The following is a 72089-nucleotide window of genomic DNA, read 5'->3' as shown; positions in this document are numbered from 1 at the left end:
CATTACAGTAGATCCATTCAAAAACGATATACTCTATACAATGTACTATTTACCTATAATTTATCCGAACCAAGCCAAAACTATTATAAATGTGACAATCCAGTACAAATACAATAATTTTTTCTTTTCCTTTCGAAGAGCTCTCTCTCTCTCTCTCTCTCTATCTCTCTCTCTCTCTCTCTCTCTCTCTCTCTCTCTCTCTCTCTCTCTCTCTCGCACTTTATCTTCGCTTTTATAAACTTCATTCTCAAGTAGTAATGTGTCAGCTATGCAAAAGATAGCTTTTGAGTCCTGGAGTCGAATGGAAGCATGGTGAGAATTTGCCACCTATTTCTCGGCATGACACCTCTGTTTAGCAATCACCCATCAGCTTTCATGTGATCTATATTTTTCCGCATCCACTTTGCATAGGCATAGTTAAATAAACCATAATATTTGTAATAGGAATGAAAGTGGTTTAAGAAAAAAACATATTATAACACATGCAGATTCATGAAGTAAAGTTACTAAATAAACTATCCAGCAAACTAGTAGTGCCATGCATATGTTAAAAACCCACTCTTACCATCCCCTGTACATCTAACTAAATTAGATGTGCACCTAAGAATTTATATTTTACAGGTTTCCTTACATGCATAAGTGGATTAATATCATTACTACACAACTCATTAATATTAAAATACCTGTAGATTTGAAATTAGTTCCACCTAAAGCACTACTTAGAAGTTTAAAAACCACTAGAGTTTGCTATAAAAAAAAAATATTGGGCTTAATATAATTAAACCAGTAGTATCTTCAAACTGCATATGCACAAAGTATACAATGAGTTACAAGAATGGGGGAACACATTACAAATGCAACTTAATGTGAGATTTTATTTAGCAAAACTAAAAATGATTAATTTGAAACTGGTATAGGATTAATTTGCTAGTCTTCATTAGTGTCAATGGAAACTTCACATATCAATAATCTTTCACATAGCTTATGAAAGATTATCACATAAGAATTAGACAGCTTTCATCAAAGGCAACTTTCCTGTAGCTAATGTACACAAAAATGGATGTGCCTCTGTGATAGGTACAAAGATTACAGTAGTAGTTACAAGAAGAGATGGAACTACATGCTATCTTGGACAAAGCTATTGAGAAGAATGCTTTGAAATTCTTGAGTTTGTCTGTCTCCCTCATCAGGTTTGTTGGCTATTATGTTTCTTTTGGATTTAGTAACATATGCTTTGGGATGGAAGTGATCCCATTAACAAATTTGAAGAAACTGTCCTAAAATTTAAAATTTTTGAAGCAGATTTCACGTCTGAGTATTTTTTGGTTCAGGCTAAAAATGTATTATCATCTACCCTGTGGTGACGAGATTGTCCATGGAGAATGTGAACGAAGAAATTATTATGGTCATCAACCAAGAACACACGAACCAATATTCAAATTGGTGAGATATGCATCACCCAGATGTAAATTCCATTATTTTACAGAACCAAATCCAGAACCAAATTCCATCACCCTGAACCAAGCCCTAATTAATTTACAGCTAATATACCTAAACCCTAGAGATAAAAACAGAGTAAACACATAGAAGTCCAGAAATGTATTTCTAAACCCTAGCATCACAGAGAAACAAAGAGTAAGAAGGGGTTGGTTTGAAGAAGATTACCTCTCTTGCATATTTCTGGACGCAGTGGTTTCGTAGTGTTTGGACTCACAACGTCGGCGAGACTGAGATTGAAGGCTCGTGGGATTGAGATGGGGGAAATCACAGTGTAAGTGGATGAAGGGAAGGGGAAATCACAGTGAGGGGAAATCGAGAAGAAGAAGGGGTCACGACGGGATTGAGGGTTTCAACGTGAAGAAGAAAAAGAAAATTCACAGGGTTCAGGGGGAGAGGAGCTCGAGCTCTGTTGTCCCGAAATCAAATGGGTTAATTCTGATGGAGGGAACGTGCAGCTGGGGGCAACTGGGGAGAAATTCGTCATTTAGCTAGTGCCACGTATGGTGTGTTTTCGGGTGTTTCCAAACAGTGGCTGATGCCAATATTATTTCTTTCTCAAAAGTATCATTTTTATTGTTAAACTTTCCTTTTTGTTTTGTTCCTAGTGCAATTACCCAACTACTTTTGCCTTTTGCTGTTTCAAATGTGTTCCAGCTTGTGCACAAAGTTCTTGAAGCTTGCGTGTGCCATTTTTTTAGGTCACTTTTATGGTTTGAGAATTGATAATAACAGGTAAAAGCCTATTTCTGGGTTTATTAGGAGAAAACAATAATGAAAGAAAACAGTTATAGAAGTTGAAGTTAATTGGTTGATTAACTATGTATGTATGTACGTTGGGTGCAGGCTAACTTGCTTCTATAGCTTTTTTTCCTTAGCAACAATAAGATCCAAATGCCTGAAACCAAAGTTTACAACTGAAAATAAACTGCTCAGTATTAATATGAATAAGGTCAATATTAAGGAAATTTTGGAGAAATTAACCTAGGAATGATAAAGAAAGTAAATAAATGATTAGTTTGGATCAAGAATAAAAAATTGGAAGTGTTCATTAATTCATGTCAAGAACAAGAAGCACTTATGTGGCTTTGGTACTACCATATTCTCCAATATCATGTATGCGGCTATGCCTCACCCCTATCAGTTATGGTAAGATATTAATTTCTACCTTTTTCTTTTGTTTCCTTGTTATTTCTTTAATGAAGGTATGGTCATGTAGTCCCAGATTCCACTAACACCGTCCCAGATTCCACTAATGCCACAAAGTGGCAGTTTTCACCTTTATTTTTTGGTTAATTAATGTAGCTTTAAGTCATAAGACTAGGTTTGATATCTTTACTTAACATATCAGCATGTCAATTAATAATTTTTAATAATTTAAATGATAGATTGATTTTGTGTCAACATGTACATACATGCAGATAATCACAACATGTACAGATTGTTGAATACGTCTTGCAGATAAGCTTGGACCAACAGTGGCTATTCTGAGACAAAAAATTCATCAAAAACTAAATTCAATTGTGGATGAATGCATTGATTGCTTGAAGCAGGCATATTATGTATTGGTGGCTCTACGTAATCCACTTTTGATATGTAATTTCATATATTGTAATTTACGTTTTATAATGTATAAATACCAAATAATGAAATATGTAGTGATTGCATTATATTTTTTTAGATGCATTTAGTTAAAAGGGTAATTAGTTTTATATATGAAAGAATATGCTTTGCAGCATTTCCTTTTTTTTTTTTTTGAAAAATTTACAATAGAAAATAGGCTCTTAGATTTTGTTTTTGTTTTTTTTTTTAAAAAAATGCTTCGTGAAAGAAACTAAATAATATAAGGTTTTGTTATTATATATATATAAGCCCAACCCAGGTAGAATTCGGAACCTGGATTCCAGGTTTAAAAAAATCCGAATTCACCCGAGTTCTGACCCATGTCGTAACCCACATATACCTGGCCAAAAACCAAACCTTTGAAACCCGGGTATACTTGGATACCCGATCTGAAACTCGAATGAACAGCCTAGCTGCATGCGTTGGCCTCAATAGATTACAATGCCTGTAAGGAGATTTTCCCCTATTTAAAAGCCTAGAGTCAAATCCATATAAGAAAAGTCTAGCCCGGCAGGACAGCCCTCGGTCTACTAAGGCTGCTCGGCCCAAAAGTTAAGGCTAACCCATGACCACAATCATGCGGGAGACCCAAAGCCAAAGATGGAAGGGGCTCGTCGTCCCAGTACTTTCCTACTACGCCTAGCACCTGAGAACCTGCGAAGGTAGGTAGGTGGAAAATACGAGGACCCCTTGATCTTCTAACAACAAGCATGGAGAGGCCTCACGATGTGCACTCACGGGATAAAAGAGGTCAGGAATCCATGCAACATTAATGACACCAATCCCAAGACTCTACGCTGCATTAATTGCGCCACTTCAAGAGCAACTTTGCATTAAAAGATTTTGACTAAGTGAACAGTTAAGAGGACATATATTCCCTGACGCAGTGTATAAGCTATTCTCCCTCAAAAACTTAGTATAAAAGCCGATCCCCATGTACGAAGAACTCTATTTGATTCTGCTAGACACTTGCACAAACTACTAAGGAGATACTAACTTTAGTATCAGAGACTGGCGAGCCTTCACCAAAGCCCCTAACTCTCTGTCTTTTATCTAAGTGTGTAGGTGAAAGATTGAAGACCCGAGTTACTAAAACCTGACCCAAAGGTGTACGAAATACAATATTAATAGTGGTGCTGTTTGTAGAATCTTTATAGACTTCACGTGTTCTTTGTAGGCCAACAGTAACCCGTTCTCAGATGACTTGGGGACAAAAGGAAGTAACATTGACAAACATGAAAGCGAGGCTCGTAGCTGGTAGGGAAGCTAACTTCCAAGATGGAGACCCTTCAAAAAGAGAATGAGATGCTCAAAGGAACCTGTAACGAATCAAAAAATGATGTAGAGCCAAGCAACATTGAGCACGTATAGTCTAGGAACGCTGGAGAGGGAGGCAACGTAGAGGAAGAAAGAAAAAACATGCAGAACGAGCTGCATAACTTCAAAGGAAAGTATAAAGAGATGGCAAAAAAGATAGGCACGTCTTCGTTGGTAGACTAACTGCTCACCAGCACGGGCTTGCCTTACAGCGAAGAGGTGATAGTAGTGCCCTTACCACTAAAGTTTTGAGGTCCCCTTATGGAGATTTACAATGGGACTAGGACTGTTCATCCGAGTAGACCCAAACCGGAACTCGAATTTTAAATCCGGGCCGGAACCCAGATTGGGTTATCCCGGATCAGAAACGGGCTAGAACCCGGACGAATCCTGGTTTTTCAAAACCCGGATTCTGGGTTTCGGATTAAAACCGTGTCCTTTTTTTTTTTTTTTTTAAATCTGATAAATGTATATGATATATCTAATATTTTGTTTTTTTATAAAAGACAACATTTCTTCTTTCTCTTTCTTCTACCGATGCCGCCTCTCGTCCACCATTTGTGCTTCTAGCCGCCGGCACCATGACACTAGGCGACAACATTTGTGCCCTCGATCAGATGCCGAGGGACAGATTGACCCCATGGCCATTCGCCCCACCTGGCTCGCCCACCCACATTGAAACACAACTGAAAAAGAACAACAAAATCCAAAACCCACCCCAGTTTTTCACCAAATTCGCCGATCTACCTAGAAAAAATCGCAACCTTCTACTCCAATGAGACCACGACGAGATCGTGGGTTTGAGCAAAGAATCTTCAGGGACAGATTGACCCCATGGCCATTCGCCCCACCCAGCCTGCCCACCCACATTGAAACACAACTGAAAAAGAACAACAAAATCCAAAACCCACCCCAGTTTTTCACCAAATTCGCCGATCTATCTAGAAAAAATGGCAACCTTCTACTCCGATGAGACCAAGACGAGATCGTGGGTTTGAGCAAAGAACCACGACCATTCATGGCCCACAGTTAGAATCTTCAAAAAGAGAAAGTGGAGGAGAAGAAAAAACGGATGAGGCGAGAGAGGTCATAGTCGGCAATATGGGCGTTTGTCTTCTCATCGAGTTGTATGTTGATGTGAAATTCTCGTCCAGCTGGGTGTGCAGATGGAGTAAACCGAGTGCAAAGTGTAAGTGCAGCTAGGGTTTCGTTTGTTGAGTGTGTGTGTGTGTGTGTGTGAGAGAGAGAGAGAGAGAGAGAGAGAGAGAGAGAGGGAGGAGACCGAGACTAAAGATGAGAGTGAGGCGAGACAGATGAGAGGCGAGAGCTAGGTTTTATTTTTCAATCCCTTATATACACAAACCCGATTAACAAGATTTTGAATAAGAAATCCGAATTTTTTACCTAAGTCTAGATTGGATAAATCCAGTTTTCATAATCCGGGTTTCGGCCCAGAATAAATTCGGGGCGAAACGGAACCGGAATCCGGTAAAACTGGATTTCGGGCCGGGCCGGAACACTTGAAAACCTTCAAGGCTCACATGATCTTGCATGGCTTCCCAAGGGAGGTGCTTTGTAGCATTCCTAGGAGGAGTATGGCCCCGATTCCGGTTCATGGCAAAGTTGGTAAAAGGAGGACTCCTTTCACATTAAGAGGCTCATGTTTTGGCTGAAAACTTCATCAAGTCCCTATGAGGAGCTAGGGGGCTAGGGGTTACGATTTGACCGGCCAACGCTCACCATCCAAAAGGATGATTGTCAACCCGTCCAAGAAGATGGCTACAACAACAATAGTCGCTACTATTGCAGCTACCACTAGAGTAGATCCCTCTTATCTTGAACTGCCTAGAAGCCACCACCAGGATTGGCACCGGGGGGAAGTCGTGATGAAGAATGAAAAGAGGTATCTAACACTAGTGGAGGTTGAGTCTGCCCACTTCAGATACTTCCAGATCCAGCAATTTCCAATAGCTGAGAATCAAAAGGCAGGTAAGTTAGCCTAAGAAGAGTTTAGGCAAGAAAATTCTCCCTTGACAGAACGAATGGTGGCCAGAACTGTCAAGATACTCACTGTAGGAATTGAGGTGGTAGAAGTTAAGTTGGGAGCTTTGGAGTAGGCGTTAGATATTTTCAAATACATAGATGCTAACGAAGTAGTCGACAACAGGTGGGAAGCCAACAAGATCAAGAACAGAGCAGTGCGTTACACTATAGTCGAGGGAGTCCTACATTGAACAGGATAATACTTTACACCTCTCCTAAGGTGAATCTCATTTGAAAAAACCCAATATGTGCTGGCGAAAGTAAATGAGGGAATTTGCAGTGACCACCTTGGAGGAAAGATGTTGGCAGGCAAAGTGATGAAGGGTGCAGTGCTATTGGCCGCATGCCCTCCAGGATGCTAAGGAGTACGTGCTGAAGTACACGAAATGCCAAGAATACTTTAGAGTATCCCATCACTCACCGAAAGAATTGACATCAATCATCTCGTCGTGGCCCTTTGCCTAATGGGGAATTGATCTAGTAGGCCCCCTTTCCCCTGGCAAATGAGGGGTAAGGTTTGTGTAAGTGGTAGTAGACTATTTCACCAAATGGGTAGAGGCCGAGACGCTAGCAACAATCACGGTGAGTAACATCACACGCTTTATGTGGAAGATGGGTCATATGTAGATTCAATATTCTCCATATTATCATATCAAATAACAAAAGGTAGTTTGACTCTGACCCCTACCGAGATTGGTGTTGAGAACTGGGGATCAAATTTCGTTACTAGTCTCCAGGACATCCTTAGTTCAACGGATAAGTAGAGGCATCCAACAAGACGCTAATGGGAATACTCAAGAAGAAGCTTATGGGTCCTTTGTGGTCACTATGAATAACCACTCGGGCTCCTTCTAGCTTCAAGACTCTCAATATAATGAGTTGCTGCACCTCTGGAATGCCGAGCACTTGCGGAAGTTTTATTGTTGAATACTTTGACTTGTAATTTACATTTCTATGTCAATGGTGTAAACTCCACTAATGAAAGTGCAACTTTTTAGGAATAAAACATGTCTCACCTAGCCATAATCTTGACTCCTCATCTACACCAATGAAATCTCCACCAGCATAATCTCTATGAATGAAATCTCCATCAAACAACTACTTACCTCCCCGTGAAATACCAAAGGGGTGAATAACGCCTAAATGCTACTTTATCCATCCTGCGGAAGAGTGTTGGCCAGCCCTCGGCTGTCGACATTTACTTTCCTTGTGAGCGTTAACAGGGGGGATTGAATTCAGTCCCAAACTGCTCGGTAACTTACCTCCTCGTGAGGGGCAATAGGCAGGTCCAACCTCCCAGTTGGCTAGACCTCCCTTACGAAGGAGAGCGGGTCCAACCCTTAGGCTACCCGAAATCTTACTCCAACCTCTACCATGGTGAAGAGTTGGATCAGCGCCAATTTAACCCAACACTTACCTTCTTTGTGATGTCAATAGGTGGGAGCAGGTTCAGTCCCAAACTACCCAACACTTACCTCCTTATTAGGGTTAATGGGTGGCCAGACGGCTTAACCTCCTTGTGTGGGAGAGCGAATCTAGCCTCTCCGCCACCCGACAACTTACCAGCCCCCATCATGATGAAGTGACAACTGGCTACTCAATTGTCCAACATTTACATCCCTGTGAGGTACCAAAGGGATGAGTTACGCTTAAGGCCATTTTCTCCTTCCTACGACAAATAGTGGGTCCAGTCCCTCTGCTGTCCAACAACTTACCCCGACCTCTGCCACGACGAAGAGTGGAATCAACACTAGTTTGACCCAACACTTACATTTCATATGATGTCAACAGGCAGGAGCGAAGCTCTAGTCCCAAAATGCCAAACACTTACCTCCTGGCGAGGGTTAATAGGTGGGTAGGCAGCCCAACCTTCCTCATGTGGAAGAGCTGGTCCAACTTTTTGGTTGCCCAACAACTTATCTAACCCTTATCATGATGAAGTGCTGACCAGCTCTTTAGCCGTCTAATAAATTATCTCCCTAGAGGGGCCAAAGCGGTAGGCTTAGCCAAAGGCATCCCTACTACTCCCCCTCGATGGAGTGCGGGTTTAGTCCTTTAGCTACCCAACACAACTACTAGAATGTCATCTCCAACAATGGAAAGCCGTCTCTAACAATGGAACACCATCTCCAACAACGGAATGCCAAATGACTAACGCTTCATATCTCCAGCAAAGCATTCCAGGTTTCCAAATTTGGCACCCTTGGACCAAAGGTGAGTTGTATTAACTTATTTATTTTTTCCAGCAATGTGTTAAACTTCTCGGCTGCGTGACAACTCGTTCCCCCCCAGTGAGACCAAAGAGGAAGGATTAGCCTAAGGCATCCCAACCTCTCTCCCCACAGAATATGGGCCCAGTCTCTCCACAATATGGCTTAACTCCTTAAGAGCTCCACTAGATCGAGATTATACAACTATGTTGGAGGGTCAATTTTGCTCATGGAGTGTTGATATTGCAAATGAAATAGCCCCTCACACGATACACTCCCAGGAGCAAGAACAAAAAAAAAAAAAAACAAGAAAGAGGCTAAAGAATGAAGAAGAAAATGAACTCAAAACGAGGAGAGGAATACACATGAATAATTTCATTAATATTATCATGGAGTACAAGCAAAGGAAAGCAAAAATACATCAATATGAGGAGGAAAATATTCAGCCTGCGGGGTTGAAATTGGTGGGGTTGTCTAAGAGTGTGCTCGGGATCATCTCTTTCCCTATCAAAGCACCTCGTTTCAAGGCTATAGGATCATAAGGGAGATCTCATATTTTCATTGCCCTCAAATTACTCTGGGGGTTTAGGAGCACATGATCCCTCATTCTCTCCAAACCTTCTAAGTAGCCGTAATTCAAGGCATAGTCACGAACCAGATGGAAGTGAGACAACTCCAAGGGCAGTTTTGGCATTGTCGAGGCGAGAAAGCGCAGGTCCATGATGGTCGCCTCATGGGCAGCTATCGAACAGTCGGCCTCAATCTTCTCAAAATCCAAGTCCTTTACTCTATTAGACTTTGTATTGAAAGAATCCCTCTTTTCCTGGAGAGGCTTGGAGGCCTCCTCAAACTTTCCCTCGATCCACTTGTATGATCGAGCATCAGAGTCTTACTGCTTAGTCCGTCGCAAGTTCTCAACTTGAAGCTTTTCTCTTGGCAGTCGAAGGACTTTTGAAGGTTGTTTCTTACCTCAGTGGAAAGCGTTGTTTCAAGGCAATGTGAACTAGCCTTCTCCCAGGACATCTCCAAGTCAAACTTGAGTTGGGCCTTGTGTTAACGAAGGTGGAGTATCCTCTTCTACCTCCATCTTCAACTGAACTATACCCTGACGAGGGTTTCCTCCAACTTCTCCTTTCTCTCCCTCTTTTCTTCAGCGCAGCGCAGGGTCAATTGCACCAAATATCGGAGCATCTGGTTCTTGCCTTCCAGCCCCTCCTGGACGATGAATGCTGCCAACAGCTCTATGCTCCATGATCAAAGTTCAAGTTGGTATGAAAGAAAGATATGCAAAGAAGGCTTAAAAGGGAAATGTAACTAGATTGATGACTAACCCTCAAGAATAACTCCTTAAGCATCCTAGCCATTTTCTGGATAGGATTAGGGTGGGTTTTGCCCGTGGCTGGCCATAGAGCAGCATCACTTCTCTCCTTGTAGGGGTTCTCAAGCATAATGCCATCACCCCCTGGGGCCTTAGTAGCCACCACGAACTCTATCTGGGTTGGACCTCCCAGGCCTTCACCTTCACCCTTGACTTCCACAGCACGATCAAAAATCTCTCCAACCCTGAGGCCCGCAGAAACTACTGTTGCCACCCCACCTGCCGATGCATTCATAACAAGACTAGCCCCAGCTTCTCTTGTAGTTCTTGTACCCAACTCGGTGCCATCCCCAATGGACGCCAAAGTCGTGATGGTGTCAATGAAGACCAAAGAAGCACTAGTATTCACCAAAGTAGTGAGGGCCTCACCGCCCTTACCAACTTTGACTCTAGCGCTAACTTCTATCAAAACCAAGGCAGGGATGGTGTAAGTGGAGGGCAGCAGAGCCTTGACATTGGCCTCAGCAGTGAAAGCTTCATTGACCTCCACTAACATCGCTGCAACCTCAGTCTCGGGTGCATCCACTAGGACCACCTTGGCCTACAACACGACCCTCATTATCTCCCTCCCAGACGCAATGTCATCACCTCCCTCACCTTCCAAACTAGGTTCGGTCAAGGCAACCTCAACTTCAGTAGAATAAGGGATGGAGAATCCGAGATAGAAACCTCATCAAGGAAATCCTCACCCCTGGCAAGACACTCCTTGGATAAAAGGGAGGGGACCATCTCGAGGTCAATATTGAGGGATAGGGGCACTATCTGCGACTCCTGGAGGGGGTGATCCAAAAAGACCCCATAGAACTAGAAGTTCAGGCAAGAGTTCCACAATCCCCTCGTTGCTTGGCAGGGTTAGGGAAGAAACTTCTGAAGTAATAGGGAGAGTCCCCTCTGGCTGTGCGACATTGGCCATAAGAGGGTTGGCCCGAACTTGTTGAAGAAGGTCAGCACCGACCTCTCCACGTGGAGAAGGAGAAGAAGAAGAAGAAGGTGCAACTCGAAGAGGCGATACGGAAAATACAACCACCGCCTTTTTCAACAATGATGCTTTGGTCGTTGTATGAGCACCTCCACAAAAGTTTGCCCTGAAGGGAGGATGTGAATTTCGTTGGAGTCGGCTTTGGTGAGAGATTCATTCCTTGGTTTGTTCCCATTCCCCTCCGCTGACAAACTAAGGGAATGCCTAGGGACTTGAGGGACAGTTGTCTGCATCGGAATGGCTAGGTCAGCAAAATGCAAGTTACTCAGGGGATGTAGGTACTGTTGAAGGCTACCACTGTCCATCAAGGCCTCAGAGAAAATATGATTCAAATGGGCCTTCACGCAAGCCTGGATGATCTCAATGTGACTGATTTCCTCTAGAGTCGCAGTGGGCCTAACTGTTAGGGACCTCAGTCAAATCCCTAAACACTATGATCTCCTTATGCCAAATCTCCTTGAGATGGCCGAAGTTACTACCCCTCTTGCTTGGCCTTGAACAAATTCTTGTAATGATGGGTTCCTAGGTTAATGGAGGTTTGGTGTTTAGTGATGAAAGTATAGTAAATGATGGTATATAAGGGTAATCTAAATGATGAACTCGTGGACTATAGTAATGAGGCACAAATTTGATGTGTATTCTTGGCATTGGCGCCACTTGAGATGTTTTGGGGTTTGGATGATGAGTGAGGTTAGGGTTTGGATGATGGAAGAAGGTCTGCAAAATTGTAGGAGGCAATTTAGCTTGTGTATTTCGGCTATGGTAAGAGGGAATGGATTGATTGAATGATTGAGTAATTTTAGGATAATTCCTAGAATTAAGGGATTAAATATGGTAAGTATGACCAATAACCAAAAATTAAGGGATATGGATATAGAAGGGAATTAGGGTTCCTAAAGTTTCGGAATCCTTATATGGTAAGTGGGAATTTCAGCTAAGTCAATTGGAGAATGGAAGAAGGCTTGCTTTATGGTAATGTCGAATATGGAAAGTAATGGATGGCAATATGGTAGGCGTGTGGGGTGTTTGGGAAATGGGACTATGCAAGAAAATATATGAACACCAATGATAAACAACTCAACACCTATTCACGAATTGCAAGATGTTGAATGGAAAATATTCATATTTTGGATAAATTGAATCATACATATTCACGAATTGTAATGTGATAATCCTCTTATTGGGATTCACAAATTGCACCCAACTAACCCAAGTGCAAAAACATCAAACAATGATCTCAAGAATAATAAGTCGTCCTCAAAGGAAATTGTCAAAAGATTTAAATGAAATGCTTAATGGTCATATATATAGACCTTATTAAGTGAAAACTCCCAAAAGATCCCATGAAAAATACTTAGATAAAAATAAATGAAAGCAATAAAATAAGTCTTGCATGGGCCCATGATGGCCCGTGGTGTGCAATGGCCCCTGAATGGGCTAGACTGGTTCGTGGCCCACAGTTGGTTTGACTCATGGCCCACAGCTGGGCAAGGCTAGTTCATGGCCCAAGCAGGTGGCCTGGGCGTTGCTATTGGTGGGCACGGCCTGGTGTCGTGCACTGGCTCTGCATGGCCCAGGTAGGTGGCCAGGGAGTTGGTGTTGCAAGGCACTGGCTGGAGTTGTGTACTAGATGCCATGCCTGCTAAGGCATGCCACTAACCTTACTGCTGCTGCTGTGCATGCTAGGCATGTCATGACATGGCCTTGGTATACTGATGGCCAAGCCATGGGCTGTCACGGGCATGTCATGGCAGGAGCCATGGCATGCCTGTTGCGTGCTACTGAGTGTCAAGGGCATGCCATGCCCTGGGCAAGCCTGTTGGGTGTTGCTGAGTATTAAGAGCGTGTCATGGCAGAGGCCATGGCATGCCTCCTGTGTGCTGTCTTGGGCGTGTCAATGGGGCGGTCCTTGCATGTCAGCTATAGTATTAATGGGCTATCCTAGCATGTCAACGAAAGAGTTGATAGGCTGTCATGGCATGTCAAGGCACTGTCTTAGCATGTCAATGACAATCTTAGGGGGCTATCTTGGCATGTCAAGGGTAGTGTCGAGGCATGGCTCGGGGCCACTCTCCTTGGGGTTTTGACACTAATGCTTTTGTTGTCCCTCACCAGCCCCCAGATGGCTCGAACTAGGTAGTTGCACTGATTAAGCTGCCTGACTAGGAACTCCCACCCTTTTTTGGATACAGAAAAGAAGCACTAACTCCATCCTTTCACCCTATTGTACTACATCTCTAAACGAGCTAGCGCCTGGAAGGAGCAGAAGTTACAGGTGTTCTCACTTTTCTCCAGAATGGTTTGGGTCAGGAAGAACTGACAAGCAGTAAGATCATTAAGGTGTTTGGAACCAACCTCTCCCAGTGCCCACTGCCATATAACACAATATGATACCAGGATCTTCCATGTATTTAGGTGGAATTGGGCAGGTGCCAAACTTAGGAAGTCTAGCAAATTGCGAACTGGATGGCAGAATGGCATCCTAAGGCCACTAGAGAATATGTTGGTGTACAAAGCCACCTTCGACACGTACCTTTTGAAAACCACAGCGTCCTTGTAGGGGGACGGCACCTCCAACTCAACAATGCTAGGTACCTTGAACTTCATCCTTAGCGACTCCGATTCTTTGGGAGTAACCACTGACTACCACAAAAAGCCATTAAACCTCTGTGCCTCAGTGCAGACCTCATGTAGGTCCAAGTCCTTGGAGGTTCATGAGTGACCAAAAGGCTTGACTAACTTAAGGCTTTTAGGGGTAGAACATGAAGAATTCTTTGGAGCCATAAAGATGCAAAGACATAAGAAAGGAAAGCAGAACATGCGGAGAAAGGTTTGAAGAGAAAAGAAGGAAGCCTAGAACGCTCTAAGAAGGAAGAGTGGATAAAGTGAGCTCCAACAACGATGGAGAGGGGTTAAATAGACCCTAGGAGATTGTTGGTATCCCTACAAAGCCAGTGAGCCCAGTACGAATTTCGCAGCGCGTAGTATTATTGTACATGTGACATAGGGGGCCGCCTAACACTATCAATGTTGAAGGGACAGAAGATAATCAATCAAGTGCCAAATTCAACTATCAGAAAACGTGCTAGTGAAGTCGGGAGAGGAAACATCGCATAACTGCATTAAATGATGAAAAGATTAGGAAAAAGTAATCAAGAACCTAACACATGGAAGAGTAGGGGGATAAATAGCTACCAATCTATCCCAGAATGGGCAACGGTCGGTATCCTAGAATCATGGGAATGCACGTCCCCCAAGAAGCCAGCGAGCCTAGCACGAATCCTGCAGCGCGTATTGTACATGTGACGTGGGGAGAGTCACCTGACACCATCAATGCTGAAGGGACAAAACATACTCAATCAAGTGCCAAATTCAACTGTTAGAAAATGTGCCAGTGAAGTCGGGAGAGGAACCGTTACACAACTGCATTAAATGATGAAAAGACCAAGCAAAAGTAACTAGTAACTGGACATGTGGAAGAGTTGGGAGGATAAATGGCTCCCATTTTAAGAGAAAGGGAGCTTAACAGTTGCAACTATGGGAAAATGGTAACAAGAAGAGAATGGTAAGAAGAAATTCTTATCGAACTAGTTTGATAGGAATTGGTAGGGTAACTGTAGAGGGATACCCCTCACCCCTAACTAAAAGCCGATAAAACAAGCCCATATAAGGAAAGTCCAACCCGACTGGACAGCCCCTCTACCTGATAAGGCCACCCAGCCCAAAAGCTGAGGCTAACCCATAACCACAATCATGTGGGAAACCCAAAGCAAAGATGGAAGGGGCTTGTCGCCCCAGTAGCCCCTTACGATGCCTAGCACTTGAGAACCTATGAAGAAAGGTGGCCGACAAATATAGGGACCTCTTGGTCTTTTGACAAGAAGCATGGAGAGGCCTGATGATGTGCAACCTTGGGATAAAGAAATCAGGAAGCCACACCACATTAGTAACGCTGATCCTAGGTCTCCATGCCGCATTAACACCCTAGGAGCCATGTCGCATTAAAGAATTATGACTAAGTGAACAATTAAGGGATTATATACTCTTTGATGCAAGGTATGGGTTGTCCTCCCTATAAAGCTTAGTATAAAAGTCGATCTCTAGGTATGAAAAACTTTCTATGATTCTGCTAGACACTTGCACAAACTATGAAGGAGATACTAACTTAAGTGTCGGAAACTCCCCGATCTCCACCAATGCCCCCAACTCTCTATGATTTCTCTAAGTGTGCATGTGAGAGATTGAAGACTCGAATTACTGGAACCTGGCCTAAAGGAGTATGAAACACAACGTTAATAACTCTTTTCCATTTGAGGATTCCATGCATGGAACTCTTGACTCACAAGTATTAATGACATGACATTATCTCATGAACATAATATAGATATGGAAACAAACTTCATTTAATTGGTAGGTCAAGTAAAAATAACATTGCCTCTACCATGGATAGGAAAATGAAATGCATCTTTACAAAAAGATTTGTGGTTTTCTCAAGTGTGAAAGGCTATTATATGTATATTTATATAGCATTTTTTTAAGAGTCGAGGTCACATGTCCAAGAGTGACCTCTACTCAATTTTATTAAAAAAAACCTTCACTTATAGCGGAGGAATACCATGAAACAAAAAACAAACCCAAGCAAAGTTAGAAAAAAAACTCCCCAAACATAACAATTCTGAATTGCCCATAAGACCAGAAAAAACAACCACCCAACAAGCACCCCATCCACACCAGCAGACTCTCAACATCTAAGATAAGGGATGCCAAATCTATCCATGCGAATCAAACCCCAAATCGGACCTTGAGTGAGATCAACGTCACAAAATCCAAGACAATACCTCGAATTCCTTGCTTAGCAAAAAAAAATTAGGCACCATATTAGCTTCTCTAAAAATATGCTGAAAACAAACATTTAAATCATGAGCAATAGCTATAATTTCCTCCCAGAAATCCCAAAGAAACCAATTTTTGCACGCTCCCGAAGCCAACCAACCTACTAAGATCAATGAGTCTGTCTTTACTAGTACATCCCGCAATCCAAAGCCTCTGCACAATCAAAGCCCATCAAGAAGAGCTCTACATTCGGCGATGTTGTTCGTGGCATGACCATAAGCGTGCATGAACCCAGCCACTACTATCCCCTGGTGGTTCCGAATAATACCACCCCCACCAGCGTCTCCTGGGTTACTGCAAGATCCTCCATCTACATTCAGTTTTACTCGCCCTCGCTCTGGAGGTTGCCACGCAATTAGTCTCACTCGCCTATCAACAAGAGGGACCACTAGACAAGCTAACAATTCTATAATGGCCCGATCATGAGCCCCATCCCCCGAAAACCTTTGATCTTAGTAGATAGGCCTGTAATTAAAGTTTTAACAAATCGAATAATGCTATCTGGATTAAAATTAATACCTTCCATTCGTGCAGTGCATCGAGCTCTCCATAATGCCCAAGAAATCACAATAGGGAGAACCCCCGAAGCCACCCAACTTGTGCTGATAATGAAGCTCTTTGCCACCAAAAAATCATCATTCCCTCCTAATTTCGAATCTATGGCATTCTCATACTACATGCCGCTGCAAAATATTTCCAAACTTTTTTAGCTCCTTCACCCTCACATAAAATGTGCTGAAAAGATTCCTGTTGCAGTCGGACACAACACTCACACTTCGAAACAAGAGGAATGCCTAATTGCTAAATAATGTTGTCGACTGGGATTGCCCTCTTCTTAGCTTGCCAAACAAAGAATGATGATTTCTTTGGAAGCCAATTCTTCCAAAGCCATTTATTCCAAGGGAAAACATCCCCATGTTTTCAAATTAAATTCCAAGCTGACTTGGTACTGAATTCACCATCAATTGATGGCTGCCAAACACATCTATCAGCTCCCTGCCATAATCGAACAATAGAATCCCAAATTCTCCTACACATGTCATTCGGGACTAACTCCCTTAATATATGCATATTCGGTCCAGCTTTCGTGAAGACCTTCGCTACCTGCAGATCAATATTGCCAACCACAGGACGAGATGTGATTAACGGCCCCTCCCCTAGCCAATTATCCAACCAAAACTTAGATAGCTTATCCCGAGTAATCCACCTTGAATGCTCTAGGACCTTCGGCACTCTCTGCATGAGCCCTTTCCAGAACCTAGATCCTTTTCAAAGCTGCATAACAAAACGAAGATGAGAGTTTCCCACAGATTTGGTATAAAAGAAATTCGACCACATCCACTTTTCATTAATTAATTTCAGCACAAATTTCATAAGGATTCTTGAACTTCATGAAGGTCTCGAATACCCAACCCTCCCTCTTCAACCAGCAAACAAATCTTCTGCCGAGATACCCACTTCCTTTTTTTAATATCAATTGAAGATCCCTGAAGGAAATCATAAAAAATTTTCTTGATCGTTGATAGCACTCCTTTTGGCAAATTCAAGACCGAGAGTATATGAATAGGCATACTATTCAAAACATGTTTGATGAGCACAATTTTACCACCAAAAGAAAGAAGCTTACTCTTCCACCTAGCCAAAGTTTTCTGTATTTTTGCCAAGAATGAGTCAAACATTCAAATTTTCTTATGGCCCACAATTACAAGAACACCCAAGTACGTGCAAGGCAAGCTACCTTCCTCAAAACCCTATATAACCTTCAATCCATTTTTGCGGGCAGTCGAAATAGATGAAGAGAAGAACATTGAAGACTTAATTGGGTAAATCTTTTGTTCGGAAATCAATTCATACCGATTCAAGACTCCCATAAGGTTCCGAATAGATGCCTTCCCTCCATTAGCAAAAATCGAAATATCATCCACATGAAACAAATGGGAAATCAAAATTCCTCCACCAGGATGAAAAGGCTTAATACAACCCATGTGAAACTTTTTGTGAAGCATACGAGAGAGAATCTCCTTAGACAAAATAAATAAATAAGGAGAAAGGGGGTCACCTTGTCGAAACCCACGCGACGGCTTAAAAAACCCTTTGGTACTCCCATTAAGCATCATCAAATAAAAAGGGGATGAAACAACATTAAAAACAATACTCCTCCACTTCTCTGAAAAACCCAATCTATGCAAGATCTCTAGGAGAAAGCTCCACTTAACACCATCATAAACTTTGGCCATATCAATTTTCAACATAACATTTCCCCCTCTCCCCTTCCTATTGATGCCTTGAACTAGTTCATGGGCCAAAGAAATATTCTCAAAAACACTTCTACCTGGGATAAACCCTACCTGTTCTGGAGAAATAATTTTGTTCAAGATTTGTACCAAACAACAAACCATAATCTTCGACATTATTTTATAAACAACTGAGCAAAAATTGATTGGGCGAAACTGGCCAAAGCCCACAAGTTCATCCACCTTTGGAATTAAAACCAAGTTGGTAGCCCCAAAGAAAGTAGAGATGGGTTGCCCTTCAAAAAAATCCTTAGCCATTGCCAAAAGATCATCTTTAATAATATCCCAAGCCAACATGAAAAAACTAGCCGAGAAACCATCCAGGCCTGGGCTACTATCTGCAAGGATAGACCATAGAGACTACTTGACCTCCTCCATAGAAGGGCAGCACATAAGTCATCATTCTCCTATGAAATTTCCAACATATCCCTATAAAACCACGAAATTGTCTATCAATTTCCTTGAACAAATAAGTTAGATCTCAATTATCAATATTACGAAATGAATCAAATACTTTAAAATAAATAATCAAACTTGCAAGACACAACAATTGGTTATGAAGGGAAACCCTTTAAAGAACTCTTTAAAGGTAAAACCCTACGAGGTAGCCAAACCACGGAAAGTCAATCTTATTATTTGAAAACAATTACAAGCAATAATCAATTATAAAACCTTTGCAATTCGACTCTCTTACTTGCCTAGACAAACGACTCGTTTGTCTTCTACCGCAATAACAGCCAGAACCTCTGGCGATTTTTAAATGTTGACTTCTCTTCTGGAACTCCAGAGACTGAAATCCAATCGATGTTCATTCCCACTCAAAGCATGATCACACTCAAGAAGATATGAAAAACCCCATGAAAATTCTCAAGTGAATTTTCTCTTATAAATGCTTAGAATATCTTCTCTGAAATTCGTGGCTCAAAATCTTTGAAAAGATACAAAACCGAATCCCTTTAGATAGAAAGTCTGGAAAGAGTTATAGTCACAGTAGGACTCTGCTGACGGTTAGCAACAGTTGTGAAAATATGTTCCGACGGACTGCTAACATTTCGTGATAATATCTTCTGTTATTGACTAAACTCTGTTTAGTTTTCTTCTGGATAAATACAGATTTTCCAGAACTCGATTTTAACCTCAAAGACTTATCTAAACAATACCTAAGACTTCTAGATAGACTTAACATTGTTTAAATACAAATCAATACTTATTTTACATTCATCCAAATTTAATCAAATAATGATAAGATAAACCTTATCATTCATCCAAATTTAATCAAATAATGATAAGATAAATCTTATCATTTAGTCATCTAATTCTAGCCAATTTTTGCCTTTAAAATCTCCCCCTTTGGCGGATTGGTGATAAAACCAACTTGATGAATGTCTTGCATATACAATCTTCCCTTTGGCGGATCGGTCACAAAACTAACTTGATGAATGTAATGTGTACCTAAGAAAAAATAACCAACAGACCAAGATCTCGTGAAAAAAATCTTAATACAGTAATGAGAAGAAATGACATAGAACATTCCTTGAAACTAGTCTCAATAATAGTCAAAGGTTAGATGTGATGTAAATCTACAAAAAGAGAGTGTTCTAGTCATCATCAATAACCATGTTCAATACTTAGTTCTCCCCCTCAATATTTTGTTGCTCTCTTTTTTTATTTTTAGCAAATTCATTAGACTCCCCCTAAATTTATTCCAATTTGCTCTTCCAATACTCCCCATTTTTGTCACTAATCTGATAAGACATCAAATAGAATAAATATCACTTATATGTGCCAAGATGAAGACACTAAAAAAGACATGATGAACAACTCCCATGTATATCAAGTTTTCATGGATTAAATGCACATGATGTATGAGTATGAATATATATTAAACAATGAGCAAATGATTAAGACAATTTGATTGAGACAAAAAGACAAACACTTGGTGGGCATTCCATGAAAACCGAATGACAAAGGCTAAGGACCCACTCAAAAACCGTCCTCAATACATGCAAACAGAATGCTCAACTGAGCAACCATAGTGATTTCAATGCAACCCGACCAAATAAATCACATATAATGAATAGCCCCTCATAAATCGACCTAAATACATATCAACCCTAGAAACTTGAGAAGTCCGAAAATCACATAAGTCTTACCTTGATTAGGATGCAAAGATTAGTAGAACTGGATGATCTTCAGAATTTCAAAAGTCTAACTAGTGATATGAGTGAATGAAGGATTCGGTTGGGTCTTAAAAGAGGAGGAAATGTGTGAGTGAGATGGATGCCGTGCAAAATAGGAGAGAAAGGGGGTGGGGGTCAGGGCATGTAAGAGACACAAGACAAGAGAAAAAAAAATTAAGGCACATAAGTGCCGTGTGCCTATGAATGTGCCCGAGAAATAAAAAAAGAGTCACATTGGGACTACTCCAAGACCAACGTAAGAGGCAAAAATACAGAGTTAGGCTCATATCTCAAACAAACCAAAAAAAAAAAAAAACTTTATATTTTTATTTTTGTATTTATTTTATAGAAACCAAAATAAATAGAGATTAGAAAAAATAAAAATAACAAAAAAAATTGATTTTATATATATATATAAATATATGAATAAGCAATAGGGCAAGTAATATGCCTAAATCCATCTTAGTTCAAATATAGTGTAACTTACAAAACAAATTCAATAAAGTACACATTTTTATTTGCAACAATCACTATGGATGTTCACTTCTCATAAGATCATCAATGTCAAAGTTCATGTGAGTATGTGAGTGAGTATATTTATACCATAGCATTTTTATGAACTCCTTTATTCAATATATTTTTGATACCTTTACTTATGAAGGATTGCTTCTTATAGATGCTCACAAGAGTTTGTTGCTTCACCTTAAAAGTCAAACTATATGCTAGGGCCTAAATACATGAGCATCTCCTCCAAACACTAGTTTGTACACCCCCTTTTTGTGTTCATATTTGTTGCTCATCTTTTTCCATAATGATTAGAGCAACGATTTTTTTTTTTCTGTAAGAACTTAAGGTGGTAGATCCGTGTAGGGTGTTTGTCTTTTTTCACAATAAATTAACACCGACTTTTTCTATATGGATCAACTCTTTGTGTTTGGCAAGAGGAGAGATCTTTATTGATGTACTAAGTTCAACTAGTATTAGTCAATTCAAGGCATGAACTTCCTCTTTGATGAACATCCCATTAAATAGTCTGAACTTTAATTATAAGATGCATACATATAAGTTCCTCACTGTGTATTGAAAATGAGATTTGCCAAAATAATCCATAGGGTTAGTATGCATAAAGTGAATCACGCAAAATAAAGAGATGCATAGGTTCAAAAATTTATTAAGTGAGAATACAAATGCTCAAACTTTGACATATCAAGCATGCACTTTCCTTAAAGAAAGGTTTTGAACCAAACCAGAATTTTTTTTATATTATATTTTTCTTATTTAAAACAGAAACATAAAACAAAACAGAAAAATAAAATACATGTCCTAGGCCAATGCAATAATATAAAGGATGCAAGAACATGCAAGTAGTCCTATCAATTAATGTGACATGGCATCTTCTTTGACCACCCACTTTACTTCAAAGTTTGGCCTATTCTTTTTATCAACATCATTTTGTATGATATTTTCTTTATTTTGAAAGCAAAAATCTACTAGTTCACCAAGTTTGAGATTTAAAAAATTGATTTGTTGACTCATATGACAAACTTGATTCTCTAGACTCTTTCTTTTCCTTTTTAGATTTCTTTCACCTCTATTTTTCTTCACTTTATTCAAGTTAAAGCAATTTGGCCTTATATGGCCAACAACACCACAATAATGACAAGTAGAAATAAACTTACCTTTGGACTTACCTTGATTGAGCTTCTTTGTCATTAATCTATCATGTGAGGCTCTTGGAACATGAGTTTTAGACACGACTATCTTTGGAACTTCCTCATCTTGACTTCCTTTAACAAAAATAATATCTTTTGATGAGGTGGCAACGGATGATGAGTCTTTAAGTTCCATATCTTGGGAAATCATATACTCCAAACCTGTGCGATCACAACTAGATTTTTGAAAACTCAACATCTCTTCTAATTTCTATGTTACTGTTTTTTCTTGAACCTTTTCCAATTCATTTTCTAGTGAGATTTTTTGATCCCTTAATTTTGCTATTTCAATATCAGAAATTTTTAATGCCTCAGACAGGTTATTTTTCTCACTCTCCATATTAGTGAATTTCTTGTACAGCTTCTTGTTGAATTTCTTTAATTTGATCACTTCTTCATACACATCATTGTAAGCTTCTTGTAAACTCAACTCATGATCATCCACAACTAGAGCAACCTCCGAATCACTATTGTCATCATCACTTTCAAATTTTGTTAGCTCAATATCAGAAAAATCATTAACAACAGTAGAAAAAGCCACAAAAGTATTGTCATAATCAGATGAAGAACTTGAAGTTTCAGATTCTGAACTATCACTAACTATGACATTCAATGTTTTTCCTTATTTTTCTTAAAATTTGGACATTCAATTCCCATATGACCATAACCAAAACATTCATGACACTTTACTTTATTAGATTTTTCTTTATTCTATTTTTCAAAATAATTTTTCTTTGCAGAAAATTCTTTACCTCTTTTTTCCTGTCCACTATATTTTTTATTAAACATGAATTTTCTGAACTTTCTTCCTATGAGATCTATATCCTCATTGTTAAGATTTTTTTTCATCAGAAAAATCATCTTGATCCTCTTTTATTATTTTGAGAGCAATGGACATACCTTTTCTAGTTTGAGGAAGAGAGGATTCATACGTTTGTAAGGAACCGATTAGCTCTTCAACTTTTATTGTATCCAAATCCTTACTTTCTTCAATGGCAGTAACCTTAGACCGAAATCTTCCCAGTAGAGATCTCAAAATCTTCCTCACTATCCTTGAATCCTCCACCTTTTCGCCAAGATTAAACCTGGAATTCACAATATCATTCAGTTTAGCATAAAAATCATTAAAATTTTCATCTTCTAACATTTTAATCTCTTCAAATTTTCAAGTTAGCATCTATAATTTTGAATTTTTTAATATTCTTGTGCTTTCATGTGTAACCTCCAAAATATCTCAAGTTTCTTTAGCAATCTTACACATGGAGATTTTTTTAAATTCTTCGGAGGATACCATCATGAAAATAGCGTTAAGTCTTTTGCTATTCAAATTGCAATTGCTGATTTCATCTTTCGTCCAAGCATTTATAGAGGTCTCGGGTTTAGTCCATCCTCGTTCAACTAAATGCCATACATGTTCATCCAAAGACTTGAGAAAAGCTCTTATACGAACTTTCCAATAAGCATAGTTTTTCCCATCGAAGTATGGTGGAACGTATAATGACGTCGACATGATATACAAGGACATGGATCACACTCGAATGAGTGAACCACTCTCTGATACCAATTGAAATTTCCAACGTACCCCTGTAAAACCACGAAATTGTCTACCAATTTCCTTGAACAAATAAGTTATATCTCAATTATCAAGATTACAAAATGAATCAAATATTTTAAAATAAATAATCAAACTTGCAAAACACAACGATTGGTTACAAAGGGAAACCCTTTAAAGAACTCTTTAAAGGTAAAATCCTACGGGGCAGCCAAACCCAGAAAAGTCAATCTTATTATTTGGAGAACAATTACAAGCAATTATCAATTATAAAACCTTTGCAATTTGACTCTCTTACTTGCCTAGACAAACGACCCGTTTTTCTTCTACAACAATAGCAGCTAGAACCTCTGGCGATCTTTAAATGTTGACTTCCCTTCTGGAACTCCAGAGGCTGAAATCCAATCGATGTTCCTTCACACTCAAAGCATGATCACACTCAAGAAGATATGAAAAACCCCATGAAAATTCTCAAATGAATTTTCTCTCATAAATGCTCAGAATATCTTCTCTGAAATTTGTGGCTCAAAGTACTTGAAAAGATACAAAACTGAATTCCTTTAAATAGAAAGTCTGGAAAGAGTTCTAGTCACAGTAGGACTCTGCTGACGGTTAGCAACAGTTGCAAAAATGTATTCTGACGAACTGCTAACATTTCGCAATAACATCTTCTGTTATTGACTAAAAGTCTGTTCAGCTTTCTTCTGGATAAATACAAATCTTCCATAACTCAATTTTAACCTCAGACTTATCTAAACAATACCTAAGACTTCTAGATAGACTCAACATTGTTTAAATACAAATCAATACTTATTTTACATTCAACCAAATTTAATCAAATAATGATAAGATAAACCTTATCATTTAGTCATCTAATCCTAGCCAACTTTTGCCTTTACATCTTCCATAGAAACCACAGGTTGGATCAGCTCCATCTCATCCAAATCTCTTTCAACCGGTGTCACCAAAAGGAGCTGACGAAAAAATGAAATTGCCCCCTCATGTACTGCATCACTCGAATCCAACGTTTTGCCATTATCAAACCACATCCTCTTAATTATTTGACTCTTTCTCTTGACCCATAAGGAAGCATGAAAAAAACTTGTATTGGAATCCCCTTCAGCAAGCCATTTAACTCTGGATTTTTGATAGGCTAGTATTTCCTCTCGATGAACCCAATGAATATGCTCTTGTTTGCAGGTCAGCAAATCAAGTTTCGTTTGAGGCGAAAAGTTACAAGCAAGACATATCTCCAACTTGACAATACTATCCTCCAGCATTTTGAGTTCTACATCAACACGACCAAAAACCTCCTGGTTCCACGAGTTCAATGCACATTTAAGTAACTTCAACTTCCTGCTAATTCGGAACATAGCAAACCCTTCAATATTGGAATTCCAAACAAACTACACTAGAGGAATAAACTCCTCATGGGAGCCCCACATACGAAGAAACCTGAAAGGCAAGGGAACTGACACCACATCTCTAACCAACTTCACCAGCATCGGAGCATGATCAGAGGAGGTTCGCGACAAATATGAAACCTAAACATCTCCAAAACAGTTCGAAAATTGCAAATTCACTAGGATTCTATCCAATCGAGCCCAAATTTGTCTTCTCCCTAGCCTCCCATTACACCATGCCAAGCGATTGCCTTCGCACAGAAGATCCACCAGAGCACACTCATGAATGAAATCATTAAACTCCCTCTTCGCTTGAGAGGCCTAAAACATACCACCCACCTTTTCTGTATCATTTCGAATTATATTGAAATCCCCCCCCCCCCAATGAACCAAGGGAGTCCACAAGAGTTTTGTCCCTTCAAAAAATCCCAAAGCTCCAATATTTTGACTCGAAAATAGCTAGCATAAACAAAGCTGCAAGCACCTGACAATTCCCATGAACAAACCACTCACTCATAGCTTGATCCGACATTGAAAGCAACTCAAACTCTACTTCCTCCCCCCAAAAAAGTCAAATTTTTCCACCCATTGCAGCATTATTTAAGTAAAACGGCAACTTCATCCATCTTGCCCATTTGCTACATTTATTCAAATTCAAAAACGGTTCTAGAATGGCCATCACAGAAGAGCAACTTTTATTCAATATACGACGAAGCCTACTCTTTGACGAAAGAATGTCCCTAATATTCTAAGTAAGGATATACATAAAAAATTAAAGGAATTTTTTGGAGCGAGTGCGACGCTCTGATATAACAATAGATTTTTCTTCTCTTACCACTTTCACTTTTTTCAATGGAACATGCATATCGGGATCAAAATCAAAGGACTTTGCCACTAACTCATTCAATTCCTCATCAAACTCGCCCTCAGACCCAGTCTTGCATGCAAAGCCCACATTGTTCAAATCCTCCCCTCTAGAAAATCAATGTCTCCCAACCCACCTAATTCAAATTCCAAAGCTTCATCCACTAATCGCAAAGAACTTCGAGGTTCTGAATTTTCAATCAATTCCTGGCCATCCTCATCTAAGTCCACCTTTGTGAGCTCAAACCAATTCTCTTGTTTTTTCGAAGGTGAACCTGACTCACTCAAAAATGAGTAGCACTAAAGCTATCCCAAGTGCAGGAGGATGTCGTGTAATAATTAGGAATAAATTCCTAGATCGTCTCCTCAAAGAAAGTTACTTAGAAATCAAACTCGTTAAAAAAGGTGAAAAACTTCACAAAGAGAAAATAAAATGATGGTATGTGCAATGGATGGGAGAGGACACTAGTCTTGGACTAGATTCATATTTTTGGATTTTGATTGTCGGATCGGAATGTAAAGGACTAATAGATTAAACTCAGAAATTGATAAAACTAAATTCAGAATTAAACTAAATTAGGAAGTAATTGACAAAACATGCACTGAAATTGAAAAGCCCCAAAATCAATGTTCTAGGGTTCATCATGATATTCAAATCACAAATTCTCAAATTAAACCACCGTAATTGTAATCACTACTAAAATGAAAGTTTAACGAAACGATAAAATAAATAACATGAATTGAATGAATAACAAATAAATTTCTCAAACGTCTAAATCAAAATTCTCTAAAATAATTCAGAAACTCAAAACTGAAATGAAATAGCAAGTAGGGAATTGAAAAGATCAAGCCAGTTGAATGGAGATGAAGATTCGAAGCGATGGAGGAGGCTGAGCTGCAGTGGCAATTGGACCCCTCAAGGAGTTCTTCAATCTGCTACAGTGTGAGTGAATGATCCAGTGGAAATTGTGTAGCTGCGTGAATGATCGATTGAATGAATCATTCTCTTCGAATCTGAACGAAAATCAAAGGAAAAATGAATTCTCAGTGTTTCTCTACTCAAAAACCGAGTTTTCCAACCCAAGTGTCGTCCTAAGATGTAAAAAAAAAACATATATATACTCTAACGGCCAAATAAACCCTGATCTGTAAAAATGCGATATTCGCTCGAGCGGAGTGTCGAGCGAACATCGAGCGTTCGACTCTGCCTAAGTTCGCTCGAGCGGCCTGTCGAGCGAACATCGAGCGTTCGACTCTGCCTGAATTCGCTCGAGCGGAGGCATTTGGCCGCTCGAGCCCACTGTCGAGCGGAAGTCGAGCGTTTGAATCTGCCTGACTTCGCTCGAGCGGCGGCTTCTGGCCGCTCGAGTGAAATGTACCATAATCCATATTAATTGGCAGTTGATAAAATTAGAGCAGAAATTCATACTTTTAATCAATTAAAATCACAACTTTGATTTATTCATTTTTCCATATAAAACCAATGATAAAGTAATGAAAGAATTAATATATATTGGTTCCAAAAGTATTAAAAATGCAATAATTCAACTCAATCACACCCTCCAACTAGCATTTTGCTAATCCTTGAGCAAAATAGTGAAAATTAATTGAGATGAATATTGCATAAAGATCGAAATTCAAACAAAAACAATCAAACACAATTTTAAATTCTCACAAAAGTGACACGTTACTACTCAACCCCCAAGGGTTATACCCACCAAGACTATCTTAACAATTTTTCACATAGAATTAAGGCAAATGTCTCATAACTCAAATGTGTGTGTGGAGCTGGTTGTGTATTCCTCATTACTAGCCATGATTTGCCATAGGATTTTTCAACCTTAAGATTAATCATTGCTGATTCTAACTACCTCAAAGCCCAACAGTCTAGCAGTTTTCACGCCAGCTCTGTTTTTAAAGGTTGGACACTCAACCCCCAAAGTCTTGGGTAACTGTTTCTAGCCTTTTTTACTTAGAAAAGTTCACTAAGTTGCCTTTATTCCTTTTCTCTTTTTTTTTTCTTTTTTTTTTTTTCTTTTCATTCTAATCTTTTCAAATCCTTTTCCCTTTTTTTTTCTTTGTTTTTTGTTTTTTTTTGTTTTTGGCATGGCTCGGTAGTCCTGCAGTTTACTTCTCCAGTGTTAAATCAATGAATGGTAAATAAGGAACACTACAAGCGTAAGCATGTGCAAAATGTCCTTCAAGATTTGCCTTTCGTTCTACAAAAATTTTATCAAGTTTCATCTCAATAAGCATAACATCCCGGTATTTCAAGCCACATATCAACAAAATATGATGCATCAAAAATCATGCTCTATGTTTAAGCTTGAAAATAAATCTTCACAAATGATCCCGCTCAACTACTCCACCAGGATGCTCAAATTTCACAAATCTTATTTATTTATTTATCTTTTTTTTTTAAACTGTACACACATGCTACCCCCCAACTAGTGAGAGACATAGTCCTCAATGAGTCGAACGAACGAAAAGAAAGTGCACAGAACTAAACAAGCAAAACAAATAATCAACATGAAATATAAAATCAAAGCAAAAGAACAAATAAAAACAAAGCAAGTAAAGAAAACTATAAAGAAAGAGAAACAAATCAAAACACTTCCCTGGGGTCTTGCACAAGCAAGATCTCTTCATGTGGATCAAAGACCTTCAGAAATGACTTTAGACGTTGTCCGTTGACAGTGAAGCTATTACTATTCTTCGGATTGATAATATCTACCGCACCATGAGGATGAACGGTCTTTACAATGTACGGCCCACTCCATCGGGATTTCAACTTTCTAGGAAAAATGTGCAAGCGAGAGTTGTAAAGAAGAACTTCTTGGCCAAGTGTGAAATGCTTTGGATGATTTTCTGATCATGCAGAATTTTCATGCGTTCCTTTGCAATCTGAGCGTTGTCATAAGCATTCCGACGAGCTTCATCCAATTCATTGATCTGCAATTTTCTCAACCCTGAAACTTCATCAAGTGACATGTTAACATATTTTATGGCCCAAAGAGCTCGATGCTGAATATCAACAGGTAAATGACAAGCTTTACTATAAACTAATCGATAAGGAGACATCCCTAGATTTGTTTTAAAAGCTGTCCTATAAGCCCACAAAACATCAAGAAGTTTAACCGACCAATCTTTCCTATTAGGCTTGATGGTTTTCTCTAAAATAATTTTTATCTCTCTGTTTGCCAATTCAGCTTGCCCATTTGTTTGAGGGTGATAAGGGGTAGAAATTCTGTGTGTAATACCATATTTCTTCACAAGTGTAGAAAATGGTTTGTTGCAAAAATGAGAACCCTCATCACTTATATTAACTTTTGGCATGCCAAAACGAGCAAATAGAGATTGCAAAAATTTCAGGACAACATGATGGTCATTTGTTTTGCAAGCAATGGCCTCCACCCATTTTGAAACATAATCCACAGCTAAAAGAATATATGTGTTTCCAAAAGAAATCGGAAAAGGTCCCATGAAATCTATTCCCCAACAATCAAAAATTTCTGAAGTCATAATAGGGGAAAGAGGCATCATGTCTCTTTTGCTAATGGATCCCAATTTTTGACAAGGCTCACAAGCCTTGCAAAAATTATAAGTATCTTTAAACATGAAAGGCTAGTAAAAACCGCTTTGCAAAATTTTTTAAACTATTTTCTTTGCTGAAAAATGACCACCACATGCACCCATATGACAAAATCTCAAAACTGAAGAAAACTCATCATCAGGAATGCATCTTCGAATCAATTGGTCCGAAAAATACTTAAAAAGATATGGATCATCAAAATAAAAGTATCATACCTCAAAAAGAAACCGAAGCTTATCTTGGGTGGACCATTCAGAAGGCATTCGCTCAGTCACCATATAATTGACTATGTCAGCATACCAGGGAGCTCTATCAACTACAAACAGCTGCTCATCCGGGAAACTATCATCAAGAGGAAGGCTGACATTTGAAGATGGAGATGATGATAATCTAGAGAGGTGGTCAGCTACCACGTTTTCAACTCCTTTCTTGTCCTTAATGTTGATGTTGAACTCTTGAAGTAATAGAATCCAGCGAATCAAGCGTGGCTTTGCATCTTTCTTAGCCAACAAATACTTAAGAGCAGAGTGGTCAGTGAAAATAGTAACAGGAGAACCAAGAATATAAGTTCGAAATTTATCAAGTGCAAAAACTACTGCAAGCAATTCTTTTTCAGTAGTGGTATAATTTTTCTGGGCATCATTCAAGGTCCTACTAGCATAATAAATCACAAATGGCCTATTATCCACCCGCTGCCCCAAAACAGCTCCTAAGGCATAGTCACTAGCATCTGTCATAATCTCAAAGGGAAGGTCCCACTGCGGAGGTTGCACAATAGGTGCAGTGGTAAGCGATTTCTTAAGGGTATCAAAAGATTTTTGGCACTCATCAGTCCAAACAAATTCAATATCATTTTGTAAAAGAGTGCACAAAGGTTTTGCAATAGAACTAAACCCTTGAATAAACCGCCTATAAAAGCCAGCATGACCAAGAAAAGAACGAATATCCCTAACTGTCCTAGGAATGGGAAGTTTAGATATTAATTCAATCTTTGCCTTGTCAACCTTTATACCCTCAGAAGAAACAATATGCCCCAATACAATGCCTTGAGTGACCATAAATTGACATTTTTCCCAATTAAGTAAAAGATTTTTTTCCTCACATCTCTGGAGAATACGTGCCAAATTATGCAAACAACTCTCAAAAGATTTTCCAAAAACAGAGAAATTATCCATGAATATTTCACAAATGTCATCAATCATATCAGAAAAAATACTCATCATGCATCTCTGAAAAGTAGTTGGAGCATTACACAAACCAAAAGGCATTCTAGTAAAAGCAAAAGTGCCAAAAGGATAGGTGAAAATGGTTTTCTCCTGATTCTCAGGCGCTACAGCAATTTGATAATAACCAGAATAGCCATCCAAGAAACAATAATATGCATTACCAGCTACTCTTTCCAAAATTTGATCCAAGAATGGTAAAGGAAAATGATCCTTCCTACTGGCTGAGTTAAGTTTTCTATAGTCAATACACATTCTCCAGCTAGTAACCATTCTAGTTGGAATCAACTCATTTTTATCATTTTTTATGACAGTCAAACCAGATTTCTTTGGTACCACTTGAGTTGGACTTACCCACTTACTGTTTGAGATGGGATAAATGATACCCACTGCGAGTAGCTTAAGCACCTCCTCTTTCACAACTTCCTTCATGGTAGGATTGAGCCTACGTTGAGCATCACGAACTGGTCTAGCATCGTCTTCAAGATGGATTCTGTGGGTACATACAGCGGCATCAATGCCTTTGATGTCAGCTATTGTCCAACCAATTGCGCCTCGATGCTTCCTTAATACTTCAATCAACTGGGCTTCATCCTTCTGATTTAGTTTTGAGGAAATCACCACCGGAAAAGTGCCTTCTTCAGAACCAAGGAACACATACTTTAAATCTTAAGGAAGTGGTTTCAGTTCCAACTAGGGAACTTCTTCCTCTGAAGATTTAAGCATGTCTGGTGATGGTAGAGCTTCAAACTGGGGTTTCCATCTTGCTCCCGCAAATTGTACTTCAAGCGGTAAAGATGAATCTGCAAAACAATCAAAAAAATCAAAGTCATCTTCATTGATATGATCAATTTTCTCATCAAGTAAAAATTCAGGTGTCTGAAAAATATAATCATCATCAGAGAATGGAGAAGTTGAGCAAATAAAATCTGTTGGTGTCAAACTCTCCACAGCATTCAGATCGCTTGTGTCATCAAAATGTGCTGGCATCTTGCAAGCGTTGAAAATGTTCAATTCAAGTGCCATGTTCCCAAAGGTAAGCTTCAAAACTCCACTTCTGCAATTGATCAATGCATTTGATGTAGTTAGAAATGGTCTTCCTAGGATGACAGGAGCTTGATAAATAGTGGAGATCGGCTGCTGCATGTCAAGAACCACAAAATCCACTGGGTAGTAGAATTTGTCTACCTGGACCAACACGTCCTCTACAATACCCCTCGGTACCTTAACGGATCTGTCAGCCAGCTGTAGCATGATGGAGGTCTTTTTCAGCTCACCCAATCCCAACTACTCATATACTGAGAACAGTAGCAAGTTCACACTACTCCCCAAATCAAGTAAAGCTCTCCCAATGCGTGATTCACCAATCATAATGGAAATGTTGGGAGAGCCAGGATCTCCAAACTTCTGAGGAGTCTCGCTCAATATCAATGCACTAACTTGCTCCGTTAGGAAAGTTTTCTTCTTCACATTCAGCTTCCTCTTCACTGTGCACAAGTCCTTCAAAAATTTTGCATATGAAGGTACTTGTTGTATGGCATCCAAGAGTGGAATATTGATCTTCACTTGCTTGAAAATCTCTTGAATCTCTGTGTGATACTTGTTCTTTTGGCCAGCTGCCAATCTCTGAAGATAGGGAACCACAGGTTGGTATCCCTTACTAGTCTCAACATCTGCACTCACAGGCTTCTTCAGCTCTGGTCTCACTACTTCTGGTTCTTTCTCAACTTCATCAGTCTCTGTTACATCTTCAGGTGTAGGACCAACTACCTGTGTGTCTATAGGCATCTTTGGTTGGGGAACTTCCTTCCCACTTCTCAAAGTAAGAACTGCCTTCACTGTCTCAATAACATCCCCTGAGACATTATGCACTTGTTGTTGTTGCTACCTGTACACTTGAGGATTAGGCTGAGGTTGTGCTGGAAATTTCCTTTTCTCTAGGGTGCTCAAGGTTGTGCTCATCTTATTAATAGTGCCTCGCAACTCATTTATGGCCTGAGTATTCTGATTATTTGTGGTGGCCTGAATCTGCATGAATTGCTGAAGTGTATTGGCCATCTGAGCCATACTGTCATCTAGAGTCTTCTTTGCAGATGATGAAGGCTGAGAACTCTGTGCAGCTACATGAGGCTGAAATCTAGGAGGAGCTACATAAGGATAGCTCTGAGGATTCTGATATGGCGGATACTGGTGCTGAGGAGCACCCTGATTAAATGGCTGTTGCTGAGGTGGTGAGGACCGACCAGGCTGATCATTTCTCCATGAGAAATTTGGGTGATTCCTCCACCCCAGATTATATGTGTTGGAGAAAGGCTGATTCTGTGCTCTATTAACCCAGTTAGCTGATTGCATCTGCTCAGACCCACCTTCTTGAAATACTGGCATAATTGGGCAGTCTTGGGTCTTATGGGTTGAATCAGCACATGTAGAACATGCCTCTACTACTTTCACAGCCTTCACTTTTTCCATTTTCATTACCTCTAGTCTTCTAGTCAATGCAGCTATTCGGGCCTGAACATCAGTGTCTTCTTTAAGCTCATATCTGCCCCCTCCAGAAATAGCCCTCAGTGGCTGTGCTGCTAATGGAATTCGATCAGTACGAGTGTTCCACTGTTGTGCGCTCTCAGCAAGGTAGTCAAAAAATGATAGTGCTTCATCAGGTTCCTTGCTGAAGAACTCCCCATTGCACATTGTCTGAACAAACTGCTTGCATTCTGGAGTAAGACCAGTGTAAAAATAGCTCACCAACCTCCAAGATTCAAAACCATGATGTGGACAGATATTCATCAAATCCTTAAATTTTTCCCAACTGGCCTGAAAGGTCTCATCAGGTCTCTGACTGAACTGACTAATTTGCTCTTGCAAAAACTGAGTTCTCTGAAAAGGGAAAATTTTTTGTAAGAATTCACGCTGCATATCAGACCAACTAGAAATAGAATTAGGCCTCAAAGAATTAAACCAAATCTTCGCTTTATCCTTTAAAGAGAAAGGAAATACTTTATCCTTTAAAGAGAAAGGAAATAAATGAAGTCTAATGAATTTATCAGTAACAGCCCTAGTGATAAAAGTAGTACAAGCCAACTCAAAATCTATCAAGTGCTGGTAAGGACTCTCAGAATCCATCCCGTGGAACTGAGGTACCACTGACATCATGCCATACTTAATAGAGAAATTAGATGCATTTTCAGGTAAAATAATGCATGAAGGTGTAGTGGTGCGAGTGGGTTGCAAATAATCCTTAAGAGTGCGTGGTGCAGGTGCAGCCATGTTTTCTGGTTCAATTTCAATTTCCTCACCTGACTCACTAATAGAAAAGACAGAAGAGTTATCTATCTCTAAACTGTGTATACTACTCTCAACACTCGATGTGACTCTATGCAACCTATTTGAACTATCCCTCACCCATGACATGAAACATTAAAGAGCATAATAAAAATAACGAGTTTAAATTTAAGTTAAAATACTTTCCCCGGCAACGGCGCCAAAAACTTGACTCACTCAAAAATGAGTAGCACTAAAGCTATCCCAAGTGCAGGAGGATGTCGTGTAATAATTAGGAATAAATTCCTAGATCGTCTCCTCAGAGAAAGTTACTTAGAAATCAAACTCGTTGAAAAAGGTGAAAAACTTCACAAAGAGAAAATAAAATGATGGTATGTGCAATGGATGGGAGAGGACACTAGTCTTGGACTAGATTCATTTTTTTGGATTTTGATTGTCGGATCGGAATGTAAAGGACTAATAGATTAAACTCAGAAATTGATAAAACTAAATTCAGAATTAAACTAAATTAGGAAGTAATTGACAAAACATGCACTGAAATTGAAAAGCCCCAAAATCAATGTTCTAGGGTTCATTATTATATTCAAATCACAAATTCTCAAATTAAACCACCGTAATTGTAATCACTACTAAAATGAAAGTTTAACGAAACGATAAAATAAATAACATGAATTGAATGAATAACAAATAAATTTCTCAAACGTCTAAATCAAAATTCTCTAAAATAATTCAGAAACTCAAAACTGAAATGAAATAGCAAGTAGGGAATTGAAAAGATCAAGCCAGTTGAATGGAGATGAAGATTCGAAGCGGTGGAGGAGGCTGAGCTGCAGTGGCAATTGGACCCCTCAAGGAGTTCTTCATTCTGCTACAGTGTGAGTGAATGATCCAGTGGAAATTGTGTAGCTGCGTGAATGATCGATTGAATGAATCATTCTCTTCGAATCTGAACGAAAATCAAAGGAAAAATGAATTCTCAGTGTTTCTCTACTCAAAAACCGAGTTTTCCAGCCCAAGTGTCGTCCTAAGATGTAAAAAAAAACATATATATACTCTAACGGCGAAATAAACCCTGATCTGTAAAAATGCGATATTCTCTCGAGCGGAGTGTCGAGCGAACATCGAGCGTTCGACTCTGCCTAAGTTCGCTCGAGCGGCCTGTCAAGCGAACATCGAGCGTTCGACTCTGCCTGAATTCGCTCGAGCGGCCAAATGCCTCCGCTCGAGCGATCTCTTTTCTCACATCTCGCTCGAGCCCACTGTCGAGCGGAAGTCGAGCGTTTGAATCTGCCTGACTTCGCTCGAGCGGCCAGAAGCCGCCGCTCCAGCGAAATGTACCATAATCCATATTAATTGGCAGTTGATAAAATTAGAGCAGAAATTCATGCTTTTAATCAATTAAAATTACAACTTTGATTTATTCATTTTTTCATATAAAACCAATGATAAAGTAATGAAAGAATTAATATATATTAGTTCCAAAAGCATTAAAAATGCAATAATTCAACTCAATCAGAACCCTGCACAATAGTGTGGTTATCCACACCTGTTGCTACCACATCCAAAGATCCCTCACCAGCCTGAACCACATCTGACCCTATGCACAATACAGTTGAGGGCTGTACTCTACACTCTGCCATACACGCATCAAATACCACCCCCTCCTGCGAAACAAACCAAATACCATGAGGGTCCCCTTTGCATTCCGCCTGTCGATCCCGAATAGACTCCAAAATAATATCTCAGCGAGACTTCAAAGACTTCCCCACTGCTTTAGTCATAATTGGGATGGTGGTATCACTCTCATGATGCCCTACCTCCTTCAATGCATTTTTCACATTATTTTTCTTCCCTTCTCCCTGAGCCAAAACCGTCTTCTCTTTTTTCCTTGGGTCTGTACGCTCTCATCTAGAACACCTAGCCTCTAGGTGACCCTGCTTCCTACAAAAAACACAGAAGGAATGGGTGGAATCAAAGATGACCTCTTGAAAATGGCTCATCACAAGGCCTGGTGGACCCAACCAAAAAGAATTCCACAAAGGTTGGGAAACGTTGACTTCCACACAGATGCGTGTAGACTCAGGACGAGTCACACAAGCCGTAGCATTATCTCACTTCAAAAATTGACCAAATCCATTTCCAATACTATGTAACATCGATTCCTGAAAATAATTGGGAGGTAAACCTAGCAAAGCCAACCGAATAGGAGCCTATGGAGAATCCTCATCTTCCACATAATCCAGAGTCCAATGAAAAACTGGAAAGGGACTGCCATGAATTTCAAAATTGGCTTGAGCCATCACACTAATAAAATCCTCCTCCTTGGCCATCCGAACCAACACATTACGTGGGTTACACAATTGTCTAATCACCGGAATCGATTGAAGCCCCCACCGATTTTTTATATAAGCACAAATATGATCCAGCGAAGGCTGACGACGAAGTAACTTCAAAACCACTGACAACTGAAATAGCTTAGAAGATTGTTGGATCTCTGCCTTCGAAAATAGAAAAATCATATGGCCATCTTGAAACCGAGGTTCATGCAGAGGAAGAACAACCTTTGGCAAAAGCTGTTACTTCGCAGCCACCACATCCACGAAGCCGCGCACAACCTATCTCACTAAAGGGAAGCGTTCATCCCGCCAGCCTGGTTCTGTCACCCTCCCCTCTTCTGTAATCCCTCTAGCACCCTGCCCTACCGTCAGAGGCAATGGGCTGGCGGCTAGCACCATTCAGAAACCCTACTCGCTCCTCAACACTTGAGAGAAAAAATTCTCCTTGCCACGTCAGCCTTCTCCCTCTCTCTCTCTCTCTAAGAGGGTTTAGCAAGGTTTTAAAACTAAGGCAGGTTCCAATTACATTTATATAGCATCACTCTCTTAGATAATTAATTGTCAAAATATAAAATTCATGACCACAAAAGTCGTGGCTTTTCGTCTAGAACAATTGAACCCATGATCACACTAATCAAATTAAGTTGAGTTGACTCAGTTCATTTGAATAGTACATAATGTCGCCCTCCATTTTCTTATGTACTCGTGTAAACAAAGCTCGTGTCTGAATTTTGAATTTTAATTTTACATACTGATGGTCAATTTGAAAGAGAATAGTAGAATAATTATAAAAAATTATAAATTTATCATTTTCTTATAATAAAATAAATAAATTTAATAATCCTCCGATATGTAAACTTCACAAATTACGGCTGTGGAAATAGATTGATTGAGCATCTCGTACTTCGATTTGGATGAAAAGGAGATAAAAGCTTACAAAGATGATGCAAAAGCTGTGATGGTATAATGTAATGCTGAGGTAATCGTTACGACAAGTTATGTTGATCGTATCTGAAATTTATATGACATTGACCAAAAGCCACGGAGAACCTCAAGAAGATCCAACGTGCCGACAGCCGAGGTCAGGTTGAAAATCTTCCAAAGTTCTATGGAAAATGATAAACTTGTTTTTTATTTATAATTTTTATAAAAAAATAATATTATTTTAAATTTTACTTTAATTTTATTGATAATTTATTATGTTTTAATATAATATAAAATTATTATTATATTTAAAATTATTTATAAATTATAAATAAGTTGGTGGCCTATCATTACTCTTCTTTTATATCTTGGGTCTCTTTTTTTTCTCCCTTTTTACCTGATTGCAAGAAGTGGATGGTGAAAGCACCGGAAGGGCCCCTCATTCACAAAACTAGATACGAAGACATTATAAAATAATTTTTAAAAGATTACAAAAATCTCACAAACATCCATTAAGTAATACCCTTGTGTGAAACATCACCCACGTTTGCTATCTAGATTTGAATATAACCTTGTTTGGAAGAAGATCATGCCCTTGACAAGAGAACTTTCCCTCGTTTATATTCCAAGAAAATCACTTTTGCCATTGATTCAAACTAGTAGATATTGACTGGGTTTGGCATCCATAACCAAACACACCTTTCCTCTCCCTCTCCACGTTTCATTCCCTCCTCGATGGGACTCGCATCAAAGACCAGAGACGTCGTCGGCATGATCAAGGACAGGGTCTCCCAAAGCAAAGCAGCAATTCTCTCAAAACCCAGCAACCTCTCTCTGCATCTAGCCCTCCTCCGCGCCACCACCCACGACCCCTTCTCCCCTGCCGACAACAAACATATCGACACCATCCTTTCCTTTGGCCACAGCTCACGCGCCACCGCCGCCATCGCCATCGAGGTTGTCATGGACCGTCTCCAGAGAACCCGCGACTCTTCCGTCGCCCTCAAGTGCCTCCTCATCGTCCACCACGTTGTCAAGCATGGCGACTTCATCCTCCTGGACCAGCTCTCCGTCCGCCCCTTCACCGGCGGCAGAAACTATCTGAATCTCTCGAACTTCCGCGACAATTCGAGCCCCGTAACTTGGGAGCTCTCCTCGTGGGTACGATGGTACGCTCAGTACATAGAAACCATTTTGTCTACCTCTAGAGTTTTGGGATACTTTTTTGCTTCCTCTTCATGCAGTATAGATAAAGATAAGCAAGAAGAAAAAATCTCAGCGCTTACAAATTCTTATTTGCTAATACAAATTGTTTCTTTGGTGGGACTGGTGGAAGAGATCTGTAAAAGACCGGACTCTTTGCATGTAGAAGGAAACAAATTGGTAAATCAGATAATGGGTATTGTGGTTGAGGATCATTTCTCCGCCATAAGCGAGGTTTCGGTCAGAGTCAGCGAGTTTAGGGAGAGACTGAGTGGCTTGAGTTTTGGTGAATCGGTCGAGCTGGTCTGCACTTTGAGAAGGTTGGAGAATTGCAAAGAGAGGCTGTTTGAGTTGTCCAGCAGTAAAGGAGCGATGATGGAGAGCTTTTGGGGTTTTATAAGCGAGATTAAGAATGGAGTTGGGACTGAGAAAGATGAGGGAAAATTGGTGATTACGGTGAGGAGAGGGAAGGCGGGCGAGAGTTCTGATAGCGGAAGATTCATGCATGATGTGAAATATTCCTCATTTCGGGCTGTATAGTCGTAAAGCTTTTGGATGGGTAGATTAGTGTATTTTGTTCACATATACAAGTTGCATGATTCCGATCTGCTGAAATTCTCAGATGATCGGATAGTACTAGGAACACTTTTGGAATCAACAAAAAGAAAAATATGAAATTTTGTGCATTCATTTGTTATATTGGGTATTTGGAGATGCCCACATCAATCTCTTTTGGTTTATTGGAGGGATCCATGCACGACGCAGGGACAGATAAAGATGAGAACTAGAAACTACTGGATAAGGCCGGAGACTGCAGTTTCTGTGATAATGATAAACATGTTCATAGCTTTAGCTTGTGCCCGTTCTTTATGTATAAGGATTGAGGGTGGGATCAACACTTTTGCTTTTCTTTATTCTTCGAGGAGGTTGATAAATAATATTGAGACCTTATTATAGTTAGAAACAAGTGATCAGAAATATGGTAGCTAGGTAGATTTCTTTTTTTTTTTTTTTTTCTTTTTTTAAGGTCTTCCCTAGTTGGCAGCTCAGTAATTACTCTGAAGCTAATTCAGATATTTTCCATCATTATTTGCGGAGATGCGGGCTAGTTGATTAGAGACGTTCTATATTCTACAATTCAGAGATAGGTACAAGCTGGTGTTCCACTGCAATAAACACGTGTAGTGCAGCATCAAATTCATGAATGCATGGGACCAACGTATTGTACATGTCTGTCAGAATTATGCAGGGAATATGCAGTCTGGATCGACTAAATGGTAAGAAATCCCGATCTGAGTTTGGTTTCTTAATTTTCTTTTCTATCTTTACATCCCACCTTTCCGCCAACAACCCAGGCATGCATACAAGCCATTTATGAATCAATGGAAACGTACGCAGTACCCCAATCTGGAACGTCAATATTATTTGTATTAATTTTTGAGTACTCATGATGATGTAAATAACCGGCAAATTCAACGACCCTGGTCCTAACCTAATCCTACATTATAAAACCATCTGACTTTTTGCAGCGAGGTACTTTTGCTGCAAGATATTTCACCCGTCCGAAATTTGTTCGCAGCAAATTGGTCAAGAATAAAAGGTCGTTGATCAATTCCGGTGCACTTTTGATTTCGTCTATCTCTTGCTGCGAATAAATTCCGTCGTCAATAATAATTTTCAACTAAGGTATAAACATTTTTGCCGTGAGGATAGTTCTCTGGAAATAATTATTTCCATCAGGTAGCATTCGCCACAAATAATGATAGAAATATATACATATATATATGAGGATTAATTCGGACTAATTCACAATCATGTATACTATTAATTGGCGCTCTTAAACACTTAAATCACTCTGAATATCTAATTAAAAATGGAATAGAAATATTATATTATAAATAATTTGACCTAACAAAAGCAAATGGCCACTAGCTAGATTAGTTACAATTGTTGGCTTTCTTGAATACGCGCTAATGTACGTTGTATATATGTCAAAAACAAAAAAAAAAAAACAAAAATAGAAGGTAAAAACATCAAGAGATTGGAGGAGGGGAAGGAGTTAGGGGTATTATATATATATATATATGTCCACAGTCACCATACAAGGACGTCCCATGATCACCTTTTGTTAACCTTTTTTATCTGTTGCTGTTAGGATATTATTATCCAGGTTGTTGGTAGCTATAGGTAGAGGTGGTACTAGCTAATTACCCATGATGCCAATTATTTCATCAGAATTGAGGCCGGAAGAGTGGGTACACGAGTAACTGCAGGCTTGTATACATGCACCAACTGCAAATCATGGGAATGATCGATGTATACACGTGAACAATTGATTATAATACAGTTAGCATGCAGCGATGAAAGCATGAATATCGATCATGATTGTGAAATTACTGTATGTCCCAAAATTTTAATGAGTGGCATAATATGTAAAATATTTTATTAAATAAATTAAAATGTAAAGTAAAGTTCAAATTCAGTACCTCTACTCCGATATCAATATTGAGTGGTGATTATAAGTCTCTTTCAACGTCAAAAGCTAGTTCAAAAAATAAGGATTGACTGTTAATAAACTTGAGTTCTAATACCTTGTGAAATTATCACTTTTTCCAAAAATTTAAACCAATATAAAAAAATAAATTTTATTATTTGTATTATATTCGTCGTTTTGTTTGTCTATTTATTGTAACAGCCTATCTGTACGTTTAAAACCGTAATCACCTTCTTTAATTTATTCTTTTAACTTTTATTCGGATACGTGTTCAGCTCAAACTTTTAATTGAGTTGAATTTTAGTATTGTGAATATAATTAATTTCTATAATGTCTTTGAATATTAAAGAAACATCCTCATAATAAATATAGATGTAATATTCTAACAAAGGATAAATATATATGAAATTATTCGAATTTATACGAGTTGATACAAATTTTATAAGTTGTATTGTTTAATAATCGATCATATTTTTGTGTTAGCAGCTCATTAACAAATCGAGCCAATTAGTTTGACCAAATCCATCTTAGCCACTTGTCGAGCAACCTAGCTTGTTTATATACTTCATGCAAATCTGGGCAGCTGCTGGGTATCTTGCCGTCCATGTTATAGGGTATGGACTCGAAGGTGCAAGGCAAGAATGGAGAGGGTGGAGGAAGCATGTCTTCCATTCTTTATTATTATTATTATTATTATTATTTAAAAATAAATAAATAAATAAAAAACCTCGTTTATATATATACGATCATATTCATCCCAACGAATATTCCTGGACTTAGAATCTAAATTAAAGTAATTATTAGCTAATCTTGATTTTTAAGGTATAAGCATGTGACATGGTATTTTCATCCTCTCATAAGATATCATCATGTAAATTAAATTTAATGTTTACTTAAGATTTTAAATTATATGATATTTTGTGATAAAATAAAAAGAGAAATGTTTGTTTTAAACTGATCTTATTAAAAAAAAAAATAACAAACTAATGTAACTTAATATGATACATTAGATTGCAAATTTCATTTTGTTAATAAAAAGTAAATATAAGATATCACACTAAATTATGCAAATTTATAAGCTTGTTTTTATAAAATCTATTTATAAATCCAGCAACCATATTATTCATATTCTATAAGTACGTATACGTACCCAATAGTTTTATGTCTGGAAAGTAAGATTGTTATAAGTTTAAAAATAAAAAATAAAAAAAAATGGTCAGGCCCAAAAATAAATAACAGGGCAGCTTTGCCCGTATCTTTGGGCTGGCCTTTAATATAGTTTTTCCTCTTTCACATAATGTGCGATGAGTATGCAAGCAATGCAAGTCACTGTACTACTTTCGGGGTTGTCACTCCGTAGATAGCCCACCAATATTCTAATAATTTTATTTATCATTTTTACACATTATATATTATATTTTTTTTCTTTTTCTAGAATAAATATGTGATGTTACGATGTATAGATGATAAGTAAAACAATTTCAACAGTTTAACAAAAATAAAATAAATTAAAAATAATTTTAAAATATGTAAAGTATGTGGTGTATGATGATGAGTAGCATTCTTCGTTTAGGCCAACCCAGATACTGAGGATGAAGAAGACGAAGAAGAAGAAATCCAACAACCTCATATACTACAAGAAAAATGAAAAATTAGTTGTACATAGTCTTTTCGTTACAATAAATTAGTCACAAAAGTCTGTTTTTTCTTGTAATACACTTATTAATTAATTATCACATATATCATGGGTTTGAAATCACGAGAAGCACAAGCTAGTTTATTACTTAATAGAATTAAAATTTTCTAATTTCAAAAAAGAAAGAAAACATTAATTGTTAATCCTTTGCTAAAACAAAACCTTGGTTTCGGTTATAAATATTTTTCTTATATATTTGAATGAAGCGTAGAAATATAATAGATTGGATGGAGCTGCTTTCTCTAATCCAGTTTGTAGAGACTAGTATTTGTTAAAAAATAAATAAAATAATTAAGTACTCCATCGACAGATGAAGAAAAAAATTAGCGTCTAAATTCTTATAATTGAGAATATATTCGATGCATGCAGCGCCTTGATAAATAGTATCTTAATTCTTTTAGTAGGATTAATTCATTATATTTTTAATATTATTTTTAATGATTACAAGAAGTAAAACCAAGGTTATAATTTGAAAAAAGGGAAGAATTATTTGACAATCCACTTGCTAGGGATGATAACATTTAATATTGAAGCGATAATTAAGCGATGGGGACACCACCTTTTGACACAAGTTTAAGCATTCTTGTCTATATATGTAGGATAAGATAATTATATTATTACACATTAATGGACAAGTACTTCATTATTACATCTAAGGAAGTACTGCTTCTTTTTCTTCTTTCTCTAATTCTTTTTCTCATCACCTCTCTCTTGATTTCTGTAGACCGAAGCTTTAAATGTCAAATCACTTAAATTTTAGCGTCCTCGGTTTTTATTGTGCAACCCTTGTTAGTGAAAATTAAAGAAAAACAAAACTTGTCGATCCTCTAGATCTTGTCTATTATCAAATGGCACTGCATCTGTTTAGGAGTCGATCGGTTCGTGCATTAATAAATTTGTAATAATCACTGCCATGAAAGCAATACTAATGATCAGATTGATAGTGCAAGAATAATAAACCCTACGTCATTTTTCTGACCCAAACTCTTAATTTCGACGATTCAAAAGATATATATATATATATATGTTTATCTTTCTGAATTATAAAAATTATAATTTGGATCAGAAAATTAATTATAAACGATCTTAATCCTTGATCACTATATCGAGTTATCCGAAACCACATCGTTGTTGTTCTTGCTTGTGTTGGCTCCCCACTTCTTAAGCTGCTTGTTTGCTTTTTCTGCCTGCAATTTCAATTCAAGCACAACGAAGAAAATCATGATGAACTCACTGTGGACAGAAAGCAGAAGAAATAATAGTGCCAGAATAATTTAGAGGGTGATCGACTTTTGATTACCTCCTTTTCCCAATCACATCGTATGGTAATGATGGCCAATATCAAGGTTTGAAGTGCTGTCCCACCAAAAATCATTCCAGCCCACATTCCCTGCAGGTATATATACATGAGTTTTGTTTTCGTCTAATGTTAATTAGCAAGTCATGTGTTAAGGTTTATATTAATCTTTCCAACTTTATTGAGTGCTGGCTTTTTGTTCATGTGACTCGATGGATGAAAGAACAGTACATACCATAACTCCTAGATGGAAGACCCATCCCATGAAAAATCCCAGAGGCACCCCAACCAAATAGTAGCAACCTAAGTTGATGTATGCCACATATGATTGCCATCCCGACCCCACAGCCACGCCTAAACAAAATCGAATAAAAAAGGAACCAAGTTCCAAATAATTAGGGCAAAACAAAACTCATACAAACATACATCACGTCTAAAAAAAAATAGTAATATACCATACCAGAGAGAACTGGCTGCACACTGTTAAGAAGAACAGTGAAAGCTAAAAGGACAGAGAGCTTGTTCACTTCTTCCAAGACAAGTTTGCTTGAAGTGAATATCAAAGCTAACTCATTGTGAACAAACATAATGAGTAACCAGAAGAAGAGCCCGATTATTATTGATGTTACCACCGATACCATGGTAGCAAATTTAGCTCCTTTTCCATTTCCAGCTCCAAGCTCATTTGCGACCCTCACTCTGTAATATTATCACAACAAGCTGGTTGAGTACGTACAACTGGAGTACTTAAGGTGAAAGTTCAGGCTCAACAAAAAGGAAATAGCCAAACAGATGACATGATTCTCTTAGGACAGGGGTGTAAAAGTTTTATTAAGACTCTATATATGTTCCACAAATTCACGTCATAATGGGTTTAGACTAGTTCAAATATTATTACTTAATTAATAAATCACAATGGGAGATGAATACCTCTATTCTAGTTATAGTGGAATACAAATATTCTATATTTAATAATGGTCAAAAGTCTATAAATAATATTGAAGGGTTAAGGGTTGTCACCTACAATATAATTTATATCTCTGGTTATTGAGAAATAATTGAAAATAAAGTTATTAAAGTAATTTTTCTCTCATAATCATGTTAAATTTTTTTATTAATTTATAAGAAGAAATATACGTTTTTTAACTATTATTATTTATTATCGTGGATCACGTGAACATTTCAATATTATTATTTTATGTTAAAATATTTAACATGGGATACTCATTAGTATAAATGGGAAAATGAACGTAGACAGCTCATGTACATGATTCTCTTTCATCCTGATCATCACATGCACACCAAGCAGCTTTTTGCAGGAATGAGCCGTGTTGCATATACGGAATTTAACGTGTTATCAGGCATTTTCCTTCGAGATACCCTTAAACAATCAGGGGAAAAGATATCCATCTAGGGCCTGTCTAAGACAACGACATTATTGAATGTAGGTCTGAGTGCAAGTAAAGGAAGGGCAGGTTTTGGCATAGTGGTTCAGAATTTTGCCACACAAAAAATTAAGACCAAGCTTTTTTGACCCCTTTGCTTGCAGATGCTCAGGGTACTCTCTACGAGTTTGCTATTGAATTAGGATATAGTACAGTTATCTTAGAGGGGGATTCTCACTGGACTAGAGCAACATGAGCCTAGATAGAATAGAGTGGATATGATCCTCAGTCATATATAGAAAGATGAAGCTTTTCTCTTTAGTTAGCTGGAATGCAGCTTTTATAAAAAGATATGGTGATGCTTATGCTCACAACCCTGCAAAAGCAGCACTAGCTGGAATCCAGATCTTATGCAATCAGTAACTTTTCTTTAAGTTCAATTAAGCTTACAAGATTCCAAAAAATAAAAAAAGACAACGACACCACGAGTCACGACACATGATTGAGAGCAAATAAAAGAAGGCCGGCCAATCATAAGATGAACATAGATTGAAGACCCACATGATCATGATCATGAGCTACAAAAGCTAGCTAGCTAGCTCTAGCTAGCTTTTGTAGCTAGGGTTATAGAAAAATAAATAAAAATAGTCCCAAGTTTATTGAAACAGTCCTTTCATCAGGAATTGCTGTAGTGACATGCCAACATGAAGACGTGAGTAGTACGTACTAGAGGCTAAGATCAAATCAAGGACCAAATTCTTGAGGTGAGAAGCTGAATATATTTAAATCTAGACACTGCAAATATGTCTTTAGTTATTTGATTTGGGATCCTAAAAACAATATATTTAATCATCTTTGTCACGGACTTACGTCTCTTTTGTGTTTATATAGGCCCGTTACAACGGCTGTCTTCGCATAAATAACGGCAAAAAGAATGGTGCCGTACGTATTATTACTGGCTCATTGAATCCATTATTAACGACCGACAAATATTTTCTGGTTCATTGGATCCTTTTTTCAATTAAATAAAGATATAATTAATGACGTCGAAGACGACACATATTTAGTTTATGCACAAAAAATTATAATGTTATAGATATATATATTATATAAACTAAATAATGTCATGTAGTATATATATATATATATATATATATATATATAATATCCTACTTTTTTTTATTTGATTTGAGTCCTCATTAGAAAGCCAATCGCTTTGTAAGAATCGACCATATATAACTTTATGCTCTACGACAAACGACACATGCACGTCGACGTTACAGATAGAAAACTTCAATTTGACTAGCTTAGAGTTTCACTATTTTTTATGCTAATTGCAATCCAAAACTAGTCGGGTGCGAACTAGATCAACGTACGTACGTATCAAACTTGCTAGCAAATTAAAGCAAATAATTAATTTTCTTTTTGGGAGCCATGATTAATTTTTATAAAGTCTATTCTATTTACCAAAAATAAATAAAAATCTTTAAAAATTAGATTTTTAAAAAGTTTTTTTTTTTTTTTTAATTTGATGAGCAATATTAATAATGTACGTCTTGGGATGGGGGCTCCATCCAAGATTCCAAAAGATTTTGAAAATAGTTAATTAGAAAAAAGTTACAAAGCAAAAGGGACAAGAAGCATTAATACCCGGTTGCTGCAAAGAATGCCAGAGGAATCATCATCTCCCAACCATTGATTGTCATGCTGCCGAATGAGACATGAACTAATATGCTCAGTCCACAAATTGAAAAAATATTATTCAATTATAAGCACTAATTGTTCTATATATTGATCATTTGAATGCGACAACCTGAAAGGTGCATATACTATTTTGAAACATTAGTTGTCGAATAATTCATCAGACAAGATAAAGTTAAATTTATCATATAATAGAACCATATTCTAATAAAGAAAAGTAGTGGAAACCATGAATTTTCTTTCACATTAATTTTAAATTTATCTTGATCTTCTTTTTTTAAAGAGATCGAGTACTCAAAACTCTCGTACCTCACACTGTATATATCATTTTCCGATAATAAAATAGTATATGCATATTTCAATTGCATGTGATCTACATATTATTGTACACACACAAAATCTCGTCTACATTAATATATATACACTTATATATACATGATACCTAAGCTAATTACCAAATTTAAATCACTTATTAATGTCAAAGAGAGCTTAATTACCATATGGCCAAAGCATCCAGGGCGATCTTTGCATTCTTCAGGTTTCCAGTCATTAGTATCAGTATTCTATAATACCAATTCTCTAAGCTGCAAATTCGAATAAAAAGAAACAATCTTAAGTTTTTAAAATAGAAAGATCTAGAGAGATAGTAGGAAAATCTTGAGAGAGGTACCAAAGCATGAGGCCAGAAGCAGCAGAGAGTTTAACGAATTCCCAGAGTCCAGAAAAGGCTTCAATGGAGAAACCAGTCCATGTAAGAGGGCAACCGCCACAAACTGTATAACCCAGAAGACCGAACACCAAAACCCACCAAGAAAAGTTTATAGTAATGGCAGTACCCACAACTCCGAGCTGAAGCCCATAAACTAACAGCCAACTCACAATCACATGCACCACTAGCCCAGCAAGAGTCACCCAAGCAATGACCCCAGTTTTGAGTTGACTCTGTAAGAATCTTTGTAGAGGGAACTGAAATGCAAAGCTAAAATGAAGTGGAATCATCCACAAAGACACTAGCCCCGATAACTCCGCTACATCTGAAGGCTGTCCCAATAGCTTTAACACCGGAGTGGCAAAGAGATAGATAGGCAAAAGCAGGACGCAACACACAAACAGAACGATCCACGATCGTTGCATATATACACCCAACATGTAGTACTTTTTTGCCCCGAAAGCTTGCCCACATAAGGTTTCTAAAGCGCTTGCCATTCCCAGCTGATGAACAAAACCATACAAAGAAGAAAAAAGGCTGACTATAAGCAATAGAGACAAGGAAGAGAAATATTGAAAACATGAGTGGAATTATTCGGGAAATGAAACAATATTTGTTTCAACGTCCTGTGTTCTCTATCTGTTCATGACCAAGAACCAAAGAAAAATAAAAACCCTGTGTATGTCATGTAATGAGAAAGAAGGTATACCAAAAGCCCAAAGTCGAAGCCAACGATGACATTATTGGCAATGGAGATGGCAGCGAGGTCAAGTTCACCCAAGTGGCCGGCGAAGGCATTGGTGATTACCAACATAGAGTAGGAGGCAAGGCGGCTGAAGATTGATGGACCCAGTATGTGCCACAGCTTCTTTGATTCAATCCACACCCTTCTTGCAAGATCATCATCTTGTCCATCATCTTTTGATGGAGCAGTTGAATCTAAATCTTTCAGTAAGGGAACTTTCACATCCTCTATCAATGCCCTGCTAGACATCTTTCAGTAGCTTTGTTTGTTTATCTATATTTAGAATTCTAGGAATCCAGATCAGAGAGAGAGAGAGAGAGAGAGCTCAAAATTCAGAGAGTCGGCCTCTTGGAGATTAATCATTTGGCTTGAGATTTATAGCGGTACGGTTGGACGATTGAGAGAGACGTAGAGGTCAATAGTCATCTTTAGTGGACATTAATTTCTCGTGACGATCGTCGTCGTCGTCTGCAGCCTCTCGTTTCTTTTAACAACATAGAACAAAATGTTACCTCTCTCGTTTCTTTTAATTGCCGGCCTCTCGTTTCTTTTAAACATCTATATGCATCAATAGATAACACATTGGAAATGTTTATGAGGTGGATGAATAATATTTAGTCATTTTCGTTTAAGCTAAAAGGAAATCATGATGAGTCTTGGGGGGGTGTCGTGGAAGCCACGTGTGAGCTGCAATTTCCCATCGTTGTTCTGGAGGCGGGGCCGTTAATCTGCGCCAATACCGGGGAAGGGGTGCCAAAGCTATCGCAAAGAAATGTAACACTGATTATTATAAATGGTGTCACTGCTTACCACAAGTTTTTTGTAAGCATCTGCGCTAACCATACAGATTATTATAAGGTACGACTGACATGACTTCATCAGGAGCCCAGACCGCACGCATAAATATATATATAGATTAAATTAAGAAAGTAATTAGTGTTTTCATCATGTACGCACAATACAAATTAATGCGAAAATGACTCCGTGAATGAGAAAGCTGGAAAGAGAGGTGCTACGGTTCTGGTGTAGGTTACTCCAAGTTAGAATCATCTGGATCTATCGTTTGCAAGATGTGGTCTTGGTTTTGTCTACTTCTCTATCAAAAATATTTTGTTTTTTTTTTGTTTTTTTGATGGATCTCTATCAACAATATTAGCCATATGCATGCAAGCTGCGATTTGCATGCTATATAATATATATATATATATATATAGAGAGAGAGAGAGAGAGAGAGAGAGAGAGAGAGAGAGAGAGAGAGAGAGAGACCCATTTTGGACCCAAATCCTATATATGTTTAATTACAAAACTCTGGGTTCAAAGACACATAAGATTGATAAATTAGCTAACTAAATTTATTAGGTATATTAATAAACCCAACTACACTCATTACGAGTGTATATATTCATTTAAGAACTCAGTAATGTTGGTGTGCTACAGCTAGCAGTATCACTTCAACGTGTCCGCTGCCAACTTCATTAGATCACATGTAGGGTTGCCTTTTCTGCCTGTAATTACAAACCCACCAATCAAATTGTGCGAAGTTAGGAGCATCAGCAATGGCTTCTTCATCTTTATTTTTATTTTTAAATTTAAAGAATATGCCATTAAAATCAACCACATTGGTTTATTCATCTCTAAAATTATAAATAACTAGCTACAGTCTTTATTCAAACATGAAGAACACATTTTCATTCTTCAAACAATATTTTTATTATTTTTTCTCTCTCCATCCCGAACGGCTCTCTCTTTTCTTTTTTTCTCTCTTTTCTTTTTTCTCTACTCTCTCTCTCTTCTCCTCTTCTTTCTCCATCCCCGAACGCCTCCATCTCTCTCCTTCTCTTTTCTCTTCTCTCTCCATCGCCGAACGCTTTTTCGGCTCTCCATCGTCGAACGCTCTCCATCCCCGAACGGCTCTCTCTTCTTCTCTTCTTCTCTCTCCATCCGAACAGCTCTCTCTTCTTCTCTTCGACACCCATTTCACCCCTCTGTCTCTCGTTGCTCTGTTTTCTCTCTTGGACGCCCACAATTTTCTGGTGGTTTCTTCATCAACGGTGGCCTCTTCTCTCGCTCACGGCTATGCTCTTCACGGTTTTCTCTCGGTTTTGGGTTGGAGGATTTTTTTCTGATTTGGGTTTTTTCTCTCGGATTTACATGCCTCTAGATGTGGGTTGGAGGATTTTTTTTTTTTATTTGGGTTTTTTCTAGTTATGTACTGGTGGTTGTTGCTGTGGAGCTGCCGAGGAGCTTAATGGTGCTGCCGTGGAGCTGCTGTGGAGCTGCCGTGGAGCTGTCGTGGGTTTGAATGGTGCTGCCGTGGAGCTGAATATTCAGATTTTAGGAGAAAAAAATTATAATAATATTTTATTATTATTTGGTCAAAAAATACATAATCCAATGTAGGAATTTTTCTTCATCTTCAAAATCAATCTTCAAAAGATGTGATTTTAAAGATGAAGATACATAAACCATTGCTAGTGCCCTTAGATACTGACTGATATGGATGTTTAAAAATAATAATAAAAAAATAAATTAAGAAAAATTAAAAAATCAAATATTGTATGTGTAATTATTTTGGTGTGGTTAATTATATGTTAAAAAAATTTAATATAATCAATTATATTAATAAGATATATAAAAAATAAAAATAAATAAATACATCGTAAAAAGTTATCTCGTTTAGTTACATAATTAAATAAAATAGAATGTTATGTTAACAGTTAAATAATATATTATTATAATATAATTTTTTAATATAATTCATTTTGTTTAAAAATTTAAAAAAATTAAATTTTTTATTATATTTTATATAAAAATTTAAAAAAAATTATAATAATTATATAAAATAAAATGAGATAGTTGCATTATACGTAACTAAACCAACTTATATAATTTCTTTTTCATGATCTTAAATTTTTTTTTATATTTTTTATATATTTTAAAGATGTATAAATATATTTTTTTTTATTAATTTATTATGCAGAAACCGAAGAAAACTCGGAAAAGACATGAGAATTTAGAGGGTATTTTACCTCTTTTTCCCAGTCACATTGTATGGTAATGATGACCAGTATTAAGGTTTTAAGTCCTGATCCACCAAATATCATTCCAGCCCATATTCCCTGGTAGACACAGTTGAATTTTTCACAATATAATGTAAGAGCATTGGTAGTGGTCTCAACAAAGTTAAATTATAGCTAAAGAATAGCTAAAATGTTAAAAAAACATCTACAATGGACTCAACAAATGCATAATAAATTTAGCCTCCAACCTTTTGACTAGCTAAATTTATTGAGTCAAAATCACTAGCTAAATAATATTTTTAATGTAAAATATTCTTCCCCCCCCCCCCCCCCCCCCCCGGCTGCATCGAACAATCCCGCGTAGCCAAATTTCGGCTCTTTCCCTCCTTTCATCTCCTTCACCAAAACCCACTAGAGCCCCTTTCATCTCCTTCCCCAAAACACACGATTGCAACAGAAAAACATATCTGGAAATCTCATTTTTTCGGTAGCCGGAACTCCCTCCCGAACTGCTTCCCAGCTCCAACGTCTGCAGCACCGAAGGAAGAGCAACCGCAGCATCGGACGGACTCCATCGTCTCCCAACTGCAACACCGAACGGACGCACCGCCGGTAAGCCGCCGAATCCCATGCCTCCATTGTTGGGTCTCCTCTGTTTTTATTTTTTTTATGTGATTTCTGGTGAAGGGCAGTACCAAACGGACGATTCTTTGGTGAAGGGCAGCACCGGACGATTCTCTGGTGAAGGGCAGCACCGGACGGGATTCAAGCACCGATTCTCTGAGCACCGGTAAATCCCAAGCCATCGTGCTGCTCCTCTGTTTTGCTTAGTTTTTTTTTTTTTTTTTTTTGTTATGCATTTTCTGGAATCAACTACCGGACTGGATTGGGAATTTTCTTCTTTAATGTTTGAACTTATTTGATTTTGGTGTATTGTGATGAAACCGAATTAGACAAATTTTTTTCAGTCGTTGATTATGCATTGTGATGTATTGTGATGCATTAGACAAGTTTATATTTTTCTTGTGATGTATTGTGATGAAACCGAATTAGAAAATTTTTTTTTTCATCCATCAGTTTATATATTTCATTTTCTTGTGATGTATTTCATATCTCTTATTAGAAATGGATCCATTCACTCACTGTGATGCCTACTTCACGAATCTTATAAATAATAATGATTTTTTGTCAGCTCCTTCATCTTCAATGATCATATTATGTAAAATTATGCATGCCATCATAATTTCATTGAGTGTTTCAATGTGGAAAAACCGTGCAGGTCCATGAATTATAGCAAATCGTGCTTGAAGCACACCAAAAGCACGCTCCACATCCTTCCTTGCGGACTCTTGGGTTGCAGCAAAATATTTTTTCTTGTTTCCTTGTGGAGCTGAGATAGTTTTAACAAATGTTGCCCATTGCGGATAAATTCCATCAGCAAGATAGTACCCCATTGCATAGTTATGACCATTAATAGTGTAATTAACAGTCGGAGTACGCCCTTGAGCAAGGTTAGAAAATATAAATGATCTATCAAGAACATTTATATCATTATGAGACCCCGGTAACCCAAAAAAGGCATGTCAAATCCATAGATCGTAAGAAACCACTGCTTCTAAAATAATTGTTGGTTCATGGATATGACCAAAATATATACCATACCAAGCAGTTGGGCAGTTCTTCCACTTCCAATGCATACAATCGATGCTCCCTAACATACCTAGAAATCCACGTTTCTCACCAACTGCTAGTAATCTAACAATGTCATCATTGTTGGGTTTTCTTAAGTACTCTACAGAAAAAATTGAAACAACAGCTTTGACAAACATCTTTAGGCTTCTTAATGCAGTAGTCTCTCCAATCTTCAAATATTCATCCATAAAATCAGCCGTGACACCATATGCAAGCATCCTTAGAGTAGCTGTTATTTTTTGACGAGAAGAAAAACCAAGCCTTCCAGAACTATCTCGTCTTTAGACAAAATAAGGTTCATGGGCTTCTACTGCAGCTTGGATACGAAGAAATAGATGACAACTCATCCGGAACCTCCTTCGAAAATATTTGTGAGGATAGATTGGAGGATCAGCAAAATAGTTGCGAAATAGATTTTGGTGGGCTTGCAATCGATCGCGCCTTATGAATCTACATGCATTTTTAGAAGAACCACGTGAGCTTAATCTTTCTCCTTCCAAAACAAGTTGTCTCGCTATCTCAAATTCTTCGTCAGAATCTAAATCAATAAGTGTCATTTTGTGAAAAAGCGAACGATCCATTGAGAGAAAATGAGAATAAAAGGTTTCAAAGAGATACTTGAGTTGAAGTGAATAAAATTGTTGAAGAAATGTTATATTTTATAGTAAAAGTATATAACCGTTGGAGAATTATAGCCGTTAAAAAATATAACCGTTGATAAAATATAACTGTTAAAAAATATAGCCATTGGAAAATATAGCCGTTAAAAAAAAATAATACATGAATAATATAACCGTTAAAAAATATAGCCGTTGGAAAAATATAGCCGTTATAAATTTTAATACATCAATAATACAACCATAAACTTTAATATAACAATAATACAACCATATTATATTAATATAACAATAATACAACCATAAATTTTAATACAACAATAAACTTTAATACAACCATAATATTTAATATAATCATATTCAAATTATAATTAGAATTTAAAATTAATAAAAAGTTTAAAATCAATATTTTAATAAAATAGCTAAAAATTTGTTAAGCCTATTATTTAATGTTATAAAAAGTGGTTAGTTAAAATTTATAAAAGTGAAAACTTTAGTTAAATTTTAACTAAAATTTATTGAGTCCACTATCAATACTCTAAGAGCAGTGCTGCTAATTATAATTTGTGTTAGTGATCATCAATTGATCATAAAGTAATACTTGCCATAACTGCTAGACGGAAGACCCATCCCATCAAAAATCCAAGAGGCACCCCAATCAGATAGTAGCAACCTAAGTTTATGAATGCCACATATTCAGATTGCCATCCCAATCCCACAGCCACTCCTAATAACAAATATTAATTATATATACGAAAAAAAAAAAAAAAAAAAAAAGGAGAGAGACCAGGCCCTGAATTCAGATATTTTCATATTTTTTTTAAATATTTTATTTTTAAATATCATTTAAATATAAAATATTTTTTTAATTTTTAATTTTTAATTTTTTTATCTAATTATTATCTAATCATTATAATTTTTTCAAACTTCTAAATAAAACACAAAAATTAATTAGTAGTGCTATATTTACTTACAATTTTCACAATACATTTACTTAAAGTTTCACTAGACATGAGAGCCCCCACAAATATTGGAAATCAGATAAAGAGCCCCACAAATATTTGGAAACCAAATCGTATTATAGAGAGAGAAAGAGACAGATAGACGAGGGGAGAGTGAGGGGAGTAGGTCATGCGGGTGGGGAGCAACCAAATAATTAACTATAAGAAAAATGGATTTTTGTAATTAATTTATTACAACGAAAAGACTATTTAAATTGGTTATGAATAATCTTTTCGTTGTAATAAATTAGTCACAAAAATCTATTTTTTTTGTAATTATAAACTTTTTTTATCACCTATGTGAGGATGCAAATAGAAATATGTGGAGACACCTATGTGGCAGCCTTCGATTGGCTGATGTAAAAATTCACTTCTCACACGATTGGCTCCAAGTGCCACCCTTATCTAAATGCAATCTAAGACCCCATTTGAACGTAGAGAATATATAGGATCATCTAAGATATTTTCATGCATATGAGAATACATTCATCAAATATATCTCAATAGGATCTATACTCTTACGCATAGCTTATTCAAATATTTTAGCTTACTAATATTCTCAAATATTTTAAAATATACTTACATAAAATTTTACTATTTACCATGCTGTCACATTTATTCGTACGGTAAATAGTCAAAGTTTTAGGAGAGGCCGGTTTAGATATGAATTAAGTTGGGAAAATATGAAATCAAAAGGTCATGATGTTCTAAATCCCACCATTAATTGCAGCCTGTCTTTGTACCACTCAGTGCCTTCATGATTTGAGCTGATCACTATATGTTAATTTCTCCGCGCGGTGAGTAATGTCAATGCCGCGCAAGGCATGGGCTCCACTAAAGGAACTTCACAGTAATTTAGAAACTAGAATGTTCATTGTATGTATAAGTTGGTGTGTTCCCTACGTTGATCTTTAGTACGTAAAAGACTTATTTAGAAAAGAAAAAAGCAATTAATATATAGACATTACGTACGTACCCGGTTGCGGAAAAGAATGCTAAAGGAATCGTCATCTCCCATCCATTCATTGTCATGCTGCCAAACAAGCACTAATTCAGAACACGAGTCCACAAGAAAACAAACGATCCATATTAATGATAATTAAACAGTGTTTGAATGTAGACTATATATAGCTAGAGAGCTTGTGGCATACAATATATATAGTTCTCATCATGTCCTTGCAACTATTTCAAAATATTCTCACCACCCACGTTGTAAAGTTATATCATTAATCAATCACGTGAAAGTACTTGACATTGCATTTGCATTAAGAGATCTCTTATATATGCACAAATCTTATCTAAATAACCGATTTTTAAATTAAAATTGACAAAATATGATAATTAAATGTAATATAATTAAGAATTAATGCAAAATGATGTGTGTGTATATAATATATATTATATTATTGTGACTAATACTACAGTCTTAAGATGTGTAATTCATGCGCATCTCCTTTATAAAAGAATGGGATATATTATTAAAATATTAATTTTTTCATGTGGGTCTTATATTTATTCAATTTTATTTTAAAGAAAGTGTGCGAAGCTTACACACCTTAAGACTATAAATATCATTTCTCGTTACATAGTACATGATATCAAATAATACTGTCTAACCATGCATACATAAACCACTCGCGGGTCAGTTAAGAAGGGTAAATAAATTACCATATGGATAAAGCATCCACGACAATCTCTGCATTTTCAAGGTTTCCAGTAATCAGTATCAGTATTCTGTAATACCAATTCTCTAAGCTGAAAATTTGTATTGAATGAAACGATCTTAAGTTTTAAATTAACAATAAAAAATAAAAAAAGGTTGAGTTTCAAAGGTGTAAAGGAGAAAGCAATTCATGGTTGCTTTCAAGGTGCAATGCAATTTTGGGCTTTGAAATCGAATTTAATTGGGCTTTCACAAAGGTATATATTATTATTTGAAAAAAAAAAAAAAAATAGAGTGAGAGAGATAGGAGTGACCAAAGCATGACGCCAGAAGCAGCAAGAGTTTGACAAATTTCCAGAAAAGGCTTCAGTGGAGAAACCAGTCCATGTAAGAGGGCACCCACCACAGACAATATAACCCAGAAGCCCAAATGCCAAAACCCACCAAGAAAAACTCATAGTGATGGCAGCACCAACAACTCCAAGCTGAATTCTATACAGGAACAGCCCACTCACAATCAAATGTGCCACAAGGGTAGCCACAGGAACCCACGCAATGACCCCAGTTTTGAGCTGGCTCTGCAAGACAGGAGCCCAGATAGCTCTGCCACATCTGAGGGCTGTCCCAATAGCTTCAAGAACGGAGAGGCAAAAAGATGGAGAGGCAAAAGCAAGACACAACACATGAATAGAACGATCCATGATCGTTGCATGTATACGCCCAACATGTAGTAGTTTTTTGCCCCAAAAGCTTGCCCACAAAGAGTTTCTAATGCGCTTGCCATTCCAAGCTAATAAATAAAACCAAAACAATGGAAAACAAAAAGTGACTATAAGCATCCATAAATTTATATATATATATATATATATATAGAGAGAGAGAGAGAGAGAGAGAGAGAGAGAGAGAGACCCAGTTTGCATATATATATATATGTGCAGTGAGAAAGTGAGGAAGACCAAGAGCCCAACGTCAAAACCAATGATGACGTTATTGGTAATGGAGATGGCAGCCAGCTGAAGGTTACCCAAGTGACCAGCAAAGGCATAGGAGATTACCAACATGGAGTGGGAGGTCAGGCTGCTGAAATTTATAGGACCTAGTATGTACCACAGTTTCTTTGATTCAATCCAAACCCTCTGAGCAAGATCGTGCTCTCGGTTAGCTTGTACGTCGTTTGATCGAGCACTTGAAACTAAATCATTCAGTAAGGGAACAGTAGTACTACCTTCTACTGACGCCCTGCTGGTCATCTTTGAAATAAGACAGCTTATTTATCTTGTTTATGATTTTCTTGCGATCCAAACAACCATATAAAGAGTGAGAGTTCAAAATTCACCTACTCGAAGAGTTGCCATTTGGACGAACCTTTCCATATATGTTGATTTATGGTGGTGCGGTTCGTGAATTGATTGCTCAAATACTTAATTGTCTTCCGTAATATTCCTCGTCCTCATCATGATCAACTTCTGTGACCTATCGTTTCAAATTTCAAATGATAATATAGATGGAAAATATAACAGTACCTCTTGTGGGCATGATACCAACTTTAACTCCAGTACTAATCATTGGAGCAAAGAAATATATATTTTGGAGGCATTTTTTTTTCGTGTATTTATTATTTTTCTCTAAACTTTAAAAGCAAATCATAGGGAATGTCATGAAGCCTCTTACTTCTGAGCCTAAGGCAGGGCTCATGTTAATCTGCTTTCCAAACCTATTATGATATATCATTCATGTGAAGGATAATCTTCCAGCTCTACTGACAAGAACAAGCAAAATTCATCTCTTCCCATAAAGTTGCAATACAGCCAAGTGACGAAGGAGTCCTTCTAGTAAAAATCTCTGAAATGTTATCTAAATAGACCTCTATTGTAAATAAACTCCTATCGTTATTGTACAACTTAAATTTATAAATAAACAAGTCTGCACAATATTTTGTGAGGCAATAACTGCAATTATTTTAGACTTGTAACTTGGTATCAAGAGCTGATTAGACTCACGTCAAATTACCATGGTTGAACAAGTCCTCTATTTCTAATATGTCCCCACCCTTCCTTTTCCGCACCCCAATTTTACCACCACCCATGTCCACCTCTGTTGCCCCCCTTCACAACCTCATTACGTACCATCAAACTCATGCGGGACAATTATCTGCTATGAAATGCCCAAGTGGTTCCGTACTTGAAAGGCCAATAGTTATGTGGATCCATTGATGGCAGTTTCACCTACCCACCCTTGCTTATCAATATATTCTCTGTTAAACTAGCATGTTCCCAACTTAAACTATACATCCTGGATGCTTCAGGATCAACTTATTTTGAGTGCTCTTAATTCCTCACTATCTGAATCCATTTTGACTCATGCAGTCAATTGCACCAATTCTCGTGAGGTATGGCTCACCGTGGAAAATATGTTTACTACTTCTTCTCAAGCTCGTTCCATGAACCTATATTACCAGCTTGCGATGCTCAAGCTAGAAGGGAAGTTCCAACATTGCTTACTACTTCCAGTAATTCACCTCCCTTGCGGACACCTTGCTTGTGGCAAATTAGCTAATCAATGATTTCAAACTCTGTTTCTTTTATTTTGGCAGGTTGTGGTCCTGAATATATATGATCCATTCATCACCCTAGTGACTACTCGTGTAGAGCTCATCTCAATTCAAGATCTTTGTGGTCAATAGGGTTGAAAAAAACCGGTGAATCGGTAAACCTGACTGAACCGGTGGGTTTGGTCCGGTATGAAGTTTGGCTTAGTCTGGTACCGATTTCATTCTTTTCAAAATGGGTCCGGTTCCGGTCTTCTTTTTTTCAGACACCGAACCGGATTGGTTAATATGTATTTTAATTTTTTATAATATTGTATAAAATATTTTTTATATGATTTTTTATATTATATATAATTTTTATACATAATTATATATAAAAATAATTTTGTATTATATGATAAATTACTAATTAATATAATATTAAATTTTAAAATTCTATATTACTATAGTTTATTGTATTAATAGTTATACTAATACTATATCACTATATATTATAATATGCTATAATATATCACTATAGTCTTTAATGCAATTATAATATGTATTATAATACACTACAATATATTATCACTATATTATATATACTATATAATATATAAAAAAAAAAGTAAAAAAAAAGGGACCAAACTGGACTGGAATGGATAAAATCAAAAGTATTAGTTTAGGGATGTAACTAGTACGATATCAGTTCTTCAAATCTCAAAACCGGCATATTCCGATTCGGTTCTAAAACATGTCCAAATCTGGATTGAACCGGACCGATTACACATCTAATTGTCATTTACATTCTCTTGAGCTCTGTCTAGAGCAACATCAATCTACTATGGATTTATCAATGGTTGGCGCCAATGTTGCAAATAAATTTGTCCCCTCTCGTCCAAGCTGTGAGGGGTGCTCCTAGTCCTCTTTTGGATCTAGAGGTGCATAAACTCCAATTCTTATAGTGGATCACGAGGCAGAAGGCGTGGTTGCTCTCAATCTCCTAAACTGGTTTGTCAGGTATGCAACAAGACGGATCACACTACTCTTTGTTGTTTTCACAAGTACAATGACAACAATCAAAGTGAACCCTCCATCATGCAAGACTATGTTGCTTCCCCATCTCAAGGTTTTGATCCCTCTTGGTATTCCAATATTGGCACAACACATCATATCATATCTGATCTTGCAAATCTCAATGTCAAAGCTAAGGAATACACTGGGTCTAACCATATACGAATGGGTAATGGTAATGAAATTCCCGTTTATCACTTGGGCACCACCCGACAACAATCAAAGCTCCAACATGCAAGTCTATGTTGCATCCCCATCTCAAGGTTTTGATCCCTCTTGGTATTCCAATATTGGCGCAACACATCATATCACATCTAATCTTGCAAATCTCAATGTCAAAGCTAAGGAATACACTGGGTCTAACCATATACGAATGGGTAACGATAATGAAATTCTCGTTTATCACTTAGGCACCACCCGAATCACTACACTAGATTTTTCTTCCTTATTACACAATGTTTTACATGTTCCTAAAATTACCAAAAACCTTGTTTTTGTTCAAAAATTCACTATCGCCACTAACATTTATTTTTAATTTCACCCCACTTGTTTCTTTGCGAAGGACCAAGCCACAAGGGAAATTTTACTACACAGGCCGAGTAAACATGGGTTGTATCCACTCTTCTCCACCTCAAAGTCTCCTCCTTTAACTCTCATTGGTGAATGTACCTCCTTCTCGTATTGGCACTCTTGCTTAGGCCACCCTACCTTCAAAATTGTTCGTCGAGTCATATCTAAGTTCAGCTTTTCGATTTTGTCCAATAAGTTAGAACTTGCATGTTCTTCCTATTTAAGTTCAAAAAGAAAATAATTACCTTTCTCTCGGTCTTGTAGTCGTACCTTGGGTCCCCTTAAGTTAGTTAACACTAATATATGGGGTCCCTCACCTATTTTTTCAAATAATAGAAATCATTATTATATTACATTTTTTTATGATTACAACAAATACACATGGTTCTATCCAATTTCTTGCAAAAGTGATGTCACTGGCATCTTCAATAAATTTTAACCATATGTTAAGCACTTCTTCAACTGTGAAATAAAATCCATTCAGCCTGATGGGGTGGAGAGTTTCACCATCTATCCAAAATTTTTGACAATCTAGGCATTGTTCATTGGTGGTCTTGTCCTCACACGCATCAACAAAATGGTGCCGTTGAACAAAGGCAATACCACATTGTTGAAATTCGTCTTGCCCTTCTACAACAGTCACATCCTTCTAAACTACTAAGATGAATCCTTTCACACTGCATACTATCTAATAAACAGGATGCCTACCCCTCTCCTTCATAACAAGTCACCCTTTGAAATTTATTTTAAAACCACTCTAATTACAACTTCCTTTGCAAGTTTAGTTGTGCTTGTGGGTCAAACCTTTGGTCCTACAATCGACATAAGCTTTAACCTTACCCAATTAGTTTTGTCTTCCTTGGCTACAATATTCATTACAAATGTTTCAATCTCTCTACTAGAAAATTCATAATATCCCGAGATGCCATATTTAAGGAGTCTCAGTTTCCTTTCTAGACCACACGCTAGATCTCTTCCTAGCCAACCAATCCCTCTTCTCATCAAACAATCTCTATCCCGCATGTACAGCCCAGGTTTGATGCTACCCGCCCACTGGATTGTCCATCTACGTGTACACCATCCCATCCTCCCCTACCAACTGATCCCAGTCCAACCACTTCAACTTCATTGACAACCCCTCTTCCTAATCCCCTCGAACCTGACACTGCACCATTAGCTCCACCTGAAACCATTTTCATTCATCCCATGATTACCCGTGCTCGCAACCAAATCTCTAAACCAAAAGTGTACACTAATGGCACTACCCGATACCAAATTCCCAAAGCTCTCATTGCTGAAACTCATTTTTCACCTAGTTGAACCCACTTGCTACTCCTTTGCCGTCAAACACCCCGAATGGCGTCAAGCCATGAATAGTGAATTTGATGCTCTATTGTGCAACCACACATGGAAACTAGTCCCACCAAGTGAAGCTCGTAATGTTATTAGCTCAAAGTGGGTGTTTCAAATCAAACAGAAAGCTGATGGCCAAATAGATCGATACAAAGTGCGGTTAGTCACTAAAAGATTTCATCAACAATCTGGCATCAACTCCTTTGAAACTTATAGTCCTGCTTTGTTTTATCTCTATTCTTCTCGACATAATGGGCTATCCATCAGGTTGATGTTCACAATACATTTTTGCATAGGGCTATATCTGAGGAGCACAAACTGCATAAGGCCATTTATGGCCTCAAACAAGCTCCAGGAGCATGGTTCCCTAGATTTACAAACTGACTACTAATACTTGGTTTTCGTGGCTGTCGGTCCAACTCATCTCCTTTCATACAAACCACTGATACCTTCACGACATACATTTTGGTCTACGTCAATGACATCATTGTCACCAACTTAAAGCACTCTACCATTGATGACTTACTTCACTTACTATCCACGACTTTTCCAATCAAAGACTTGGGTGAATTAAATTTTTTCCTGAGTATAGAAGTTGTTCGCGACAAGGAAGCCATAGTTTTTTTATCACAGCACCATTTTATCCTTGAATCTTGATCCGCTAAAACGAACAAAGATGGTTGAGGCCAAGCCTGTCGGCTCCTCCATGTCGTTATCTACAAACCTCTCAATGTTTGATGGTGCAACATTTGATGATCCCACTTTATATCAAAGCTCTGTCTGTGCTCTGCAATATCTTTCCATCACACGCCTTGACATTGCCTTCTCTATTAACAAACTATCACAGTTTATGCAGGATCCGAAGCTCCCTCACTAGCAATCAATCAAGCGTTTTTTTCATTATCTCAAGCATACTCTCACCTTTGGCCTTTGGATCTCAAAATCATCCAACACTCAATTTCAAGCTTTCTCTAATGCAAACTAGGCAGGCTCGAGTGATGATAGAAGATCCACAAGTGGTTTTTGCATTTTCCTTGGTTACAGTCTCATCTCCTAGAGCTATTAAAAGTAGGCAACAATAGCTTGGTCCAACTGCTGAGGCTAAATACAAAGCCTTGGCAAATACAGCTACTAAGCTTCAATAGCTTAAGTTGCTGCTGTTTGAACTCGGTGTTCCTCAGGCCAAGCCACCAATCTTGTGGTGTGATAATACCAATGCTACGTACACCTTGGAAAATCTGGTATTTTATGCTTGCACAAAGCATGTAGAAATTGACTTCCATTTTGTCTGAGATATGGTTGCTCAAAAACGTTTTGAAGTCCAGGTCTTGTCTACTCAAGATCATCTAGCTGATATCTTTACTAAAGCACTATTACAACTCGATTCATAACTATTAGGGACAAGCTCAATGTGGTGTCCACCATCTTAGGCTTGAGGGGGCGTGTGAAGGATAATCTTCCAAGTACTGATAAAAACAAGCAAAGCTCATATCTTCCGGTAAACTTGCAACACAGCCAATTAACAAAGGAGTCCTTCCAATAAATATCCCTTAAACGTTATCTAGATAGACTTCTACTTTTATTGTAAATAGACTCCTATCATTATTATACAACTTACGTTTATAAATAAACAAGCCTACACAATATTCTGTGAGGCAACAATTGCAGTTATTGTAGACTTGTAACAATCCACCATACACGCAAATAGTAGCGGCACTCTGCTTACCACCACTCTTTGATTTACGAGAAAAGAGAAATACTTTAATCACAAATATATTATACAAAATCAATCTCATAAATTGACTTGGCTTCATGTAGTTTTTCAAATTATAAGGTTACTTTTATTTTAAAGTTATTTTTATTATAAAATAAATATAATGGATTACATGAAACTATGTTAATTTTTTAGATTATTTTTGTGTAATATCTTTGTAGCTACAGCAGCCCTCTATAAGAGTTTATAATTAAAATGACATATAGATCCGGCTCTTCAATTTGGTGGCCTAGTATATAGAGAGATCGACACATCATATATCATATGTATTCTACAATAAAAAATTCTACTCATCATCTTCATACCACACACCATACATAATTTTTTAATTTTTAATTTTTGTCTCTTACCAATTATGTAAATGAATAATGAATAGAAGAATTTAATTAGTTTAGAAAAAATAAAACTAAAAAAAATTAAAATTAAAATAATTATGGTGTGTGGTGTATATGGATTATGAGTAGTAAGACTCATTTTCTAGGTGTCGGCTTATGAATATAATTTCAAGTTCATACAATTAAAGATTTTTTTATAGCACTATTCTTGTCCAAAAATTATAACATTAGGCAATTGGCACAATGATCAGTTAATCGATTATCATACTCAAAAGTAACACTCAATAATAATTCAATTCATGGTCCATTATGTTTATTACATTGCAGCTAATTCAAGTAGCCTATTAAGGCAACATCTGGCAAACAATTATATGGTTCTAGTGCTTGAATGGAATTCGTACCATTACTTTAGGATCTGCCTTTTCCTTTTCTATATATACATTTATTACAGCTATATATAATTGGCTAATGAATTGAAATCTTGCCCAATTATTTCACTAATTAAATTAGCTCATGGTCCAACCTAAAGAGAGAGAGAGACGTAATGGTATATGATGATGCATGATGAGGTTTATATTGTCTAAAAATCTTTCTTTTATAGTATTAAATATTGTAGATGAGTTTTACTATTCATTATCTCCAAATACCATCCAGTACCATATCTTATTTTTAAAAAGAAAATTAAGTTTTCTAGTTTTTTTGTTTTTTAAAATAGGAGCACGGCACCTCCGATAACTTTATTAGAAACCTCACTTGTGATAGAAAAACCGTGATAACATTGAAACAATGCTTAATAAAGAAAAAAAAACTTGGTTTTTAGTTTTTGAAAAATTTTATTAATCATCCTTACATCACAAATCAAACATAATTTTTTCAATTTTTACTTATTTTTCTTATTAATATGCAATGTATGGAAATAATGAGTAGCAAGACTCAAAAACTTTGTAAAGATATTAGCACAAAATCGAAAGTTTTTCAAAATGTGTAGATAAAGTTACAAAATAAAATAAAGCTTGAACTCGCTTGAATATGAGTTGTTCATGAGTATAAAATCTAATTCGATGAAAAGTTCGAGTTCCATTCGTATTTGAATAAAACTTAAAACTAAAGGAGATTTGACCACATCCTATTATACAAAAAAACATTACAAGATAAATAAATTTTTATGATTAAAATTTTATAATTAAAATGATTATTTTTGACGAAAACAAGTATTATTATGGGGTATCACCGATGGAATAAGTCGTGAATTGATGATTTCAAGACTACTTAAAAAAAAGGTAGATATGATCTTAACTCAAGTTTTGGATTAAACAATCGAATAGAAAAAAAACTGAAAGTTCGGAACTCCATCGGCGGTACCCAATAATAATATTTAGGTTTAATTTGAACCAATTAAATACGTGACAAATCCAACCATGTACGTAAAGTCGTTCGAGACAGAAACGACAATCGATATGGTAGAGTAAAATAGTCTATCGGGTGCTTTTCATTAAAACAATCGACATGCTTTTCCTTTCCTTAAAGCCACCACCCACACTACAAGAAATTAATCCTTTTGTAGCGCTCAAAATCGTTACAAATACATTCAAAAAACGTTGTAATTGATCAATTGCAGTGTTATTACCCTCCTTGCATGTTCGACAGTATAAAAGTGATATTTTTGCTCAATAGCAACGTTATTGAAAAAACGCTGCAAAAGACTTCATTTACAACGTTTTTGAACCGCTGCAAACTCACTAATTTCACGCTGCAAAAGGCCACCCCATGTGACTGCCATGTCGCTGCATTTGATCAATTGCAGCGAAATTTATCCTTGCTATATCATTAAATTTCGCTGCAATAGCCTCCCAACAACAGCAGCGCTACATTTGGTTCGTTGCTTTTGCCATTTTTTGCAACACTTAAAATCGCTGTAATTGATTTATAAGCGCTGCAATTTGTGTACGTCAAAAGCAACATACCATTCTAGCGCTGCTTTTGATACTTTTTGCAAGGACTAAAATCGCTGCAAAAAATCAAAAAGCGCTGCAAAAACCCAAAAGCAACGCTTGCTTCTTTTGTTACATTTTACATTTTTTTCAAGGACTAAATCGCTGAAACTGATGATTTGCAACGAATTTTGGCCTATTTGCATCGACAAAAAATCGCTGCAAATACTTAATTACAAAATAAAAAAAAAATTATCATTAATAAACATACAGTTTCAGTAATTTTTTTCACTGTATTAGAAGCAAAGTTAGTAGATCAGCTAGGATTTAATTCCCTTTACTTAATAATACAATGACTACATAGAAAATAACAACAAAGTACTCAAGGATCCTTACCCAAATCAAATTATAAATTCATTTACATTATAATTTATATAGACGGAGGGGTAGCTTGATACATTTTAAAGTACTGCTAAAATTTATCTAATCATCCAACCCTTATTGCACCTATTCTTTGCAAAAATGAATAAGATGTTCCAGAAAGCCACCTCCAACTATAACATGCTTGCTGTCCAATAAAGGCCATTCAGTTTTCTACATGAAAGATATATAAAGATCATGGGTTAAGAATGTAGAAATGATAGGAATTTACTTAGAAATGGAAGAGAACAAGAAAGTAGAGTGGGATTAATAGAAATATTGAACCTCTTGGACAGCAACTCTAATTGCACTCTGCCAATTCTTTGGTTCTGCAGTTACTGTAAGAGTAGTGACAGTGCATCCTTCCCTTCCAGAATCACTGTGATCCAATTCAACTGATGTGAATGGCGGATTTGAACTCTGAAATTTTAGATGTGTTAGCTATACTTTTAGAGGGATACACAGTCTTATCAAAGCACAAAACAAGGTATTTGATAAGCACACGGACAAATAATGACCAGACAGATGTATGGTTCTTATTATCAGCTTGATTAAAAGTTTCCATTTTATGATTGCAACTTTATTAACTGGTTATATATCGTATTTTACTCTAATAAGCAAATACAGCTCACACATCCAGTAGGGGACCCATGACTATCAAAAAGTAGATCTCCCTAGTTAGCCATATCTTTATTATTCGTTGTGAAGCTTTCCTTACAGTAAATTAATCATTTTTCGTCTGTATACCTGCATCAAATACTCATAGCTTAAGGAACAATCTTTACCAGGATAACTTAAAGAAGATGAGGCAAAATCCAGTGAAACAAAAAGGAAAGCATCACAATGAAAAACAAACTTTTATAATTAGAATGATCAGTGGCAAACCAACACAACTCAGACAGAATGACAATGACCTGAGCTTGTGATCAACTGATTCATATTAGTAGCAGGAAATAGCAGGAACAATCATTGGGAGAACTTAGGGATTTTTTCTTTAGCACTTTGAGATTGTGGGATAAAGTTTTTGTAATGGAAGATATTTTCCAGTTTCTGTTTTAGTTTTCCTTTTGTTCTTGGAAAGTAGTAGGTATTTCCTTTGTATACATCCTGTGTACTTCCTCTGTTTTAGTTTTCCTTTTAGTGTTGCTCTTGTACACTCCCCATTTTCATTTAGGTGGCACCCCCATTTGTACTCTTATAACATATTTTTATCAAAAGAGACAAAATATAACCTGGAGCTGGTCCCTTTGCTACCCAGCATGTAGAATACAGAAGACACTGTCGTTCTAAAAATCCCTATTTGTAAAGACACCAAGGAACTGATCTAGGAACTGCAGATACTTAAAAACAAATCACACATGGCTACAGCCCAGCATGGTTGAATATGTCTTAAGATTCTGTTTTTTTTTTCCTTGGATTGCACCAGGTGTCCAGAACAAAGTCTCGACCAATCTCCCAGGGTGCACAGACCCTCAGCATTGGAATTGAAATGTGTCATCGGCATTGAAATGTTTTTTTCTTATAAGTACAACATTTATTAATACCAATATGTATAGCCAATATTAGACTCAGAATTTTATAAGCATCCTTTGTAGAGAGATTCAACTCAGGGCATACTACTTTACTCAATAAAAAGCATACAAAGAGCATACAAAACCACCAAAAAACTAAAAGAACAGTCGAAAGAAAGAAAGTTCTTGCCAGAACAAACAAAGGAAAAGGCAAACAAACCTTACATGCAGCACATAGGTCATCTGAAAAGCTTGATAATGTTACCCTACTCTTCCCAGCTACACGTTCTTTTAGTGCTTCAAACTCTAGCTCGGCCAAGTACCTTCTATGATCCTATTTGAACTTAACAAGGAAAAACTACCATTAGTATAATTTATGTTACCCTGCTTAAGAGAGCAATGGCTTTTCTGGTGGTTGGACTAAGTGCTGATTGGGCCATGCATCTCATGCAAGCCTCACCAGTTATCTAATTTATGCTACTACCTAGTCTCCAGGGTGGTTGTGTTCTATGTGCCTAACATAGTCTCAATGGTGGAAATGAATGAAATGCAGCACCAATTATCTAATTTATGCTACTACCTATGATCAATAATTAAGGAAAAGAAAAGGAAAACATAGTTCTAAGTTGTACAAATATGGTTAGAAAGAATGAGATTGACTAGCTTAAAAACTAGAAAATTATGAAAGAGAGAATGAGATGGACTAGTGGCAAAATCAGAAAATTATGAAAGAGAGACTTACAAGTTTGGGAGAAATCCTTGGCTGTTCACTTTTCTTATTTGCTCCAGGACATAGCTCACAATTACAAACTGATTTTTAAGAGTTCGACACACAAAAATGAAGTTCTGATATGGACTAAAAAGAGAGGACTAAAATCACCTGGTACCACAAAACAGTCAATGGAACACCCAGCCCTCTGACATCTATCAGAACATCTTATCCAAAAATTTCCCAAACATTATTATGTTTCATATACTTTTAATCCACAATTAAACCATGTGGAAATTAATGTCCTCCGTCTAGAGGCTTATGCTAGCAAATCATTTTAAGTGTTATAACCTTTGTAGATACAGATTTCCATATCCTTTAAATCAAGTGTTAACAGTAGGGAAACTCAATTTTGATATAAAAAGAGCATTTCATTAAAGCATAAAGTGAAATTTATAAGAAAAAAGAAGAATAGATAAACAAACTGAGTGATGAGAATACTCGTTCAATTGTTGAAGGATTCTGCTTAAAGCATAAAGTGAAATATTATTCCATCCATGAGAAGTGACAAAAATGATATAAAATAAGACAACACATGGAAGAAAAAAAACATAGTCAAAATAACCTTATAAAAATGTGCCTTTGTTGGATAACTTTAACCCCTCACTTTTCAAGTGATCATCTTTAAAGTAGTTTGAGAGATTAGAGCTGCATGCAAATCACTCCGTGCCCCATATATAATAATTAAAGTGATAATGAGTGAAAAGAAAAAAAAAAAAGAAAGAATGAAATGTCTTAAATAATTATAAAATAATGCCTAATTAATTCTTGGGGTTTTGGAAATTTTAACTAATTTCCATTAAAAAGGTTTTATATAAGACCAAAAAATATCTTTAATAATATAGCTTCATATATATGATCTATTTATTCATGTCAACTTCCTATACTAAATTCTCTGAAGATAAGGATAATGAGCATCTTATAATTTTGACAGTGAGTGCAACTAAGTTGATGGAAAGCTAGAAATACAATAAGCATCTTAGGAATGCAACATACTGCTTGTGTCCATCCTAATCTAATATAAGTAGTACAACATCAGTAATATATAGATATATATATGCACAAAAAACCACAACGCATGGTACAATGAAACATCTTGAGCAAGAAAGTATACCAACACAGCCCTTAAACAAACAAAAAAAACATAGAGCTTTATACCTTCAACTGTTAACAATTAACTAAATCCTACAACTGAAAACAAAGCTTACATACAAAAAAAGATGAGCAAAATATGAGGCTAATCATTTCTAACAAGATGAGCAAAACATGAGGCAAAAACCGGAAGCAAAATAAATGACCAACAAGATGAGCAAAACAGAGCTTCATCACAATGACATAACAAATCATTTCTAAAGTCCAAGAGTCATCACAATTACAATCGGTGATGTCATTTTACCCTATCAAAAGCATAGTTACAGGGTAGTATTTATGTATATAAGGAAAACACAAGGAAGAAAGGGAAAAACTGGAAGATTATCAAGCATTCCCGTGGTCAATAGAAACTTGTGGTTCTCATTTGCATTTTCACAAACACTTCAGTTTCATTATCTGTTTTCACAGCCATATCCATCATTCCATTTCCATTCCCTTCCTTAGTTACAATACCGTGACTCATAGCAAGGATCATAACAAACTCCCACCAAATAAAAAAATTAAAAAATTAAACATACATGGGGCATTGAAATGATGCATGCTGCACGGTTTCATTAAGAAGAAAAAAAAACAGAGTATCTTACCCATTTTAATCGGCTACAATCGAGTGGAGGAGAGGACAGCTTCATATGGGCCAGTTGGAAAACCGTTTGCAATCAGAAAAGAAAAGGGGCTTACTCGATGCCGACTAGCGGCTTAGGAAATGTCTTCAAGATGGATTTTTGAACTGGAAAAGGTTGCACCGTTTACTTCTCCCAAGAAATTGGTATTTATCGCGCTAAGAGGAAATGTAGCACAATACCTTCTGCGGGCGCCAAATCGATGGGGGCATTGTTGTTAGTGGTGGTTTTCGGTGGAAGAGGACAGCCGTGTAGCAACATTTTTGGGTGGGTTTTGCTTAATGTGCAGGTACGTGGAGAGAAAATGGGGAAGAAGTTGGGGAAGAAGTCTGCATTTGGAAGAGTATGGGGCAAAATCGAAGGCGCAATTTTTATTTTCGAGCGTTTTGACGCGCCAACTCAAGTATTTAAACGCAATTACAGCGATTATAAACGTCGCAACAAGTTTTTTACTTTTTGCAGCGCATTTTTCTGTCACATTAGGAGTTACAATCGCTGCAAAAGGATTTTCAAAAAAGTTGACATTAAAAGCTGCAGCGAAATAGAAGCTCGTTGTAATTAATCCCCTTTGGCAGCGAATTTATTTGCAATACTATAAAAATCGCTGCAAAAGATCGAATTTCTTGTAGTGCCAGTACCTTAAATCAATATATTGAATGAGTAATATACTTACAGTTAATGAGTGTGAGTATTACAATTGTTTTTAAAAGATAGTGATATCATTATTAAAAATTTAATTTTTTTATTTAAATTATATATTTAATTTTTTTTAAATGAATTGTACGACACTTATATACTCTATGACTGCAAATATCATTTCTCTTATTGAATAGAGGATTAACCATACTAAATTGAAAGAGTAATGTTTGGGGGAAACTTTAAAAACATAACTATTGTGCATTTTGTAAAATGGTGGATTCTATAATGAAACTTACTATTTTAATAAAAATATTTATAAGAAACTTATACTTTTAAATTGTATATATCATTTTTGTATTTGATAATGGGAAAATTTGAGGATGGGATCAAACTGAAGACTTATCTTACATAAGTTGGATCTCATGTCATCTAAGTCACAAGCTTTTAGCATATTATGTATAGAGAAATGATATTTGCAGTCGTAGTTGTACAAATGGCGTACAGTCGCTTTGAAAAAAATGAATTAATATGGGATCCACATGAAAAAAAAAAATTAATTTTTTAATCGTAGATCCCACTCTTTTTCAAAGTAATTATACGGTATTTGTAGTTCTACAACTATATATAATATTGTTCTTGTGTATATCATTATTCAAATTAAAATGGGAGAATCCGATGTAAAGCAGTTGGTATATGACAAAGTAAATTATTATCATTGTCGAGAGTCCACCAAATAGATAGTGACATATACTGCGATGGCCCTCGCAGAAATAAAGAAAGAATTGTTATATGCAACAACACAAAATCATAACATCACACTCATTCCTACATTTCTTTTTTCAAGTTTACGAGGAAATGTTATACTTATTCCCTTTTATAATTCAACTTG

At 37.1% G+C, this 72089-nt stretch overlaps 2 protein-coding genes and 1 pseudogene across 2 annotated transcripts; 1 reads left to right on the top strand and 2 right to left on the bottom strand.

The window, feature by feature from the left end:
- Positions 1-37782: 37782 nt before the first annotated feature.
- Positions 37783-39202, top strand: LOC122308755 (putative clathrin assembly protein At4g40080). Its single transcript, XM_043121966.1, has one exon. The coding sequence runs from the start codon at positions 38038-38040 to the stop codon at positions 39043-39045; it is 1008 nt and encodes a 335-aa protein (XP_042977900.1). The 5' UTR covers positions 37783-38037; the 3' UTR covers positions 39046-39202.
- Positions 39203-43574: 4372 nt separating this feature from the next.
- LOC122308746 (protein DETOXIFICATION 27-like) lies at positions 43575-49057 on the bottom strand. Its single transcript, XM_043121956.1, has 8 exons — positions 48497-49057; positions 47749-48290; positions 47576-47662; positions 47028-47084; positions 44453-44691; positions 44228-44346; positions 43996-44085; positions 43575-43882 (listed from the first exon to the last, which is right to left on the bottom strand). Exons 1-8 carry the CDS (start codon positions 48779-48781, stop codon positions 43796-43798), a joined length of 1506 nt encoding a protein of 501 aa, XP_042977890.1. The 5' UTR covers positions 48782-49057; the 3' UTR covers positions 43575-43795.
- A 2447-nt stretch (positions 49058-51504) lies between these two features.
- LOC122301704 lies at positions 51505-57850 on the bottom strand (annotated as a pseudogene).
- Positions 57851-72089: the final 14239 nt, after the last annotated feature.

This window comes from Carya illinoinensis, chromosome 1, assembly GCF_018687715.1.
Source record: "Carya illinoinensis cultivar Pawnee chromosome 1, C.illinoinensisPawnee_v1, whole genome shotgun sequence".
NCBI lineage: Eukaryota > Viridiplantae > Streptophyta > Magnoliopsida > Fagales > Juglandaceae > Carya > Carya illinoinensis.
This window is presented reverse-complemented; position numbering and strand designations above follow the sequence as displayed.

What these genes read in the sequence shown, in the direction of transcription:
- LOC122308746 (XM_043121956.1), bottom strand. Translation starts at nt 48,781, where the DNA reads ATGTCTAGCAGGGCATTGATAGAGGATGTGAAAGTTCCCTTACTGAAA. An exon ending in CTGGATGCTTTGGCCATATG is followed by an intron (nt 47,085 to 47,575) that starts GTAATTAAGCTC and finishes CTCATTCGGCAG; the next exon opens with CATGACAATCAATGGTTGGG. An exon ending in TGTGCAGCCAGTTCTCTCTG is followed by an intron (nt 44,347 to 44,452) that starts GTATGGTATATT and finishes GATTTTGTTTAG; the next exon opens with GCGTGGCTGTGGGGTCGGGA.
- LOC122308755 (XM_043121966.1), top strand. Translation starts at nt 38,038, where the DNA reads ATGGGACTCGCATCAAAGACCAGAGACGTCGTCGGCATGATCAAGGAC.